Source organism: Coptis chinensis, chromosome 1 (genome assembly GCF_015680905.1).
Source record: "Coptis chinensis isolate HL-2020 chromosome 1, ASM1568090v1, whole genome shotgun sequence".
In the NCBI taxonomy this organism is placed as follows: Eukaryota; Viridiplantae; Streptophyta; class Magnoliopsida; order Ranunculales; family Ranunculaceae; genus Coptis; species Coptis chinensis.
The window spans coordinates 14,903,335-14,974,785 of record NC_141456.1 but is presented as its reverse complement, the minus strand read 5'-3'; the positions used below and the strand labels follow the sequence as shown (position 1 = coordinate 14,974,785).

Here is a 71,451-nt window from a genome sequence, read left to right as displayed (position 1 = left end):
TATTTGCAGGAATGGTTTGCACTTGTCAGATGCTCTTGAGATGAACCTGTTGAGGGCTGAAACCATGTCAGATAACTTGTGGATTTGTTGCTTTGTAGTTGGTTCTAGCATTTCAAGTAGAGCTCGTATCTGTTTTGGGTTTGCTTAAATACGTCTTTGTGAAACGAAGTAACCTAAGAATTTCCCTGATACTACTCCGAATACTCATTTGACTGGCTTGAGCTTCATTTTGTTTTGGCGAAGTTGTTCAAAGGCTTCTTGTAGGTGGGAGATGTGATCGCTCACCTTTTCGCTTTTGACCACCATGTCGTCTATGTAGACTTCCATTGTGTTTCCTAGCAAGTCTTTGAACATTTTGGTGACCAGTCTTTGGTAGGTCGTTTGCGTCCAGATCACGGAGTCTATTTTGTCTCTTACGCTTCTATCCTTTTATCATCTTTTTTATGGCTTTGGTCCAAGCAACGAATTCTTTGGCCTTGGGCTTCCAAATAGGCTTTAAAATAGGTCCAAGTCGCATCTTTAATAGCTTCAATTCCTTAGCCTTCTCCATGATTGTCCACGGGCTTCCCATGTGATCCTTAATGCTCTGAATTGCTCCGTTTTACCCCTTTTTCTCTAATATTCCACAAAATTCTCTCTTTCACCTGTAAAATCATAAAACATAACTTACAAACACTATTAATCTACTAACATGGCTAAACGAGAGGCATAATCGAAGGTTAAATTGCACCTTTTGAGCACTTATCAGTCGCACCTGCATTCTTCAAGCCGAATAGTAGAACGTTGTAGCAGAACGTACCTTGCTCAGTTATGAAGGACATCTTTTCCTGATTTTCTTTTGCAAGCGGTATTTGGTTGTACCCACTATATGCGTCCATAAATGACAAAAGCTCGTGGCTGCAAGTTTGATATACCAGTATGTCGATCCTTGGTAGGGGAAGTTGTCCTTTAGGCAGTGTTTGTTGACGTTGGTGAAGTCTATGCAAAGTTGTACCTGACCGTTCTTCTTTGGAACAGCTACTATGTTGGCTAGCCAGGTCGAGTACTCGACTTCTCTGATGAATCCAACATTTTTGAGCTTTTCTATTTTTTCGTTGATGGCCTTTTGAAACTTGAGTGATAATTTCCTAGGTCGTTGTTTGATAGGTTTGACAGTTGGATTTACATTTAACTTGTGGCAAGCGACCTGAGGGTCGATTCCTGGACCAAGCAAAAACATCTTTATTAAGATATAGAAATTTGACAAGTTGCTCCTTGAGCTTGGGGTCTAAATCATCCCCTACATAGACAAATTTTGGGTCGTCAGTTGTGGCTAAAATTGACTTTTTCTCCTGGTTCTATTTGAGCTTGTTTTCCTTTGAGCTTGTCTGATGCAGTTGCTGGAGGGTTGGATGTTTGAGGATCTTGCCTCTTTGGGATGTCTTTGGCTTCAACGACCTGAGGCTTGGGTGAGGTCGTTGTGCTGACCTGATTGCATCGGTGAGCTTTCAGTTGGTTGCTTCTGAGCTCCATGATGCCTTTTGGACCGGAAAATTGCAGGACCTGGTGTAAGGTTGATGGAATAGCTTGGATCTTGTGAATCCAACGACATCTTAGAATGGCGGTGTAGGACGACATGACATCGATCACACTGAAGCGTGTTGAAGTTTTGACCATGTCTTCCTTCTCTCAAATGGAAACTGGTAGGATGACATCTCCAATGGCGTCTGTGCGATCTCCATTGAACCCGTAAAGCGGTGCATTTGATTCTATCATCACCGAGCTTGGCATGTGCATGTCCTTGTAAGTTTGATATAAAAGTATATCACACGAGCTGCCTAGATCGATGAGGACTCTTTTGACTATCCACCCATTGATTTTTACGTGCACTACCAAGGCATCATTGTGGGGTAGGCACACCTTGTCTAGGTCTTCTTCAGTAAATGAAATTGTTGTTGTTGTTTGTTGATTGGTGGGGTTGATCATCTCAGTTTTGTGTGAGAGGTGGTAGATCTCTTAAAGCGCTCTTACTCTTCTGCGCTTCTCCCGACCTAAGGTTTCGCCGTTTGAGGTGTCTGTAATCATGTTGATTACTTTGTCCTCATTATGGTCGGAGGAGTGCTGTCTCTTGTTGTGCCTCGACCGACTTGGAGATTTAGATCATCGGGTTGATCTGCGCCTCTCGCTTTTCTTTGCTTTCGCCCGCAGTCGCTCATTCTTTGGTTCTCCTCCTGCTTCTGTGGCGTTTGGCATCTAGCTTGTGGCTCAGGTCGCTTTCTAGCAGGAACTCTTTTAATTTTCCTTCCTCCACTAAGTCTTGGAGGTAGTGCTTCAGGCTCCAACAATCATTGGTGTCGTGGTGGTGGAGTTTATGGAAATGGCAGTATGGATGTTCTGGTATGGTGATTACCTTGTTGATGTTGGGTTTGAAGTATGTTGCTGTATATATCTTCTTCAAGATCTGACTCGGTATCCTGGAGAAGTTGGAGAATTCCCTTTTTGTGTAAGAAGGCTTGCTGGAGCTGGATCTCTTGCTATTGTTGTTCTTGCTTGTTGTTGTTGCTGTTGTTGTTGGTTGAATATTGTTTGCTTCCCTTGGGGTCTTGCTCGTTGCTAACTGCGAGGACCTCTTTGCCTTTGCGCTAGGCCATTCATTCTTTGTACTTGATATACTTGTTGACTCTGTGATACAGCTTGGCTGAGGTTTCTGGTTTGTTGCACATGAGGGACCCTGCTAGGTTGGAGTCGTCTAATAGGGCATTTGTGAATGTCGAAATTGCAAAGTCGTCACTGAGTCCTGATTCCATCGAGAGGAGGTCCTTTTTGAAACGTCCTAGGAAGACGCCAATTGTTTCGCCATGAGCTTGCTTGAACTGGAACAAATAGTCTAGGTCGGCTCGCTTCTTTCTGTTGTGGACAAATTTTGTCGCAAACGTCTCAGCTAGCTTGTCAAAGTTGCTGATCGAATCGGGAGGGAGTGTGTAAAACCAGTCTATTGCTCCGTCCTTCAAACTAGCTGGAAAAAGTTTGCACTTCAGGTAGTCGTAGTATGGATGGCTGTAGAGTGCAAGGATTTGACTGAAGCGAGCTATGTGCTTGCCTGGGCAGGAGGTACTATCGTACAACGGGAACTTTGGCTGGATGAACTCTGAAGGAGGCTGCTTATCTCTGATTTCTGTGGTGAATGGTGATGCCTTGTACGTTTCTAGCATCTTCTGAGCGATCTGGATCGTGCTGGCTCTTTCGTTTAACTTCTCTAATTTTTTGGCGAAGTCTTCTAAGCGTTGATTGGTGGTGTTGGTAAGGGCTGCAACGGCGTTGTGCTCCACTGCTTCTGTCGTGCTGTTGTTGGCGTTGGAGGTGGCCTGGTCGCGCATCGTCTAATTCTCATGTTGTAAAGTGACGAAAGCGTCTTGCAGCGATCTTCATTTGTTCTACCAACATCTAAAGAAAGCTATCCATTGTTGATTTTACCAGCTTCGTGGGTTTGAGAAAAGAGTAAGTGTGCTTTTCTTAAGGAAATAAACCGGCAGACGACGCCAATGTAGATATTGTGTTTGCTGGACAACGACCTGATGATCTGGAGAATTGGGAATGGCTGCACTCTTCTTGGGATAAGAGTTGCCTACGTATCAAGTTTCTCGGGCTAAACTTGAATCAAGCCTTACGTAGTTCATCTCTCTCTATTTATAGGTGTAGATGTTGTGTTTCCATATTTGCTTTGGACCGTTATGAAGTGTAGATCCACCTTGTGTGCTATCTTGATGATTCTCCATTAATGTGCTGTTACAAAGTTAATGTTTCCTTGATTGTGGCGTTGATTGAGCTCCGAGATTGCACTAGTTGATATCCTTCCATAAATGGCTGTAACTAATGCTTTGGATGACCTGAGTGTTGGGTACGGTCTGATGGTGCTAGACGACCTGAAGAAGGACGACCTGTTATGTGGACACGTGTACTGTAGTGTGGAACCGAGGGTACTTACAATCTTCAACAAAATTTTGAATGAGCTTTGGTTCTCCTGGATCATTTGCCCTCTGCAAAAAGGGTAGACATTTATTCGCTGATAAACCTTACACCACTAAAGCTAAAAAAGAAAAAAAATAATGAAAAAATGAAAAAAGGTTAAATGATGTTGTCATAGCAATCTTCTAGCATTGCATGCTTATTGTTATATGGGCCTAATAGTATTGTAAAGATGGCAATGCACAAAGTTCTTTTGAGATGAGTTCAATAATAGGGGCCTTACCTGAGAGTCATTAGACCCCAAAAAATAAGATAGAGAATCTTAACGACAAAAGAATTGCTATTCATTTTGAGCATCTTCCTTTTATTTGAAAAATGAATAGCACCCGAAAATTTGTTGAATGGTCAATAAATTTTTTGGCAGATGTGCAATAAAGACAACTAATTTGAGATGAACCAATAAAGACATAAAAAACACCAAGCAATAATACAAAACTATTGTACATAAACACCCAAAATAGTAAATGGAGATTGCCTAAGCTTGGATCTTCAACATTTAAATACCATTCTAGTGGATTAGTGGTACATACCTGAGGATATACATCTTTTACTCAGCTCGTAATTTAATCGAGATCCAGTGTTAATAGTCCAATGCATTTCCCTTTAACAATTGTTGTCGCACCTGCAAGCAATTACTACATATTAATTTTATCAAACCAAGACTTTACCCATGGAAACCATAAAGATGATATAGCAACCATACAGATGATATAGTGAAAAAAAAGAAGACGAAAGAGCAATCCAACATTAAATGCAAATAGAACCTCATTGCTGACATGAACTAAAACACAATCTTAGGTAAACATTGAAATTGGTTTATGTAAGCCACTACCAACACAAAGACATATATATCATACTTATTCTAAAAGTACTAGTTGATAAATAAACAAATTGTCTAGAAAAGTGCGTACAACTATCTACAAATAGATGAAATAGAAGCTTCAACATGCCTGACTACCCATCAATTTGAAAAAACACCAATAAGTAACAATATATTGGACAATTTTATTTCAGGAGCAACTATTTAACCGGACTAATAATTTAAAGTCCATACTACAGATGTAGTATTGAAAATAATCACATGGAGTATTAAAATTTGGAATCACTATTATTTTCTGGCGAAGGATTAGAATGTAAACCATGCGTTTGCAATAAAAATAGTATGGGGGGTGAGAATTAATCTTACCAAGTAGTAAAAAGTACCAAAAATACTAGTTAAAAGTAGTTAATTCTTAATAGTGAGAATCAATGCAAACTTTTGATAGTTAAAGAGCAAAAAATACCTTTCACTAGACTTTTAATAGATACAAAAATAATGGAATAATAGCTCTTGGACTTTCTTGCAAGCCTCCTTGGTTTCAAACCCTTCAAATTTGTGTATAGTTCTTTATCATCAATATGAAATCCTTTGGTTTGAAGTTTGAAAGATTGATTCTTGAAAACGAAACCTTTGTGCGATTTCATTTGCGGGGATTGTGTTTCCAAATATAAAACAGTAACGTTATAAACCTATGTTTGGGTTTTTCAAGCATACGAACACTTCTTTATTTAGTTCTCTTGATTCCCCACTTAACCTCCTAAGTCAAGATACTCTAAGTTTTAATGTTTAAAACAGACTTAAAGACTCATAAAACTTTAAAAAAAAATAAGAGATAGAGAATATGATAATTACAGAACTAAAATGCAACATCAAAATTAAGGAGATAATTAAATTAGGTAAAAGAATATGATTATTAAGAACGGACTATTAATTACCTGTGCACACATTAGAATCAAACGTTTCAAACATGTAATCTCAAACAACACTCCAAATTGACGCACCACGCCGACGGCCCCTGCATGAACTATAAACTCCTCTTTGGCAAAAAGACCTGTAAATATTAGACCCCATGCACCATAGCCACCATGAAGCTGCGTTGCTTCCAATGGATCGACAAACACCGAGCATCCAGAGGTGATTGCAACAAATCCACCAAGGACACCATTGCATCCCAATGACCAATTATTAGACGCCGTCCAAATAGCTAGTGTCACAATGCCTACAGTCAAGCCAACAAGCATTCTTACAAACAATTCACGTATAGAAGCACATGACGACCATGATCAACTTGTACTAAGATATTGTCCTATCTAAGTCTTGTTACAAATAATAGTGAATAATGAACAGATTGTTGGCAATGTAGGCTAAAAATTTATGTAACCTAGAAGTAAATGAATAAATAACATGCAATCAAGAAGTAAACGGATGGTAATAAGAAGACTGTGTCAAATATTTCATACATCGGTTAAATATGGCAATTACCCCTCCCCAGCTACTCCATACACATGGTGTGTATTCACTATCAATGAATTTAGAGAATATTTGGTTAGGACTAAGAGATACTAATGATTAACACGCTTAATTGTACGAACGTTTATTGGTTTTCTTGATTAATTAAGTCCGAGGTCTACAGTCCAAAGTTCGAAGTCCAAAAACCAAAGTCCCAAGTCCAAAGTCCGTATAGTCGTACGTTTTAGTCAAGTTACCTTACTCACGTGGGTTTGGTAGGATAGGTCGAGTAAGGGATCGTCCAAACCTTAGGGTTCGGAAAGGTTTACAACCGGAATTACAACTTTTGGTGAGTAGGATTTTAGGTTTTTTAGTTGGTTTTAATTAAATTAACGTTAATGCAAATAATGTAAATTACTACGGTGATTTATATGTAGGTAAACAAGATAGAGAAACAGGGAGATGGTTAATCATACTCATGCAAGAATCATTTTTTCAACAGTTTATATTACCACATCACTACATCTTTAATTCGTCTTGTGTTTGGAGATGACGTCGAGTATTGATCCCTAGCGCATGCCCACATCTCTGAGCCGCATCGCACTAGCATAAGGAATTGAACTGATATTTCATCTCTGGAATATCATTTCAGCTCTTGGCTCGATTCCACATCAGCTAGACAAATTGGAGAGCTTATCGACACACCATAGAATTATCGCATTGAGAGACATTTTGGTCGCTACCGACTGATTCGGACAGCATCAATTTAATGCGATCTCTCGATCATTTTGGGACCGGATGTCTAATCTATGTCTAATTCCTAAGTAGTGATTCTAGAATATTAAGGAATCAATCCGGATTCTCACACGAAGCAAAACCCTAACCCCCAACAGATTAGCTTAGCTCATGGTCATTGAAGGAATAATAAAACTTGTTGTATACATTAAGTAAATAAATGTAGGACAGGAATTAAATTAGAAAAGAAATGACAGTTATTAAGGGTAAAATGACTTACGATTTTAAATTCTTTGGAATGAAAATGACGGAATGTAAGTGCTGAAATAAAACTAACTAACTGCTAAGCGGATGCTAGAGCATGAAAATGCTGAAGGAAGAATATCAAAGGCGACCCCCTCATAAATATAGGCTGATGTCTCGGGATGAAGGATTTAATTGGCTTTTGTTTGTTAGCTAATTGAAACGTTCAAAACTTTGAGAATCAAAGTTTTGTTTTTATCTGTTTTAAATTTTGTTTTTTTACCTTATTAAGGTTTCGCCCTTTAGCCAATTTCAATTCAAACCACCTGGTTTGAATTGGTACATGTCTTCTATATTGCGAGGTGGCACTAAATTAAAACCATCACTTGCCACCTGCCTATGCTGACTCGTCATGCCTTTTGGGCCCGTAGAGTGGGTCCACTTAGTATGTCCATGCTACCGCCCGATTTTTGGCGTTTTACAACTTTCCCCCGACGCCTTTTGCGTAGAGTTTGTCGCCTGGGTCGCTCTGGCGATTCACTAGCCAACGCGTCGGCACCTCGATTTATCAGATTTGAGCTTGAAGTTTGTTTGCTTTTTATATGTGAACCTTACTTCAGACCGGTTTTGTTCTTTTGGAAACTTCGGCTCTAGTCGCTCATGGGCTTCACCGGGTTGAGTGAAAACTTCAAATATTCCAGTATTCCCGTACTTCGATGCATGTTTTATCATTATATTCCTTTTAAATGCGGAAACTTGCAAAAGCACGAAAATATAATTATTACATGATTATTAAACACATAATCGACCAAAATACTATGTCTCTCGGGGTTTAACTGCATTTATATAATTTCACATATGCACTAACAATTTTCAATTATCTTTTCTGCAATATAACACAAAAACCCATTTCTTCGTTGTAGTATATATATATATATATATATATATATATATATATATATATATATATATATATATAAAATAAGGAACTGTGCCATTCGATGGGGTGAGTATGACAAAATCTACAACAAACAACGACTAGATTGCTTATACTCATCACCATCTATATCAAATCCATAAAAAGCCTTCTTAAGATTAAATCTTAATGTAGTGACAATCAATTGCAAATCTTCGTATAATATTTAAAAGAGCGGAACTCCAAGAGGATAAGCCATTTAAGTATAGATTTTTACCTTTGCGAAGACTAAAGAGTATAGTTCACCTTGTTCAAATAATCGAATGGCGTAGACTTACAACTCCTAATTGATTTGAAGCAATCTCCAAACTTACCCAAATCTGGAAGAACACAGACAAATTTTTTTAATTTCTATTATTGTTATAAGTCATTATCAAAGAAAGCTTTAGGATTTAACTATGATTTAATTATCAAGATAACAATGGCGGCCTGATGCATGGAATTTGTCCATATAGAAATCAAATTAAGCTTGCGTATTAAAATTATCAAATTAAACATTGTTTTCTATAATCATTATCAGTGTACCAATCCAATCGAGTTATAAGTGTGTTTGTTCTCAATAACTGTTTAAAACAGGTGGATGAATCAAAAGTGAAGAAGACCAATAGAAGTAAAACTAATAAAGGAACTTCATTAGAAAAAACCTTAAAAGAAAATTCCACTTATCACATATCCTAAATATAAACATCTATTTCTTGGAGAACACCTTCACAGAGGCTACATCCCTTCGAAGAACATGCTAACCTCCTCCTCCAACGGATGACTAACTTCCAAACATACAGACACCACAAAGCTACACTACAGGTTGTTCCTCTCTTCCTAAATTGTCCATATCCATATTCATAAAAGGTCCTCATTGAGAGTATAGACATTATAAAAACCTATCATCTCCAGAACTCTAGAATTTGTTTCAAACCACATTCCCATATTCTTTCTAAGTGTCAAACTAACAATTCACACTCTCGAAACTCTAGTTACGTGTACATGTCAAAGCTTTTGCTGCTGGTCTAGACTCTAGACTACCTTTCTCAGTGGTAGTTTTCCCAATGGCAAAGAAGCATTTCCCAAGACACGCAAAGGCATAACGATGATCGGGGTTGATAACAAGCTTAACATTGATAAAGGGAAGGATAACATACTTGATATATTCCAATCTAGTAAAGGTCTAAGAACAATTATGCCAAAACATTCAACGACAACCATAACAGAGTAAACCAATGTTGGTTAGAAGATCCCTGAACAACCACCATACTGGAGAATATCAAACATGCCAATGTCAATTGTCAACCCCTTATAGAAGGAATATGTTCCCAAAATATTAACAGATTTCCATTTGTGTGTTTATCCAGCAACGATAGACTTCTTACTTGTGCATATGTTCTCAGAAAATAGGGGTAATAAGTTTGGTGGTTTAAGAAGAAGACAACATTATATTGATCTATTATCATCTATCTACAATCCAAGTACTATATTATATTATATTTATACAAACTATTATCATCTGTTAATGTGGTATAACAATTATGGGATTCGCAACATGAGTTACACTTAGCCACTCTAGAACTAAGTCCAATGATCACTTTGCAAAAGACCTTCCTACGTAATATGTGAAGTCGGTGTGATGACAGTGTAAGTTAAGTGTAGTGCACTACGCCTAAGGACATCCAATGGAAGTATCGAGTAAAAAGTTAAAAAAAAAAAAAGTCTTTACCCACCCGCACCAATACAATTTTGCGTTGAGTTGCCAAATACAATTTTGAAACGATTAAAAAAGGTATCGAACTTTACCAGTTTTGACAATATGGGGAGTAAACTTTTTTTTCAAATTGGGGACCAAATTTTTTTAATTTTTGCAATGTGGGGACTAGTTACACATGTAGTCTAAATTTCTCACTCGGTGTTTCATAATTCACAAGTTATATACATTGTTATACACTTTCTTATCAAAGTATATCCATGCTACAACCTCATGACCATAGAAATTAATTCGAATTGTGAAACACCGTGTGAGAAATATAGATGTCATGTTACACATATCCCCACATTGCAAAAATTAAAAAATTTGGTCCTCAATTTGACAGAAAAAAAAGTTTAGTCTCCATATTGTTAAAACTGGTAAAGTTCGATACCCTTTTTAGTCGATTTTCAAATTTGTTTTGAGTTCATTTGTGTTCCCCTGGAAAACAACTCGATGTTCGATATTACCCGAACACATAATTTAGATTGTTATAGTCATTCATCAGTTACAAAATCGTTAATTTTTCCACTAGAATGTTTAGAAACTGTAGAAAAAATCCTTCATCAATGGTTTCATGCTAGGAAAGAGAAGGTATGGATAAAACATGTTTGAAGTTTTGAAGCCCAATATTGTTTGGACTTAGAAAGGAACTGAGTTGACTGGTGGGAATTGGAAATTTGTTAATGGAGATTACCAACTGTACGTAGGTCATATACGTTAGAACACATTCCACGTAGTGGATCTAACTAACTATATAGTCATGATACTTTGATGGAGAAGGAAATATAACTAAGTAGTAGATAATCGAATCAAAATCTTGACAACAAACACATGATAAGATACTGAAATTAACAAACAACGTAGTAAAAAGAAAATAAAGAGGTGATCTTACCTTTGTGCCAAACTCCTCGATGGAACATATCTTAATTCTCGGTGGTGCGCTAAAATATACAAACAATGCAACAGAAGAAATTATTTATTGGTTAGCAATGGCATCTCACCCCAGCCCATTGAGGTATTGTTCATTGCAGTTTTCTTACTTCGCCAGATCAGAGATCGTATTCATGAAAAACATAGTGACCTAGAGATTCTTTCGGTGCGTGCCTGAGAAGTTTTAAGAAGTGCAAAGTTTTTTTTTTTTTTGGGCAAAGTGGCGAAGGGTAATAATTGAGTTTTTCCACTAAGAAAACAAAAACACGTGGTCATATATCTTAATATCTATGAAGTGCCGAAGGAAAGAAGTTGGTATTTTTGGTAAGAGTTTTTTTTCGGATGAAATTGTTCTAAAAAACTAAGTATGATCCACGTGGCATAACAAATTCAATGAAGTGGTCCATGTGGCAGAACAAAATAATGGGAAATTTCCACATAGGAAATCCAAGTCCACCTTAGATGTACTTAGCTTTAATATAGAGAGAGGTGATTTATAGATTAGAAAGTAGAGACATACATACACACCGACTATTTTAAAAACTTGCTCAACAATCATAACTATACATAGAAATTTTCTAACAAATCGTGATTTCTGTCTTCACTACTAACCAATTTTAATTTCCTAACAAATTGTTTTAATAAGGTCTTAAAAACCCATTTTAAGTTCTCAACAAATTGTTTTAATTAAGTTTTAAAAACCCATTTTTTAATTGGGGGAGGGATCCCGTTTTAATTTAGAAGTGTGATTCCCGTTTTTAATAAGAGAATAATTCATGTTTTAATTAGAAGTGGTATATTTTTCATTTTCATCAATAGAAGAGGAATTCCCATTATAATAGGAGAATGATTCTTGTTTTAATTAGAAGTGCTATAATATTTTTTTTCAATAGAAAAAGAATTTTCGATTTAATAAGAGTTGATGATGTGGAATTTTAAGATAATTAAAAAAATACCAATTGTGGGAGCTTTAATATTAATACATTATTGATATATTGATATTGAATTGATTGATATATGTTTTTTTTTGTTAATCATGTATTTGCATGACGTCATAACATTTTATCATAACTATGCCAAATTTTTGCATATGAAACTATTAATTTGGAATGAACTCGTAAATAATGCACGACGAACTTAGTGCAATAACCCCATACATTCAGCGACAAAAGTTTTTAAGAGTCACTAATTTGGTTAGGTAGAATGACAAAAGCTACATTTAGTGAATATCAACTTAACATCACAAGCAAGCCCATCAGCGTGCTTGGCGATGCCGCGGGGGGCTCCCCAATTTTTTTAGAATGATGGTGGCTACACTTTTTGAGAGAAGTTGCCCACGTACATATCCAACTTTCTCTGCTGGAATCGACTGCTCGAATAAATCAAGCCAAGACGTAGTTCAATCAATTCTCCTTTAATAATTTAGATTATATATGTATATATGTATTTAGAAGTGTGATTCCCGTTTTTAATAGGAGACTAATTCATGTTTTAATTAGAAGTGATAGATTTTTCATTTTCATCAATAGAAGAGGAATTCCCATTCTAATAGGAAAATGATTCTCGTTTTAATTAGAAGTGCTAGAATTTCTTTTTTCAATAGGAAAAAAATTCCCGATTTAATAAGAGTTGATGATGTGGAATTTTAAGATAATTAAAAAAATACCCATTGTGGGAGCTTTAATATTAATACATTATTGATATATTGATATTGAATTGATTGATATATGTTTTTTTTTGTTAATCATGTATTTTGCATGACGTCATAACATTTTACCATAACTATGCCAAAATTTTGCATATGAAACTATTAATTTGGAATGAACTCGTAAATAATGCAAGCCGAACTTAGTGCAATAACCCCATACATTCAGTGACAAAAGTTTTAAGAGTCACTAATTTGGTGAGGTGGAATGACAAAAGCTACGTTTAGTGAATATCAACTTAACATCACAAGCAAGCCCATTAGCGTGCTTGGCGATGCTGCGCAGGGGGCTCCCCAATTTTTTTAGAACGATGGTGGCTACACTTTTTGAGAGAAGTTGCCCACGTACATATCCAGCTTTCTCTGCTAGAATCGACTGCTCGAATAAATCAAGCCAAGACGTAGTTCAATCACTTCTTCTTTAATAATTTAGATTATATATGTATATGTATATATATATTTATTATATATATATATATATATATATATATATATATATATATATATATATATATATATATATATATATATATATATATATATATTATATATATATATATATATATATATATATATATATATATCAAGGTGGCTATGTCGACATACATAATTGACATACGAAAATGACATATGCATTTCAAAATCGGACTTGCACATTGAACTAAGGACTGATTTTTGGTAGAGATGATTTACCTATGTACCATGGATAACATCTCCACAAAAAATCAGCTTAATTGGATGTCTTTAGTCTTGTCAAAAAGGTGTTTAAATTCTGAATCGTGAGATAAATTTCTAATTTGAACTTCACTTTTGGTAGGGTTAGACATGTTCAAAGGAGCTAATTTTTCGTAGAGATGATTTCAATGTTGTAGAGATCACATCCCGAAAAAATTAGTTTTTAGTTTATTGTCTAGGCAAGTAGGATTGCGTATGTCATTTATGTATGTCAACGTAGCTAGTCCGTATATATGATAGTAAGACCAAGTCTACTAACTCAAATTCAAAAGATGGCACGTTGGTTGCTAAGATTCTCCCTCCTTAATGTTGCTGAGGTTATGATAAGATGTATATCATATCATATCCCTATTGTTAAGGGAACTGTTGTAACTCTCACTATAAATATATGATACGATCACCTTGTTAGGTGTGGTTTCCAGTCCATCAAAACTCTTCTTTAGTAATCTTTCATGGTATTAGAGCCCTAGTCTAGAGACAATAAATCCTTGTTTCACTTAATCATTTTTTTTTTCTTTCGTATCAATCACAATCACAATGGAAGCAGGAAACAACTCTTCAACTGGTGTCGTCGTACCCAATACCTCCGGGTTCATGTCAATCGAAATGGACAGGACCAACTATTCTCTTTGGCTTGCTCATATTGTTCCTATTTTGAAGAGCAAGAATTTAATGGGTTTTGTAGATGGTACAAAGCCATCTCCATCTGAATTCAAACGGGATGCTGAAGGCGCAATGACTATTGAAGTTGATCCCGAGTTTGCAGCTTGGAATCAACAGGATCAAATGATCTTAAGTTGGATCAACAATTCTCTCACTCCATCAGTGTTATCAACGGTGGCTCGCTTTACATCCTCCCGTGACACGTGGATGTCACTCGAAAAGAGGTATGCTTCTCAGTCACAAAATCGCATTCTCCAGTTGAGGAATGATTTGTTTACAACAAAAGGGGAAGACCTTTCAATTTCTGATTTTGTGGACAAAATTAATCAGCTTGCTGATAATCTTGCCTTAGCTGGAAAACCTATCAACGATGATGATCTTGTTACTATTATTATGAACAATGTTGGTCCAACTTATGAAGCTACTATATGTTATGCTTAAGCACGTGACACACCTATATCCTATGATAATCTTGTGGCATTGCTTCTTAGTTCTGAAATGAGACTTAAGGCACTGAACACACCTTCACTTGAAAGCAATCCAACTGCACTGTATGCTCCTAAATCTCATCAGAATAATACTCGTGGTCGTGGTTCTACAAATAACTGTGGATCTCCCATAAGAGGCAAAGGTCGTGGTCGTGGGTTTCATTCAGGACCATCTAACTATGTACCTCATGCTAACAATTCGGATGGTCATAAGTCGCTCTATGGCTTGAAACAATCCCCTTGAGTTTGGTTTAAGAAATTTTCAGACTATTTAGAAGAACTTGGTTTTCAAGAATCTAAGGCGGATTATTCCTTGTTCACTTTTCATAAAGGTGATTTGAACATTATTCTTCTCATCTATGTTGATGATATTTTGATCACTGGAAATAGTCCGTCTCATATTTCCCGGCTTATTACCAGTTTAGGCCGATTATTTTCAATGAAAGACTTGGGTCCTTTTAATTTCTTTCTTGAAATTGAGGTTGTACAAGATGCTAATGGTTTATATTTGACTCAATCCAAGTATATTATGGATTTGCTACGTTGTACTAAGTTTCAGGATGTGAAGCCAATCTCTTTCCTTGTCAAACTGGCAAGAAATTAAGTCTTTATGATGGTGAATCTCTTTCTGATCCTAGTGAGAATCGAAGTGTGGTAAGAGCTTTTCAATATCTAACAATCACTCGTCCGGACATTTCATTTGCGGTTAACCAAGTCTGTCAGTTCATGCACCAACCCACCACAACTCACTGGACTACAATTAAACACATTTTGCGGTATTTGAAGCATACTCATGATCAAGGCCTTTTCTATCGACCTGGCTCACTTCGCTTAGAAGCATATTCAGATGTTGATTATGCAGGGAATCCAGATGATCGTCATTCTATAGGAGGTTATTGCATTTATCTTGGGTATAATCTCATATCATGGAGTGCCAAGAAGCAACGTACTGTTTTTCGCTCCAGCATTGAAGTTGAATATCGTCAATTAGCATACACTGCGGCTGAAATTTCATGGCTTCGGTCCATATTCAAGGATTTGGGTGTTTCCCTTTCAACACCCATTATTTAGGGGTTATTTAGCTTTTGGGCCCAATTATAATTGGATAATTTGCGTTTGGTCACCAATTGATCGTTTATTAGACATTGGGCCCAAATTGACGGTGATCCGTCTATGATTCTCTGTTTTCCGTGACTCGACTGTTGGGCCCAAAAACAACTTTTCTGTAATGCCTAAAACACCCTTGCACGTGTTTATCTCGAGACTTTTCAAATATCATCAAAATAACGGTAAGATCTGAGATATAATCTAACGGTCCCAATTAAATAGCCGTTAGAAGTCAGTTTCTTCACTCATTTTCACTCTCTATATATTGTGAGGAAGTTCCACCATGAGAGCCTCCATTAGCAGTTGTCCAATTTACAACTTTTTCAATTTTGACAACAAACAATGGGTGGAAGTTGTGAAATTGTTTTGTCTCTTCTCCAAAGGTATGTTTCACACCTCTTGACATGTTAGAGCTTTAACTTCTATAATGGTAGTTCGTTGGCCCAAACGCAAAATAAACTATCTTTATTAGGACTAATCCCTAATATGGTAGATAAATTTGGCACTAACCACTAATATAAGCATCTAGTTTTTTTTTTTGCAGGTTTGCCAGTTTTGTAAGGAAAAAGGACATTATGCTTCAACATGCTCTTACATAGGTCTTCACTGCCCTAAAACATATTGTTGTGGCTTTATGCGTGTGGTTATAGAGTACAATGAGACTAGAACCCTAGATAAAAAGTTTCTTAGGTGCTCAAGGAATGGTTGTGGTGCTGTGCAGGAGATTTACTCAAACAAAGAGGTGATTACACAAGTCTGTCAACTATGCAAGGAAGAATCTCCTATCTGCAGGGGTTGTCTCCTATGTGAACAATGTCATCTACCTACTAGTGCAGATGGTGTGACTGACTGTGTGTGAGTATTGTGAGAGAGTGTGAGAGACTGAGATGATGTAATCAGTACTCTATATGAATAAACATAATATTCTACCTATAACAGTTATTATAAAACTTCAAAAAGTATGATTAGTCTTCATTCATTCATTCAAACAGAGACACAGATGCTTAAGTTTGTAAACAGCCAACAAAATACCAACAAAATGCTTCAACATTGCCATCAACAACAAATTCAACAGTTAGTCAGTATATCTCCACCATCAAAATAAAATGACAAACCAAAAACATGTCATTGCCTAATAAACAGAGTATCTCAACTAAGCAAGACATCCACTAATTGGGTTGGGATTGAGTAAGAGACTCATTGAACACAGGGCAAGGTGTTGATTGTCCTGGTGTGGAGGGTGGTTGTGAATCTTCACCTAACCACCAACCCAAGCCTCTACCACCTCCTCTGCTTGCAACACTTCTTGTACTATATCTTCTTGGGTTCTCAGCTCTACCACCAGTTGTACCACCAGCTGTACCACCAACTCTACCACCAGTTGTACCACCAGATGTATCACCAACTCTACCACCAGCTGTACCACCAACTGTACCACCAGTTGTACCACCAACTGTACCACCAGTTGTACCACCAGTTGTACCACCAACTCTACCACCAGTTGTACCACCAACTCTACCACAAACACTACCACCAGTTGTACCACCAACTCTACCACCAGCTCTACCACCTCTAGTTGCTCTAGGGATATCATTCACTACTTCATGAACTTCTGGTTTATTCACTACTTCATGCACATTGACATTGTGATCCCTACCTCTTCTGCCACCACCTCTAGTTGTTATAGGGATATCATTCACTTGAGGTTCACCTTCATTGTTGTCCACATTCTCAACTTTAGGTTCACCTTCATTGTTGTCCACATTTTGAGGCTCAACTTCATTGTCTTCATTGGTTTCATTGGCTTCATTGTCTTCATTGGTTTCAGCTGATTGCTTTGATTTTTTAGATTTCCTACCTTCACCCTTTCCTAGTGGACATGTCCTCCTATTGTGCCCTGGCTCATAACATTTCTTGCACTTTCTGTTACTTGTCGCCTTCTTTTCATCATCAGCTCTTATTCTCTATTTTCTAGGCCTACCTGGATGCCTCTCAAGTGGTGGATGGTTTACATGGTTTTCTGGTTGAACCTGTCATTAACATTAAACAATGCACAAGTCAAACCCTTATAAGTAACCTAACCAGTTCATATAACAACATGAACAAGTCAAAAGCAATTTACCTTGCCCCAATCTTTCTCATTATCAAATGGAAATATAAAACCAGCATAAGTTGCTCTGAATGCATTGACATGATAGTATGGACTACAATACCTGTTTATATTCAAATTTCAATTGTTATACTTAGGGTTTAAAATCCATTAGCATATCAATATCATATCATTTAAAGGTTAATAGTAAAAATTTACCTTGCCCAACTTTCTTTTCTTGGCATCAATGGTCTGATCACAGCTATAGCATGCACACATGGAAGCCCAGTCATTTGCCAAACAATGCACTAACATTCTTGTTTAGACAAGTCCACTACAATTTTTTTTTCACTTTTGATGTTGATGGCACAATAGGTAGTGAGTGACACTCCTGAAACCTTATATCTGGTGTGTTTCTTCTCAAGTCTTGCAATGACATCAGCAGCAGCTGGAATCAACTCATTATATGGCATTTTGATAAGAGCCCAAAACTGTAGTTTTAACCCTGTAACAGTCATACTATTAGACCAATTATGTGAGTAATAATTAAGAGTTAACACTGATTACGTGTTTTATGCATTTCATGCTTCAAAGTCCATTATGTGCAGAAATGTGCCACTTTAGCGAGATAAAGGAGCAAAGGTCGGTTACTAAGGAGTTCCATGATTAAAGGCCAAGATTCAAGAAGATAAAGCCTTTCTAAAGCCCTTCCAAAAGCTGAAAAGTCGACGCGGGCGAAACAAAGACACAAGTCGTGAGAACTTCCGGGGTCGTATCTTTGGACTCGGACCTTGAATGGGGCCTACCTTATGTCAAAACGACCAGCTCGGAAAGAGCTTTCCAATGGTCCAAGACTTGATCCAATCAGAGGAGCATAAGTGGACGAAAAGTCTATTGAAGCCAACTGCAGCTGAAGAGGCCTTTTTGAATTTGAAGAATTGGGTTTTGGGCCGATTCTCGGCCCAAAACATGGCTCCAAGCCCATGCACGATTTTTGGATCTGAATGTATAAAAACCAAAGCTTCACTCTTTGTTAATGGTAGATAGTTAGACCTAGATTAGAATTAGATTAATAGCCTCCATTAATTAATTCTAGATCTAGTTTTCCTTATATTTAATTAGTTTAATTTAATTAGTTTCATATCTTGTTTTTATTTAATTCCTTGAATGATTGTTCATCATTTAATTAGATAAATAAAATAGTTATTATTATTCAATTTCGATTTTTGTCGTTTGCATTTATAGATCTAGTTTAAATTCTTGTTCTTATTTCATTCTTAGTTAATTAATTAGATTTCGATTATTGTTTAGCTAAATTTCATAAAGTTAGAATCTTTGTAATATGTTGTATTCAATTTCAATGGGAAATGATGGGTTGATGACTCAAGGCTAAAACCTCCATTAGAGGGGTTGATGAAGCTTTGATGAAAACTTAGTGGTTTAGTGTAGAAGCGTTGTAGAATCTATTCCACTCTAGAAGGTCGTGGATTCGCCATGAGAATGGGTGGACGACCTCACATGCTAGTTAGTATTTGGTAGAAATGCCATGAACACTAGGGATTAGAACTCGAAATTCTTGCCGTAAGAACGTAAGAATCGAGATACAAGAATCTATGCTAGGTTATCAAGTTGGATTCGAGGTGGATTCAATTCCCCTATAATCCTTTATCTAGATTCAAGAACATTAGTATTTCCATATATTTCGTAGTGACATTCAACATATTGCTTTTCATATTGCATCGTAGTATAATTCCCCCTTCGTAAAGCTCTCATTAGACTTAAGACCGACTAATTAGATTAGAAAACAATTCCATGCTAGAGCACTAGGAGTGGAACGAATTTGTTACTCCACTCTATTTCGATAGATTTGAGAGTAGAAACTTTGATAAGCATATAGGATCATAAATAGTTTTAGTTTACTTGCGTTTTGAGTTCATCGTTCATTTCGTAGGAAAACTATTCATTTTATGTTTATCAAATGGCGCCGCTGCCATCTTAGTTGCACTTTAGCATTGTTTTCATAGTAGAATTAGTCATTTTTAAGTCCCATTAAACCCACCCACCCTTGTTTGATTCATACTGTGGTTGTCCATTTCAGCGTTGAAAAAGTTCCGCAAAAATATACACCGAAGCGATCGGCGCTTATAAGGAGCGCTACCGCTGCTCTATAGCTGGAACACAAGCGCGCCAGCGCTTTCCTTTGAGCCATTCCGCCCTATAGTTATTGGACCACGGATGACCAAAAACCGAAGCGACTGCTGCGCTAAGTCATCGAACAAGGAGCGACCGCGGCCTTCTATCTGCGTCATCTAAAGCAAAATTTTCCGGATTTCTACAGTTTGTTTCAATTTCGATTTTTCAAGTTTTTCGTGTTTTTAACTTGTTATTTACACAACACGCGTAAACAAGACGCTATTCATAAGCCCGAAAGCAAGGACGAATCGGGTATTCCTTTCTTCCACACCTCGCGATCTCCGTTAGAGGTTTCTACTAGTATATCGTAATTGTTTGGAGTGTTGCATGTTTAGTTAAGTTCGACTTAGTCTTGCATGAGATTAAGGTCTGGTCGAAGAAAAACAACTAACGTAATTACACGGCAACGTCAACAAACAAGTCTATCTAGTTTCCCACCCACTACACCTCTAGCTACTATTTCACACACACCACTTGATATTATGGCTGAAGAAAGAGAGACTCCTCTCTCTGACTTTTATAAAGCCTTGAGCGATAGCCCTAAATCTTGCACCGTTCTAGCAGACCCAGTGGGGGATTTCCGCATCCCCCCAAATATATTTAATTTGTTACCCGTTTTTCATGAAAAACCTTATCAGCACATGCGTAGGATTAAACAAGTCCTTACAACATTCCACCATCCTACGGTTGGTGCGGAACAAATTAAATTGAGGGTATTTCCTTTCACCTTAGCTGATAAGGCGCGTCTTGGTTAACCGCCCAAGCCTAATTACTGTGGACTCATGGGCCAAACTTGTTCAAATTGTTTATGGAACATTTTTACCCACCCTAAAGGCGGATGAAATGCTTTCCAAGATTCACTTCTTTTCGGCGTAATCCTCATGAATCATTTTCGGAGGCTTGGAATCGCTTCACCGATCGCTTATAGAGTGTCCACACCATAATCTAGCAAAAGACACGTTAGTGCGTGCCTTTTCAAAGGACTTCAACATCACCATAAAGAAGTCCTTGACATAATGAATGGGGTAGTTTCCTAAGTAAAGGAGCCCGGGGCTTACAAATTTTAGAAGAACAAACTAAACGCAATAACAATTTGGGGGAGTGATGATATCCCCCGCTCGCTAGTTCTTCTTCAACAGCTTAAGGGCACGATATGTTTGAGATGAAACCCGATCCGAACTTAAAAATTTAATCGAATCTCTAACTAAAAGGTAGAGGCTATTTCTATTCAACAAAAGTCTATCCCCGTCATGAATGTAAATTCAAATCCATGTAGTTTCATTTGGAGTCCCGAAAGATCCCGACTCCCATCGTCCCTATAGCCTATGAACATTCTTGTTCCATTAATAGTGAACCTAACGCCTTTTGAGACAAAATCCCAACTTCGGTTGGAGAAATAACCAACAAGTCACACCTACAGGTACAATAATCAATATGTTAGGCCAACGCACGCTTATAACCAAGCTCCACCACAACAAGGGCCGAGTCGTGGTAATTATAATAATTATAACAACCAAGCTTAACCCTCGACAAAGTCAAGCACAAGGTCAATGTAGTTATAATAATTATAATGCTAATAGAGGTATCGTTCCGGTAAATAATAACTATCACAATCCGCCCATAAATAATCAACGCGAGATAGTTCCAGTCACACCACCCGTGACTACTACACCCATACAACCGGATCATCTTGACACCTTCATACAAGTGAGCCAACAACTTTTCCAAACCATGGCTCAATCTAACCAACACATTCTACAATCCGTTAATAATTTAAACCAACAAGTTAGCCCAAGAGAAAGCCCAACCAAAAGCGTGTTTCGGGCCAAGCGATACCCAACCCTAGAACATCAAACACGACCTTTGAAGTAAAGCGGTAATACTAGTATGGAAACTACAACCGTGGGTGAGCTAAATGCCATCACCACTCTCCGCTTACGGAAGAGTGATTGATAACAAAGTAACTATGCCTATAGTTACCCCATCGATACTCTACACCGGATATCGAACTAGATATCGAAATAGAAACCCAAGAACCTACCACCGTAGAGGTACCAGGTTAAACCACAACCTAAGAAACGAGAAAGCAAGGTTACACATCAAGTCGAGCCATACGCTAAATATAGAGCGAAACCACCATTCCCTCGGTTAGCCATGCTAACCCGGGATACAAACTTTGAGGAGATTATGAACGCTTTTCAAGAATCTAACGATAAACCTTCCTTTTCTCGAAGCTATAAAAAAGCTACCTAACCATGCTAAGTTTCTTAAGGAGTTGTCTTGACTACTAGGCGTAAGACCAACATACCTAAAGGCGCTTTCTAACCGAGCGGTTCCCAACTTTATCCAAAAATAATGGAATTGTTAAGTACAAGGACCACGGTCGATCCCTATCAGATAATGCACCTTAGGAGATTCTCACACGACGACCGCTACTACTAGACGGGGCTAGTGTTAACTTACTCCCATTTTATTTGTATAAACAAATAGGTCTAGAGGAGATGCAACCTACTAAAATGACATTGCAATTAGCTGATCGGGTCTATTAAGTATCCTAAGGGTGTGGTTGAAAACGTCTTTGGTTAAAGTCCAAATTTTTACTACCCAAATTTAGGACTTAGTTATCCTCGACCGCGTAAGTCACTAATGACTCTGTACCTATCATTTTAGGGCGTCCCTTCTTGGCTACTGCCAACGCGCTCATAAACTGCCTCGATGGTTCGATGTCCTTGTCCTTTGGCTTATTATTTCTCACTTGCTCAACTGGATCCTGCTCTTATTATTTCTCACTTGCTCATAACTAAACTTTTGGTATATTGCTAGGTTTTTCATAAACTCCCTACATTCTTTATATGTTCTCCATTCCATTTTGGGCAGCAGTTGCCATCTTGTTTCTGTGCTTGGATTTCCCTCTACTCTTTCTTGTTATTCAGATGCATACAAATTCTTTGGTAACTTCACAAAAGAAGAGATGTCATCATCCTCATCAATATTATCCCTATCCAAATCTAATTGCTCATCCACCAAATCATGTACTTCATCATCATTGTCACCCTTGTCTTTAGGGTTAGGCATAAAATCAATATCTTCCTCATCGATGAAGGTTCACTAATATAACCAAGAGTCACTCTAATACTAGGACCATACTCAACTCCCACTTGTATAAACATATCAACCTCATCATCCTCACTAGCTCCACCATCTTCAACTTCATTGTCAACCAAGTCCTCAAATGCCACACCACTATCAATCACAGTTGTCCAATCCTTAATCACATCTTCTGCAAGTAAGTTGAGGTTCCACTCGACTTCAAATTTTAACATTAGAGACAACTTCAGCTTCAACATTAGAGACAACTTCGTAAATGCCCAAACAAGAGTTTCTTGGCTTTCATAGGTACTTGTTGGTGTAGGATGAAGTCTTGGTGACTTTCTTAGCTGAACATTGATTGGGTTTGGATCTTTTGGTGTTGTTGGGATATTGGAAGAAACATGGTTAAGCCTAGGTGATTTCCTGACTTCAACCACCCTTTGTTTTTTGGCTTTTGGTGTTGTTGGGATTGATGCAGTAAGTTTAGGTGATTTCCTTATTTCATGGTTGATTGGGCTTGTTGGTTTTGATGTGGGTGGATCGAGACCTGGTTTGTGGATATTGGAGGCTTGAAGGGCTTATTCAGACTGGGTTGGGCTTTATGGTGTTGTTGATTGGGCCCAATTTTGGGAGGGCCTTTACTTAGGATTGGGGTTTCTTTCAAAGTGGCCAATGTGACAAATAAAGGATACAAGCCATTCCTTTCAGGTTTAATCAAATCCCACATCTTCAACATATCATTATCATTACTAAAATAAGTCAAATGTCCCTTAGCAATGAATTGGACACATGAGACAGGTTTCTCATCCCCAAAATTCTTATGTATCTCCTTAAACAAATCAAGGTAACACATCTCATCACCATTCACCTCATAGTTACAACTCCCCACACCCCTAGTAAGAGTAACTAAGCTTGCCAAAAGTGCAAAAGGCATCCAAAACCATCATAGTGCAACCTAAATATCATATCACCTCTCAAAGTACCCATAACTGATACAACCATAGAATAACAATAAGGGTAAATAACTGATATCAAGATATATAACATATGATAACTTCATTTCATTTCATAAACTTCAAAACATTGAAACATCATATAAAAACCATAGCACCATTCATAAAAAACATAAACATAAGTTTAATAGCCAAACATAGCAACCTAAACATAATACAGTAGCATCCTCACATACTTAACAACCAAACATAACATAATAACATGAGTCCCTAATAACATTGAAACAGTCATAACATAAAGCTTTAAAACCATCACTTCTTCCTCTTATTCTTGAGTGCAGTCTGTAGAGCTTGATACTTTTCAGGACACATTAAAGCTTGCACAACCATCTTAGGTTGTGCTTGATTTCCTTGTCCAAGATGTGTTTGACTTGAACTTCCCTCACCTTTAGCCTTACCCTTACACTTACCCTTCCTAAAACAGTCCTCAAGATAATCCTCCTCATCCTCGAAATAATCCTCCTCATCTGATGAATATGGAGGTAGTCCTACAGCCACCCTTTGTGCTTCTTTCTTGTCCCTATATTCAGAAAGATGCTCATGGACTTCCTGACGAGAAACATTATCACCAGGCTCATCAACATAAGCTCTGGCAAGCATAACCTCATCATTAGGGTAATTGTTATACCCAAATCTACAAACACCCATTAAATGGGGTGGATAATCCTCACCCCTCCTTCGCGATGAACCTTTGCCCTTCCTAACACCCTTGCCCTTACTTTTGCCCATTTGATATTCAACTATATGACAGAGAGACAAGTCTGTGAGAGACAATAAGCAACAAGTTACTTTACAACACATACAATACAGATGAGTCTCACTTGAACCTATTTGACATTATTCAAATTCAAAGTGTGTCCAATTTTAGTAAAAAACACCAATTTATTTGTTTCCAAAATTAGGGTTTGGGACCACATTATTATTAAAAAAATTAGGATTAGGGCAATTTTTTAATAGACAATTAGATGTTGGGCCAATTATTTTAATAGCAAATTAGGGTTTGGTCAACCACGTAGATTTAAAAAAAAAACATTCAAAACATGCAAACTGTAAAAAACAATTGAACAAATGAAACTAAACAATGAAGTGAAAAGTTTCTACTTACAAACTGACTTTCCTTAAGCTTTAATCCAAAGATCATATCATAAAGTGCTAAAAACTACCACATTTACTTCCACCCAATAATCTAGGGTTTGAACTGATACTCCAAAATGTGTTACTTTAAGAAAATATGAAGAAAGTGAGTTGAGAGAGTGTTGTCTGAAGATGATGAGAGAGTGTTGTCTGAAGATAATAATGAGAGAGTGTTGTCTGAAAATGAAAGATGTTAGGGTGAGAGAGCGGTAAACTGAATGTTTTTCCCGCTAATAGGATAGTTAGTGAGAGATTACGACACGTGTTACAACTAAACGGTCGGGATATAAAGTCGTGTTGGCCGTTGATCTCAAAATAATATTGATCTCTGCCCGTTCATTTTAATCATGTGCAGTACACGTGTAAGGGTAAATTAGCCATTTCAAAAAGTATGGACAGATCACCGTCAATTTTGGCCCAATGTCTAATAAACGATAAATTGGTGACCAAACACAAATTATCCAATTATAATTGGGCCCAAAAGCTAAATCACCCATTATTTAGTGTGACAATATCAACTCGATTTCATTAGCATCGGACCCGGTGTTTCACGCTCGTACCAAACATTTGGAAGTGGGCTATCACTATGTACGTGAGAAAGTGGTTCGCAAAGAGCTTGATGTTCGTATCTTTGCACAGAAGATCGAGTAGCATATGTGTTTACCAAAGGGTTGTCATCTGTTCGTTTCAAGAAAATGGCAAACAAGCATATGGTGCGACCTTGCCCCATTAGCTTGCGGGGGTGTGATAGTAAGACCAATCTACTAACTCAAATTCAAAAGATGGCACGTTGGTTGCTAAGATTCTCCATCCTTAATATTGTTGAGTTTATAATAAGATGTATATCATATCATATCCTTATTGTTAAGGGAACTGTTGTAACTCTCACTATAAATATAGGATACGATCGCCTTGTTAGGTGTGGTCCTGATATTTTGTATTATACTTGTATTATGCACACTGTACCGCATTACATCCTTGTACTATAAATATTCACGAAAATTATTATTATTTAATTTCTTGTCTTTAGAGTTTTTTTATTTGGTAAAGTGTCTTAAATTTAAATTTATGTTCTTGTTTGTTAGTTATTTTTTTCAATAACCCTATGTGATAGTCGTATTGCTTATATTTATCCTCGCTAATTAGTTACCAAAAAAGAGAACAAATTGTATCATCGTCTAATCATTGTGTTACTATATATTTTGATATTTATATATACCACAAAGTGTTAGCAACCGAAAGATTTCATCATCTGTGAGGTTTTTTATGAAAATTCATCATATCGGTGCTAGTTTTCTTCTTTTGGTGATGTGGGACTTTTGACGTTGGTCCAAACGCACCAACACAAAGGATCAAAGACCGTTTTGTACCAAATTTTCATTTTATTTTATTAATAGCTTAATTAATTAGTGCTTTGAAAGTTATGGGCATTCATATTTTTTTCCTTAAATTCTCCAATAAAATGAGCTCTCACTCGATCAATTTGATCTAAATCAATTATAATAACTTCATAATTGGTTTGACTGGTAGGAGACCTTAGAATGATTGGTTTCAAAATTTAAACTATCACATACAGAGAAGAGTTATTAGCACATACAAACATTAATTATATTTCCAATGAAAGTTAAGGTCCCGAATCTTTTCCAAAAAATTTAAAGTCTCAAATAATTGGAAAAGTTTGTCCTCTCGTCATTGAAAACGATATGATATGGACAATGCACTAATGTCCCAAATATCTTGTATATTAATGTAGCGCATACAAGCTTTTAGTGTAGTACGTATGAATGTATGATATGTCAAGCAAGCACCTGCAAAATTCTAGCTAGTGAAAATGGTCCACATGGATGACACGATACTGCTTCACTCAAAAAGTACAAACCAAGCAGTTCGACCATGATAAGTTGATAACGCTACACCAGAAAATAAATACAACTGGAAATCAGGAATTGCAATTTATGTTGCCTCTTTAATTAAAGAATTGAATGGAGAGACGAGAGAGGGACCAGAGTGAAAATGTCATGTAACCTCCAATTTTTATCCAATAATTTCCCATTTTCCCCAATTTCTTATACCATTATCATCTTTGCCTGCAAGTCCCGAAGTAACAAAACACATTCGAGTATAAACTATAGAAGAGCGCAACACCATGAGCCAGCTGACTGTAAAAACGAAAAACAAGCTTTTCTCCATTTTCAAACTGTAGGTATTGGGCCCATAGAATAGGCCCAAGACCCTACTAGGCCCCATGAGGTAAACCTAAAGAGGAGATTTAAAAGTGAGGAGAGGAGGACTGGAGAAAAGGGAAAAAGAAGTGAGGGGAATGAGGAAAGAAGAAATGGAGGAAAGAGGCACCAGAGAGAGAGAAAGAGAAAGGTTGAGGGGAGGAGGAGGGAGGAGACAACCGTGAGTAGGTGGGTGGAGACGACGGCCAAAGGAGACGCGGCCTAGAGAGGGAGGAAGAAGAGGAGGGAAATCTAAAGAAGGGGAGTATGGAGATGTCGGCCCGAGAGAGAGGGAGAAAGAGGAGGGGAAATCTAGAGAAAGGGAGTATGGAGACGCCGGCCGAGAGAGGAGGAAGAAGAGGAGAGGAGATCTAGAGAAGAGGAGAAGAGAGACGCCTACGAGAGGAGGAGAAAGAGGAGGAGATCTAGAGAAGGGGAGAAGAGAGACGCCTCGAGAGAGGGAGGAGGAAGAGGAGGGAGATCTAGAGAAGAGGAGAAGAGAGACGCCTACCGAGAGGAGGAGGAGGAGGGAGGGGAGATCTAGAGAATGGGAGTATGGAGACGCCTCTACCGAGAGGAGGAAGAAGAGGAGAGAAGATCTAGAGAAAGGAACAGGAGAGACGACGGCCGAGAGGAGGAGGAGTAGTGAGATGATGTCCCGAGATGAGGAAGAAGAGAGGAGGAGATATCTATAGTAGAAAGGGAGAAGACGACGGCCGTAAGAGACGACGGCCAAAGGAGACGACGGCCCGAGGATACAACGCCGAGAGGGAGGAGTAGGGAGATGATGTCTCGAGATAAAGAGGAAGAAAGGAGGAGATATCTATAGCAGAGAAGGAGAAGACGACGGCCAAAGGATACGAGGGATAGGATACGAGGGAGGAAGAGTAGGAGATGATGTCTCGAGATAAAGAGGAAGAGAGGAGGAGATATCTATAACAGAGAGAGGGAGAGACGACGGCCGCAGAGGATACCACGCCGAGAGAGAGGAGTAGGGGATGATGTCTCGAGATAAGGAGGGAAGAGAGAGGAGGTATCTAGAGCGAGAAGGGAAGAGACGACGCCATAGAACGGGCGCCAAAAGAGACGACGGTCGAGGAGACGCCCAAAAGGAGACGACAACTAGATAAGACGACAAACCGCAGAGGGATGAGGAATAGGAGGGGAGATCTAGAGATGAGGAGAGGGGAGACGACAAACCGAGAGGGGGAGGAGGAGTAGGGAGATGATGTCCCGATATGAGAAAGAAGAGAGGATGACATATCTATAGCAGAGAAGGAAAAAGACGAAGGTCAGAGGAGACGACGGCTAGAGAGGAGGAGGAGTAGTGAGATGATGTCCCGAGATGAGGAGGAAGAGAGGAGAAGATATCTATAGCAGAGAAGGGAGAAGACGTCGGCCATAGAATAATGACACGGCCAGAGGAGGAGTAGGGAGATGATGTCCCGACGAGGAGGAAGAGAGGGAGATATCTGTGAGCAAAGAATGGAGGAGACGACGGCCATAGGAATGGCGCCAAAGGAGATGACGGCTAGAGGAGACGCCGCCAAAGGAGACGACATGTGAGGAGGAGGAATAGGAGGAGAGATCTCGAGAAGAAGAGTAGGGTGACGACATCCGGGGAGGAGGAGAAAGAGGGAGGAGAAACCTAGATAAGAGGAGCCGAATGAGGAGACAACGGAGGAGAATAGGGAGACAAACGTGAGGAGATGACATCTGTAGAGGAGGAGAATCCAAGAGCGAGATAGAAAAAGAGTGGAGAGGGAGAGAACTACGGTGCAAATTTTGATCCCTCGATAAGGGGGTATGTAGGCAACCCAAATAGGTTCAAATTAGATGAAGCCGATTAGGTGTATTGTTCTCACCTTCAAAGATCTAACCAAGTAGTCGGTGAGTTATAAAAATAAAAAAAAATTGGAAATGGGTTGCAACAAATGGGCCGCCTCAGGGGACAAAACGAGCTATCCCCGATATAGTTCGCGACTACCCGAGCGAGCGCTGGGGATGAGCCTCCGTGGACCCTCGTCCAAACAGCCGCCGGGCGGAAGAGTCGTCCCGACCGGGCGTCCGGCCTCGAAAGCGGATAGATCCGCTGAACCCTCGTGGTCCAAACAAATGCGGGCAAAAAAGAGCTATCCGGACCCTCTTGTATCGAAGCGAAAGATAGATCCGCTGACCTCGTGTCCAAATAGCTGCGGGGCAAAGCCGAAAGTGTCCCGCATCGGGCGGGTCCGGTTATCGCCTCGAGCCGGATAGGATCCGCTGACCCTCGGGTCCAAACAGCCGCTGCATAGGCGGGCAGAAAGATCCCCGACCTCGGTCCGGATCGAATCGAGATAGGATATACGGACATGAGATCCGAAGTCAAGCCCGGGGCAAGCGAGTTGCCCCTCATCGACTCCACCCCGAAAGCGAGAAGAGATGAGATAACATGGGGATGAGCTCAATCGACTCCGAGATGAGATCCGGACCAAACATGGGGCAAGCCGAAGGTTCTCATCGATCCACCCCAGAGCGTAGAGGGGATGAGCCCTCCGCAGATGAGATCCGACCAAACATGGGGCAAGCCGAAGGTTCCTCATCATACTCCATTCTGAGAGCGTAGATAGTTTGGGATAAGCCCTCCGCGAACAGGAGTTCCAAATTGCAAATCGGGAGCAAGCAACATATCTAGAAGGAATAATACTATCAAGTTCGACAAAAGAGAAATATAGGGACGAGGCCCTTTGGGAAGAGATATCGCGGCTCCATGAGTAAGTGCAAAGGGGAAGAGACCCTCGCGCGATACAATGTCGAGTTCCTATGAAAGGGAAATGAAAGCGGGTGACACTACCACGGACATAGTGGCGAAGCTTTCGGAGGAGAGATGCATGGTGGCCGAGGGCGAGACACCGCCGACATAGTAGTGAAGTTATGTGAAGGAAAGCTTATGGTCAAAAACACTCACGACATAGTGGCGAAGTTTTATAAAGGAGAGATGGTGGTCGAGGCGAGCCAATCCGGCGGATATAGGAGAAGAAGCAATCGCGGAATGAGAGCTTGTCACCGGGTCGGAGACACTCACTGGACATAGGGGCGAAGTTATCTAAAGGAGAGATGGTGGCTGATGTGTGACAATCAAGAGACATGGTAGCGAAGTTCCGGGGCGAGAGCCGGTGGTCAGCGAGGCGCTCCAATCGATTACGGTGGAGTTCTATGTGAAAGGTGCTTGGCCGGGTTAAGCCGGAGACACATCATGGGCATCAGATTGAGTTAAGAGAGTGAGAGCGGGGGATGAGACCCTTCGTGGATACGCTAATGAGGTATATGAACGAGAACCGATGGATCGAGACACCCCACCGACATGATAATCGATGGTGAAGAGAGTGCCACGAAAGAGAGACACTTCGAGGAGTGGTAGTGAATTCTATAAGAAGATATAATAGCATAAAGAGGGACTAAGTACCTTACGATGATAATGATCCAAGAGCGAGTACATGGATATGAACGCCCCGAGGAGAAGAAGATCGGCAGACAGCCTCAAGATAATCGCTGGATATCTAGAGTTCAGAGGAGATAATGAAGTTCAGACTTCTGTCCGCCGTCATCACCGCCAAAACCCGGTAGGGGCAAATGTAATAGCCATTTTCATAAGATGGGCCCTTTGTAGGGGATTGGGCCAGAGAATAGGCCCAAGATCCTACTAGGCCCCATGAGGTAAACCCTAAAGAGGAGATATAAAAGGAGGAGAGGAGGACCGAGAAAAGGGAAAAAGAAGCTGAGGGAAGGAGGAAAGAAGAAATGGAGGAGGAAAGAGGCAAAAAGACGAGAGAGAAAAAGAGAAAGGGACAAGGGAGGAGGAGGAGGGGAGGAGGACAACCAGAATAGGGAGAAGACGGAAATCTAATGTAGAGGAGAGTACTCCAGACATGAGAATATTTTTGAGGAGGAAGAAGAGGAGGGAAATCTAAAGAAGCGGGGGAGTAGGAAGAGACGCCGAGAGAGATTTCACCCCGGGTCAGGAGGAGGAGGAAGAGGAGGGAAATCTAGAGAAGAGGGGAGTATGGAGACGCCGCCGAGAGGAGGAGGAAGAGGAGGGGAGATCTAGACAAAGGGAGAAGAGAGACGCCGGAATCGGGCCAGAGAGAGGAGGAAGAGATTAACTCAAGGGATCCCCAGATCTAGAAGGGAGTAAACCGGGATATCCCCAACAAAAAGATGACCAAATTTAGGGAAGGGGAGATCTCAAGAAGAAGAGAGAGAGACCCCGGGGGAGTAGAGGAGGAGAGACACCGGAAGAAAAATAGGAGGGGAGATCTCTGAGATGGGAGTATCTCCAAAGAAACATAGATCGGCGGCCAAAGAGGAGGAGGAAGAGGAGGGAAGATCTGAAGAATTTACGAGAAGAAGGTGGTTAAATGACGAAGCAGGAGACAACGGTGGGTGCCCATAATCAGGAGGAGAACTTGTCGTAGATCCAACTTGACATTATGAAAACATGACATTACGATTGAAGAGATTGGGTGAGACGATGAGGAAGAAGAGAGGAGAGATATCTAATAGTAAATCGAGAGAAGACGGGAGGATCACCTTGAGAGATTTACCAAGAGGAGATAACGATGAGAGACATGTTTACCCAATGGTCAAATTTAGTCATGATGCCATTAGCAACTTGATGAACCAGATCAGTACTTGATGAAGTTTCTTGAACTTCGTTGAAAATCGATCACTTTCTAAGACAAAATTGATGAAAGCTTTGTTATTTCCAGATATCTATGCTTCGAGAAAGACGAGGGGACATCCATCCGCATACCCGCAGGGATTCCCGACCCCCTGCTCCTCTCTTGCCGTTACGCCCCGAAGAGGGTTTTTAACCAAGCCGACCGATTGTGAGGAGGTGCGACAAACGAGAGTAAAGCCTCGCATAGGAGCTTAGATTCAAATTGATTTTTTCCGATCCAGCAAACTTCGGGACGTAGCGAGATAGGAATTTGAACTCGAAATTCCTCCCCTTTGTTCTTCAACATATTTTATGTCTCACGGGTGATATATATTCAGTTCTTCCCACTTGCCACTTCAAGAGAATTGTAATATTCGTGAGATAGACATATCTCGCTAAAGAGATCAAAGATGTTCTCATGGTCGAAGATCGAAGTCCCCGAGAACAATTCATTGTAAATACTCCCCAAAATCTCCATGGTTTTAAAAACACGGATATTACAAACATCTTTCTCCATAGTATTCCATGAGTGGAATTTTTAACCAAGAGATCTTTTGTCGACGTCTTTCCTTTATCATCACGGGGGATCTGTCAAATGATTTTCCTTACCTTTTCCGGAAGATAAACAATACTAAGACAGGTAATTGGCAACACCCTCAATTTGACAGAGATACAACGGAGAAAGCAGGGATGATGGAACAACATCAGGAAAGATAATGAAAACGAATCTGAAGAGAAAGCTGAGGAGGTATCTAAGACACCAATACTAAGACACCAAAATACTAAACCTTGAACCTTGAACGGGATCTCTCTCCCAAGCATTCTCTAAACAGAATTTCAGATACCATATTATTTATGCTAGGAGATACATATGGTGGTTAGCTTGTTAGGTTAAAGGGATTGAGTGTGTAGAAGAAGAAGAAGAAGAAGAAAGGATGGAGCCTGAAAGAAGGGTAGGGTTTAGAGTATATTTACCCTAACCTTCAATGCATATATTTATACTAGAGATGGAATAACCTAAATAGCAACAAGCTAAAATAAGATGCGGTCTCACACTTATAGAATGTGTGGGGGCCAGGCCTCTATCTACTTCAACAGGAGGAGAAAGGAGAACCCGGAGGGAGGAGGAGTAGGGAGATGATGTCTCGAGATAAGAAAGAAGAGAGGAGGAGATATCTATAAAAGAAGGAAAAAGGCGAAGGTCGAGGAGGAGATGACGGCGAGGAGGAGGAGGAGTAGTGAGATGATGTCCCGGAGATGAGGAGGAAGAGAGGGAAGAGATATCTATAGCAGAGAAGGGGAGAAGACGACGGCCATAGAATCACGACTTGAGGAGGAGAGGAGGAGATGATGTCCCGAGATGAGGAAAAAGAGAGGAGGAAATATCTAGAGCGAGAGAAAGGAAGAGACGACGGCCATAGGAACAGGCCACCAAAGGAGACGAAGGTTAGAGGAGGCCGCCCAAAGGAGGCACGCACCCGAGAGGAGGAGGAATAGGAGGAGAGATCTTGAGAAGAAGAGTAGGGTGACGACATCCAGGGAGGAAGAGAAAGAAGATGAGAAACCTAGATAAGAGGAGCCAGAATGAGGAGACAACGAGAGGAGAATAGGGAGACAACCATAGGAGAGGAAATCTAGAGAGGAGGAGAATCCAAGAGTGAGATAGAAAATAGTGGAGAGAGGAGAGAACTACGGTGCAGCTTGATCCCTCGGTAAGGGGGTATGTAGGCAACCCAAATGGGTTCAGCTGATGAAGTCAGATTAGGTGTATTGTTCGCCTTCAGCATCTAACCAAATAGTCGAGAGTTACAAAAATAAAAAAAATTGTGAAATGGGTTGCAACACAAACATTCAAACATTAGTTACCAAAAAAAAAACGTTCAAACATTCCAATGAGGTAAAGCCGCTTGTCTTTCTTGCGCGCGGACAAGATCTAGTCTCTATAAGACGCAAACTTTAGTGAGTAGAATTCAAGCGACTGATCAACTGTTCAACTGTTAATTAGTACTTAGTTTGTGGTTTTTGTTTGCAAGCTAGGGTCCCCTTATTGTTCACACATAGACGATAGATGAAACTATTTAACGAGCAATAAATATATGAGCTGGATGAAAATTCAATAGATACCAAGGACCATTTTTGCCAACAGTTTAATCTCCAGGCGTAAGTACTTTTAAGCTGTCATATTGATTCTCATGTCGCATTCCCTTTCTGGAATCTCTTTATGGAATCTGGACTATATGCTAACTCAAGTGAAATCATTTAGAATGAACTTCCTCACATGGGATCTTAAATAACAGTGTCCTTCGGCTTTAAGATGATATATAAGGACTAAGGACTGCATTGCTTAAATAACTTCCCATCAAATACTGTGATTCAATTCATGCATATTCTGGTTTAATGACAGACTAAAGTAACGTTTAGACGGTTTAGTACAACGTAATTTACTGTTTTTCACGATTGATACAATGAACTTTTTTGACGACAAGAAGATACAATATAATCTTATCGATTTTGCGTTTGAGTATTTAAGTCTATACTAATTTGGCTGAGCGCCTGAGCTTGTATACAAAATACGAAATACGGATCAATTTGAAGTTGAACTATTACATACGCCCTATATATTGCAACTCTTAATATAGTACCACTGGACATGATAAGTTTCCTTTAATAAAAAAAGCGTCTACAAGAGCAGACGTGATATATAATGGGAAAACTTGACATTATTTACCGAAAAATAATTGTAAGTTTGTAACAAAGTAAAACAAACCTCTTTTTGATGTTATAATTCCATCTTTTATTCTTTTTCACCCAGCCGCCTTCTTTGTTATTTGTAGAGTTTGACAAATCTCTCTATTTAAGTTGTTGCTTCAAAGTTCAAACAAACGTTTTGGAATATCTTGTACTTGTAGAGTCTGTAAACTGCGGTCATTTGGGTCATACAAATGTAATAGCTCACTACCACGTTCTTGAAGTATACATGCACCTTTTTTTGTCAAAGTTTTTGGTTCTTCAATGTTAAACAGCTTAGTCCAGGATCCCCTCAAACCATAAGTGTTCATAACCCAAGCCCACAGTGCGGAAATTATATCTGCAAAATATGCAAAGTAGCTAGTCCATCTAAATTTGAAAGTCGTTTGTCGAAATAGCCAGCTTCATATCAGGGCTCTTGTACTTGTCCAAGATTTTCCTCCCCAATATCATAAGCAATGACAACTTCACTACCTCTATTTTCCCGACGTAACTTTCTTGCTCTCCAATGTAAATTGCCATCAACAAATACACCTGATGATGTCTCGTCCTTCTTAACTTTGTAAGGAATGTCGTTTTCGATTTTTTCCCAAGAATTCTCACGTAATGAGTACGCATTCACTTCTCGAGACACAATTGTTACACATTACAAGTACGTAATCATCTAAAACTATATTATAACCAAAACCACATCCATAAAATAGCAAATTCCGGAATAAAATAGCACATCCTATACTCCGTAGTAGACGGATTCCACAAATATATTAGAGTATTATAGTCCATTACAAGAACCCAAAATCTCAATTAATACGATCATGCACCGAAGTCTCAAACCATAGAAAAACCTCTACACACTTATTCGGCATTTCATAATCCAACGTATACATCTTCTTAGACCCAATCAAAAGTCTAGAATAAATATTAAACTTTCCTACATAATTTATCTAACAAAACAGAACGGTGTGGGGTCCGAAACAATGTCATACAAAAAGCGACTACAAAAAATTATGACATTGCGAATCCAAAGTAATTTAGGGGTTTGTACAATTTTGTTAAACTAAATCAGTATCCATGAGATCTATCCATAAATCACTTAAAAATCAACAATTGTGGCTGAGCTTATAAACACTGGGCAAGCTCATAAACTGTTAGGCCTCTAAATTTGACATGGTGGACTTACGGATAATAGACAATTGGAACAAATTATTTACCGTACGGCACAGGCAAACCCAAATAACTATCAACATTATTTTTGCTAAAGTCATGATGTGACAGCCCGTAGTGTTTCATCTCTACTATTTATAAGAGGCGTGGGTGAATTAGCCGAATAAGCTGTGCCCCGGTTTTTTATTTTTTGATACATCACATATTAAGTCATTTGGGCCACCAAAAATGAATAAAAACAAAATACATTTAATAAAGTTGTCAAAATTTGTATTTCACTTTTTATTTTTTCTTTCTGTTTTGTTTGCTGTTTTCTTATATCAAAAGAGACAGGACCTAAGACCATACCTACGTGGCCTGTAGTGTATCGAAAGAAGGACGCAGTACAAAGTTCAGTTACTTCAGCACATGTATTTGGCTGGTATTTATTAAACTTCCCCACATAGTAACCATCAATATACTTTTTGATAAAGTTAGGATGTAACAGCATAGTGTTCCATATTTTGTCGGTAAAAACATCTTCGTCTTCTGTTATGGCTGCCGGCACGAATGAAAAGAAAGTCAAAATGAATGGGCCGAGCATAAAGTCCGGCCCAATAAATAAAGTCCGGCCCAATTAGTCTATTCCGCACATAATAAAAAAGTATATAAAAACAAAAAGCCTCGCGCCAAAGTAGTGATCTAAAAACATTGGTCGCTCTCTCTCCAAACACTAGAAATTAGGGTTTTGTTTTTTCTTAATGGCGAATTTTTCCTTCATTTCGTTAATAAGAGCTTATTTACTACCTTTGGTGCTAGTTTCATTTGCAATATTCTTTCAGCTTTTTGTTATTCCTTCTTCTTTCCCTCCTTCTCACTATGATGGTAAAGTTTTTTTTTTTTTTTTTTTTTTTTCTATACGAATTTTTTTAGTGATTTTGAGGTAGTGTTAATTGATTGATTTGTTTTGTAGTACTTGGAATTAAGATGGATAGTACTGTTGAAGAAGTTGAAGGAGCTTATGAGAAGCTTTCGGCGAAATGGTAATTTTACATTTGGTTTATTTTGAGATAAGTAAATTAAAACCGAGGTGGTAATATGATATGTTGAATTTTGTAGGAATTTGGGCGTGGAAGGTCCAATTGGAGATGAGTTTGTGAAGGTTGGTTTTATTTTTGTTTAGGTAGTGAGTTTGCAAATTATGGAAATGTAATATGTAACTGATATAGGTCATTTGGGAAAATAAAAGGAGTGAATATGTAGCAATTGTAAGAATGTTCTGTTTGCATAAAATGTTTTGTCAGTGCAAGTCATCCCAGTTTGATGGATCTCTTACATAGTCAGTGGCGGAGCCACGTTGAACTGATCTGGGGCACGTGCCCCAGGTGAAATTTCTCAATGTTAATATATACTTTGTTATTCTACTAAATTTTTTGATCAAACACCAGTACACCACTATACTGTATATTATTCCGACAATCAGTGTTTGAAAGATAAAGGTCCAAGACTCCTAATGTTATATGATGCTTTTGTAAGTACCATGTTACTAACTAGGTCCACTGGTGTTTACATTTCATTGAGTTACTAAGTTACTAAGTAGGCCTGTTTTTTGACAGCATATATCCCAAGCAAGAGAAAAACAAAAGAACAAATAATTAGAAAATTCTTATATTATTTTCAATTTAAACAAGACAAAAAGACTTCATAATTGAACATTTTTTCACTGGATTGCGAGCTTTGTGTTTATTGTTTTTGTATACAAAATTAGGTGTTTACCAAAAAAAAAAAGGATGTAATTGTAATTAATAACTAACTATTTTTTTGCATGCGTAAATTAAGTAAATTATATCCGATAGAGTAGTTAGTCAATCGTGGTTGTTTGAAAAAAAAAATAGTGGTGGATGGTTCTTCGAAATTCCCCACGTAGAATGAAAACCTGACTCCGCCACTGTACATAGTTATAAAAGATGTTGACACTTTTTCCTTCAGTTTTAATCTAAACTACAGTGACACAGATACTCCGACACAGATACCAAGTGTCTGACACGGCAATACTAGAAGTTGAGGTTTATCACATACACTACTTGTTTGTGTTGTGTCCGACACGGATTATGTTTAGAATATGATGTGTCCATGTAACTAAGGTTTTAAAGTAAGGCTGGGGCAAGTAAAATTTTACCATTTTATTGAATGAAGTAAATACGATACAGAAGTTGCCTAAGGATTAGACATTCAGTCGAATCAGAGCACAACTAATCCCTTTCGAGCTAATGTTTCATTAGAGTAGACCTGATGTTAAGGGGAAGGAAGAGGTCCCATCATAATAAGAAGCTGTAGTGGGAAGTAGAGATGCCCACTTCCTGGCTTGTGCAACTCATGATTAGGCCTCAAAATAGGCGTTGACGGTGATGTGAATAGGAGATGCCATGTGTTTAAACAATTACTGGCAAGTAAATCCTAGGACATTTTATTTGTTCCGTGGTGACTATTGAAGATTGATGTATGCAATGCTTACTTAAGTTATATTTATGAAAAACAAATGACACAATTGTACAAGATAGGTTTTTTGCGTAAATGATAGAATTCTGTGGTCATCCTCGATAAAACAAGCATTGTGTAGTTAAATTGGACATAATCTACTGACTGAGAGTTCTGCAATTATAACAAATTCTGAAGGTGCAACAGTACACTGAAAGCCATTCGTAATTCAATAGAAACCAATCTTGTTGTAAATTGGAATCCAGTTATGGCCTATAGACGAGGCATAGTGGGAGGCTATAAACTGGTTTACCTTTTCACAATGGTAGTTTTGGTCTTTGTGGAATTAGAGTAAACTCTGTTAGTTTATTTGTTTATTTCCTTGACTAAAGGTGATTTTATTGCTTGGTAAGATTTCATCATAACAGAATTATTGTACATATTGGGTTTAATGGTCACTCAAATCAATTGCAGGTTCGATATGCCTTCGAGCTGCTTACAAATCCTTCATGGAAGAGAGACTATGATATGTTCGGCATTGATGAACAATCGGTAAGTAACCCCACCCCCCCCAGTGCTATTTACCTATTTTTCGCATTATAAGTTTCTTTTTCAATATACTTACCATAATATGTGAAATCTTGACTGTAGAATGTATTGGAAAGGGTCAAAGAACAACATGCAGAAAGTTCAAAAGTCAGCCTTCCATTGCTTGAAGCTTCATCGTCTGGTTGGTTAAGATATTCCTTATTGTAGTGTTTGCGCTATTGCTAGAAACGGATTTTTTGCTAAATTTTCTGACTATGGTTGATGGTGAGTTGTGTGTCATTAATTTATGCATGTTTGGTAGATCTTGCAGACCATGTATTTAATGAACTGACTACTAAAGAGTTTCAATCTACTATTGGACGCTCTGGGGCATGGCTAATTCAGGTATGAATAGAGTGTAGTGCCTATCTACCTGTTAGTCATGGTATTCGAAATGGAGGAGCAATGAAAATATTTAAAGAGTATACCTTATTAAAGAGAAGAGGGTAAGAAGGATAAGATGAAGAAGCAAATTGAAAGGGAGCATTTATTCTGTAATATAGACAGTTGATTTTATTTTGGTTAATTTGTGATTGCTGATTTGGAAAAACATTTTGAATTTAGCAAAACTTCTGAGCATCCCTTGAACTGTTGGACAGACATTGGTGAACTAACGGTTGGCTAGGGTATCGCTTAAAAAACAACTAAATACCCTCTACTTGTGTTTAGACTTTAGAGTAAACTGATGTGTAATTACTAATTAGAGTCCAATTAGCCTCTGATGTGGACTAATTATCTAAACCCAACTGATTCTAACCTGGACTTCCTTCCTCAGCTAGTCCAATTTGGTGTACAGTCCCGATTAAACTGAGTTGGGTTGAGTGTCGTGGATTAGTGTTCCACGTTAGCGTCATAGACTCGTGTTAGATGTCAGTTTCCCCTCAACTTTAGTAGAGGGCATTTAGGTATTTCCTTAGCTGTTCGTAGTCATCCGTTGGTTGACCAACAGCCATCCAACATTTTGTGGGGAAGTTCACAAAAAATTCAAATTTAGGGGTAAATTCAAAATGAATTTCCAAAACAAACTTAATAATGTATTTTTTAGGTTAGCCTATTTTGAGAAATTGAATGTGGTTGGCCAAGCGTACCAGCCGGTGATAATTGGAAATTGGCTGTTGAATAGAATTGAGTTTTTTTTTTAAAAAATTGTGAATAAATGTGTTACATCATGATTGTAGTAAACACCATAAAGCATTTGAACGGTGTTTTGAAAAACACATCAAAGGCTTGAGGCTCACTGCCTTTGTTTGAGGCTTAAGCTCAAATAAAAAAAATCTAAAAAGGAGAATAAGGGGAAAATGGGGTTTGGTGATGAAAGTTTGTGATTTCTAATAGAATGAAGTGTTTTAATGCTCAAAACATAACCTAATAGTTTTTTTTTATCTTTGAAGGAGTTATGAGAGCCTTAGAACTCAACACGTCTGAAAAAAATGAAAAAAAATAAGTATTAAAGTATAAAAACATGTGAAGCTTAAGCCTGAAGGTGCTAAATCCCTGAAAGGCCTAAGGCACGCCTTGATGCCTTGCCTTTGAATATCTTCTGCTCGTGTAGAGGTAGTGTCCTTTTTTTTTCATTCATCAAGCGTATTGGTATCTGCAGTAAATTATTAAGAAGGTGTTAGTCAAGCCATATTTTTCTGATGCTGTACCTACTTTTATTGCAATTTTCTTATCCATCTTTAAAGACTACATTTATATTTTCTAATATCCTTCTTTAAAGACTACCACTTATCATCTTTATATACATTATTTGACTGATTGCAATCATTTGGTAGCTTTATTCATCTGGAAGCAAGCGCTGTGCACAATTTGTTAATAACTGGAAAAGAATTGGTATGTTTTCCATGTTTTTTGAGCTCATAATTTCTTTACCGTTTATTTGCTTTCTAATCTTATCAAAATTTTACGTTATATTTGATGTTCCTTTATTTGTCTGCCTACTTTACCAAGTAGTATTGGCACTACGAAGCCTCTAGATTATGTATAATGACAGACTACAAGATTGCTTTAAGCTTTGATTTTATATGTCAGGAAATACACTTTGCATAGTTGGCTTCCTGAGATTCAGTTTGCTTTTTTCTTTTAATTCGTTTCCTAATTAAGTCTCTTTTTTGTATTACTTGAGTATCGAGTCTAAGTGGTTTTTTACCACCATCTACATTCTATATTAAACAATTGCGCTGAATGAGATTCGTTCTAATTATGAGTTCTGTTATATTTCTGGTTGCTCCATAAAATGTATGAGTTTAGTAAATTAGAACTTCTCCATGGATTATGTGTACAGATATCGAGGTACACTAGGCTTTACTACCTCAATTTTATGCATCTGCTTTTCCTTTTATACTGCTTTCCTTTTGCTTACCACTTTCTTCCCCGTTTGCAGCAAGCTTGTTGGATGGAGTTGGTAGCACTGGTATGGTGGAACTTGGTGAAGTTCAGCTTGCTACATACCTTGCCGAGAGGAAGCCCTCTGGGCAACCCTTTTTCCATCAAGGTAGTTGTTCATATATTGTGCCTTGTGAGTTGATTCTACTATCTTAGGTAGGTCTTTTGGCCAATGTAAGTGACGGTGACACAAGTATGTGTATCAGACTATCAGTATCCGATACCATGAAATACCAAAAGTTGGGGTGTGACCATGCATCCGTTCCAACATTATATAGGTTCGTATAGGTATATATAAGTACAAATAGAAACCTCAGGCAATGCAGAGTTTAGGCCTTGTAAGTAGATGTTATGTGTTTAATATTGATATATTGAAGGTTTCATTGCATAGATAAAATATTAATGAATTTATAGAGGTATAAAATTATTCTAGTTCAATGAACAATGAGGAAAGTTGGCAACTAACAAGAATTAAAACCAAAGATTTATTCTTAATCTGATTGGAATATTTCTTAGTCTTTTAGAGCTAGTCCAAAACAAACTGTTGTCATACTATGTATTACCCGTTGTTTACCTTTCATCGTTTTCTTCTTTCGAAGCTTTTTATCTATGTTACATGGACATACCATATTTTGAAAAAAATCAGTGTCGGACACATATTGTATGTGATATACCTCAATATTTGATATTTTGCCGTGTCAAACACTTCGTAACCGTGTCAGATTTGGCCACACCTATCTGTGCCAAAGTAACTTAGCTTTTTATTGTTCTCAAGTATACTAATGTCCATTTTTATCTCTTGAATAAATTCTTATATCTGATTATGCGTGCAGGTGTTCCTTCCCTTGTTTCCTTTCCCCCAGGTTGTAGAAGTTCAGATTGTCTTGTAAGGTGAGTTTCAGACAATTGACCCTGAAGAGAATTGACTTACCAAAAATAAATAGGGGAAAAATTGATGTTTGTAGAAATTTGATGTTGTCAAAGGCAGTGCCAAGGCTGTAAAAATGGCAATGTTTAGTTTAAATAGTTGCAGGTTGTTGTCAAAGGTGTTCCTAAGACAGCTCCAAGGCATCAGTTGGGGAACCTAACCCCTGGTGACTCTCCCCAGACAACATGACAAACAGTTGACTTAAAAGGGGATAAGTCGATGATTTGCCCCATGAATGCAATTAGAGATCCTTTTTATAGATATCTAATTACTTCATGATTACTGAGTTCATTTTGCATGTACACTGCATAATGGAAGCAGCATAATGCCTACTTTAAATTCTTCGTATTAGGTACTATGGAGATCTATCGGTTGATGCAGTTACCGATTGGTTTGCGACTGGCATACTTGGTTTGCCTCGGATTCTTTACTACTCCAAAGAAATATTGGTAACTAGTTTTGTCTTTCTGAAGTTCATATACTTTATTTTTTAACTTTAAAAGTTGGGTTAACGAGTATTACCCCCCCACTAGATGAGCCAATTAGGCTTTCCCCCCCACTAGATGGGAAATTAAGGTCTCCCCCCCAAATACACAAAAAAAAAGTCAAATTGGGTTTACCGTGTTTTTTTTTTTGTGTATTTTGGGGGGGGGACCTAATTTCCCATCTGGGGGTTTAAAACTCGTTTACCCTTAAAAGTTTTATTTGAAGCATCAAAGGAAGCTTTAATATAAAAAATCATAGATGTTAGAATTTGTTAATTTGTAGTATGCTCCTCTTTTTCCTCTAGCTGTTTGGAAAAAAAAATGAGGGTCATTATCCTAGATTTTCTCTTTTATCTATTACATTTCATCTATGTGTATAGCCATGTTTTAGTATATGTTTCCATTTTGATCCTCTTTATTGAAGTGTAATTTGGTTTGTCCTAACAAAAGTACAAGCATAATGGTATTTTTTGGAATACAATGAGAGCCGAGTAAGTGGTTAGTTGAAGGGAACCCCCCTTTATGTAATGGTAGCTATAAGCAGACTACCAAAGAAATTAGTGTGTTCATACTTGTCTAATCCTAAATTATAAGCCCATTCGTTGCTGAAGTCGTCCTGTTTAATATATTTTCATGAGTCACAACACACAAATGATTGCTACCACATATTGTTTGGATTTGTTTTTTACTTATTTATGCACTGATAATAATTCTAGATTACAATTTAATTACAGGGTCAACAATTCATTGCAAAGAGTGGTCATCATAAGGTACTCATGGATCCAAATTTTGATTGAAGAATGTTATTGGCCTGTTTGACCAATCTCTCTCTCTCTCTCTCTCTCTCTCTCTCTCTCTCACACACACACACACACATGCATTTGGTTTTGTACTTTATGTCTCTTTTCTGTTTGTCTGTGCTAGACTGCTAGTTGATAGTGTTTAAAGAGCATTAAATAATCTCTTCCTGCAGTGGCTTTCTTGTACTCGCTATGTAGCCACTAATGCACATGTGCTAGTTCTCAAACAAATTATGAACTTACTCAGGGTGCATTGCTTAATGCTCTATATGCATCATTGTATCCTCTATATGTTGATAGTGTTAGCTGTGAGCAACGGTATGAAATTAACAAGGAAGTCTAAGGAAAAAAAACCTTTAATCATAAAGATATTGCCTCTGTGGCATCTGTGAGAATAGGTAAGTGATAATCCTGAATAAGAGCAAATATGTAAGATGCCTTTCACATATACTATTTGGATAGGAAAAGGCGAATATAAGTGGATAATATGGTGCGTGTAACAAATCCTTGAAAGCTGAGAAAATGAAGCCTGTAAAATTTCAGCTGAGCTAGAAATTTGGAGATGGGTTATTGACACTGTCATTAAAATTTCAGCTTTCTTGACAACTAAACGGCGATTTTGCAACAAAAGTTACATTACATGTTTTGGTGTCTGACATGCGGAAATTTGTAAACTCAGGAGGTAACCTCCCTTGAAGTATTTTGTTGTCTGAATAACAAATTCAGAGAAAGTAAAGTGCCCTCGAACATGAGCTCCTAACTCCTAATGAGTAATGTCCACTGTCTCCATATCATTAAGCTGTTATCCTTGATATTCAAATTGAGCAACCATCTTGACAATGGTACCTTGAATTTTATTTAGACATCACTTCAGATGGGTTTACAATGATTTAAGAGGACCTTTTTGTGTATGTCAAACCATCTGACAGGAGTTTTCTAATATTGAATGTTAACACTTATCATTGGTTGAGAATGATAAGGTGTTGCACTTCTAAGAAAGATTCCTGAAATTTAACTTCAGAAACACATGTTCATCACATAGAAGAACTTTGAGAACCAAACTGGATACACAATCATCAGCAATGTAAAAAAATTTGTGATAATGCTCTCATATTCATGTTCTTTTTTTGATATTTTTTCCATTGGATTATTAATTTATTATATAATGTAAAATAGTAGTAGCAGTGGTTTGGTAAATTGATTGAATTAGTTAATATTCACTTTTGTTTGTGACCTGTCACATTATGATTATTGTTTTATAATTCTGGCCTATAGGTGAAAGTTATTTGCTTCTCAAGAACAGGGGAGCGTGCTCCTCCATTTTTGCGTCAAGCTGCCAAAGACTATTGGGCTTATGCTTCTTTCGCATTTGTACTATGGAAAGAGGAGGATTCGTCGTTTTGGTGGAACACGTATGTGCATCTAATTGCTTTGGTTGTGCTTTTGGTGTTTCAAATTGCAATGCTGTTTAAAAGAATGACCAACATAGTGTTAAACTGATTGTACTTGTAATTAATTAAAGGACTTGATACATCCATTTGCTTACCTTGTTATACAATCTACTCTGATTTGTTTTTGAAGAAGTCACCAATAATCCTTGTCACTTGTGTCTACGTTTGCTAGATTTCACGAGTTAATGCTGGTATTTTCTATTACAGATTAAGCATCGCCAAAATAGTTTGATGTAAAATCTATTGTGGTTAGAAGTTCGTAAGGTTCAGATGTTTACTATGAAAAAGCTAAAGTAGTTACTTGCTGCTAGATTTTCCTTTTAACATATAGGAATTTAGAGTTGTCTGTGTATCTAGAACATATCAGTTTTCTTGTTCCAGAGGTTGGCCAACACTATGATATGCCTCTCGACCAAAACAGGCATGTCTAGGTTGGGGTTTATGTATATATTTTCTTGAGCATGCGACTTAATCAAGTATCTTGTCATGTAAAAGGCTACTTTCCCTAGATGCCTGGCCATGGTTAAGGACAACAACAAACTGTTACTTGGAACACTAAAGTAGGATGTCCCTGACATAATAATCAATGATTATATTTGAATTCTGTCCAAACTGAAACGTTAAGTCCGTCAGTAAAGATCTTATCTTGTAGACATCTGGAGGCATCTATAGTTAATACGAACTTTCTCAGTGGCTTTTAGATTGGACTAGCCAAAGGGAGCAATATTAGTTGTATTAAATCCTTCTTATTTCGAAGGACGAAGGTCCCTTTTCTGAGAGTTGGCCTACCTTAACCTTTGGGAGTAGTTTATTTAACATCTATTTACTTATCGACTATATAATTAAAAAGAGACTTTAAATCACATCTTCTTAAACTCTTCAACACAATGATAATTTGGTACACAATCACAAGAGGAATGAGCTTTTTAGAGAATATATTCTGCAAATAGTGTCGTACCTTGAAAAGTGTTGTCTTGGGGATCTTTTTCATGGAATCGTGGTTGATAAAGAGAAGGAAAGATAGGGATGTAAGATTCATTTTTAATGTTTGTAATTAGGTCTTTTTCTTGGTGTTGACGCATAATTCTCATAAAAAAACAATACATTTGTTAAAGAAAGAAAGATGTTGTTTTGTATAATATTTACTTTCTTATTGCTGGTTAATTGCTTGTTTATGTTTGTACTCTTATTAAGTTGTTGTTCTGTAAAACCTAAAATAGACTGATTACAACACTGAGCCCCCTATTCACAAAAACAGATTTGAGGTGGAATCTGCCCCTGCGATTGTTTTTATGAAAGATCCTGGTGTGAAGCCTGTTGTGCTCCATGGTATGATACTCTCTGTTGGTTACTTTCTCTTCTTTCATTTTCTTTATAATGGACTTACATGGTAGTAAGCTAATCTTATCTTGCATTGCAGGAACATTCAACGGTTCCTCTTTTTCAGATGTCATGGAACGTAATAAACAGCAAGGTAGGAATTTAATTTCTGAATTCATATTGGTCGCTTCTTGTATACATATTAATGTATGGAGCACTGAAATTTACCGTGCTTTAAATGTAGGGACTAAAGCTTGATATAAGTTTCATTATCCTGGAGGAAAGTACCTTATATAATCAGATTTTTATTGTTTGCAGATCTACCACAACTAAGGAGTTTAACATCCCTCGAGTTGGGTTGTGATTCACAAGGTTATTCTCGAGCTGGAAATGAGACAACGACCTGGTACTGTGTGATTCTTGCTGGCAGACCAAGCCCAGAACTCAACAAAATGCGTGAAGTAAGTTAAAACATTTACTTGATAATTTAATAACAAAGTCCTGTTAATTTTAATCATGTTCTTAGCATATTAAGTGATTTTATGACATAGCTGGTGGTTTCATTCGAATCATTTTTATTATAGTTTGTGTTGTGTCAACTTACTTTGGATTCTCATTTCACATCTCATAGACCATGCGCAGGGTTCAGAATATCCTCAATGAGGGAGAGTTAACTGCTAATGATATAGATACAACTCTGCTGCCAGCTGCAGTTGCATTAAAAGAGAAACGTTTGACCTTCACATGGCTTGATGGCGAAGCCCAAAAAGTGAGTTGTTTTTTTTTTTTTTTTTTTTTTTGAAGTTTCTGTTAGCTGTGAAGTGACAACCATGGGTCCTCGTTATGTATGATTCCGGGCAATCAATTATGCAATATATTTCTCGCAAAGGGTACTCTTTGCATATTTCCAGAACTTGCTCTTGGCACTCAGTTTCATTAAGGCCAAGAGCAGAGTGATGGTTTAGAAGCATGGAAGTTTACCTATTTATGGAATAGGGCTATGTGGTTTCTGCACTAACGTTCCTATTTTGTGTAGAAACTCTGTTTTTTCTACATCAATTCAGAAACGAGCTATGAAACATGTGGACCACGGAGGGATATTAGTGATTTGCCGCAATTAATTATTGTGCGCTACAACAGGAATACTACTCAGGAAGGAAGTAAGGTTGAGAAAAAGCGTACAACTATATGGGATACCTTTCAAGAGGACAATGAAAATCTTGCATCACAGCTTGTGGCAAGATATAATGGTTCTGTAGATAACTTGGAGGTATGTACATTGCCCCTTCTAATTGGCACGGTCTTATCGTATATATTTGTATTTATGTCGCAGACTGCTAATAGTTACTCGCATTAGTTAGTATGAACAGATTTCAAAGCTATCTGGATTTTGGTTGAACTTTATGTGCTCTACACATCTCTACACTTTGTTTTTGTATATTTATAGTATTGTATACAGTTTGAATGAACTTCATATCAGGGTGGAACTTCCGCATCCAACATTCAAACTACAACACAATCAACACTCTTGCATGCTTCTGAATTTTGGGTTTTGTGATTGCAGGATGATTTTACTTCATGCAGATTATGCTTTTTTGTCTTTTCAATTGAAATTTTCTTTGTACTACTGATTATAGTGTAATTCTATGCATCATATTCAAGATTGTCTAATCTGTATCATTATGTCCTTTTTAACATAATTGAAGGCATCGGATTTTTTGATGAGCTAGATTTTTATGGGTTTTTTTTTTAATAATCCTGGCCTTCGGTAACAACTCCCACAAACTTTGCCACTAAGCTAGCTGGACGTACCAAGTTCACAACTCCTAATGTTGCCATTTTGGCACTTCAGATACTTCATATGTTATACAGAAGTCTGACTTTGACAGATGTACCAATGCCCCGGCAACATAGGTCTTTTTTGGCATAGGAAATTTAAAACCACCCTTTGATATGTGAAGGGAGAAAACCTAATTAAGGAAAAGATTAAATATCAATTTAAAGAGACAATAAATAAATAATCCCGCCTCTGGCTATGTCAATCGTACACCTGACGATCAATAGAGAAACTACATCAATAACCCGATAAGGAATCGGTTACGTTTGATATGTATCGTTCGCTCTATGTCATGTCGGTATGATTCTAGCAACTTTCTCTTGAATTCATCCCAGGTGTATTAGTGATTTAGTGTGTTTGCATGATAGTAACATGAAGGGGCTACAGTTGCTCGTATTACCTTAGAAATACATTATAGAGTGGCTGTAGAGGCCTAACTGACGTAATTGGAGGAGCCACCGATTTCATAATTTTTTTGACTGGCACAGTCTCATAATGTTTTGTACCCGTACCCATGGCTTATCCGTGATCTAGAACAATCGTTTATCTCTAGGGAAATCACTAGTCAGATGCATCGTTATGATATTGTGGTTCTGTACCATGATAAATCTCTATTTAGTCCAACACAAGCTGTTAGAAAAGGCTTTGTTTATGAATATCAAGACGTGGCACTGGGGTTTATTATAAGTAGGCATACCATGTGCAGCTACACTCTTTGGGGGAGGCCATAACAATTCTCATATACTTGGTGTGGGTGAGAAATAGTCATTTAACATGGTATCAAAGAGGTAGATTTGAAAGTTAGCATGGGAAGGTGTGCATGCGTTGACGTTGTGCCACTTCGAGAGTATTATCAAGCTTGTCACTGTTATGTTGCTCTGTAACAGCTAATGCTTTTGGAGTAAAAGGGTTATTAGTTTTACAGGCCCATCAATCTCAACTAGTAGGGTGTAAGTCCTGACTGTGTTATATCTATCCTATATATATTTTTCTCGAGGCCTATTTGATACCTCATTTTACAAACGTTTCAGCCCCGGTTTTGTATTTACCCCATTTACCACAAAGGCTTTTGGTGGTCCTATTGGCGCATACCACAGTGGGGTCTTCGACTGTGGTGAAGTCGTGCTGGATTAAGTTCTTCGCGACTGAAATTCCCTTCTTATAGGAAAAGAATTGGTTTGCTTCCACATAGAGAGATTTAATAATAATCGAGGCCTCTATGACACTTAATTGTGTCTAATGCATTTGATCCTTTTCAAAGTAGCTTTTTAAAACATTCTAGTCTATTTCTTCTCATGATATCTATATATGTACTGTCAAGAACCTTACAATTTGTACATGTTTGCAGATTATTAAGTGGGTTTCACAAATTGTTGAGGATGGTGATTCGAGGGATCTCCCTTTCTTTGTAAGTTACATAATAGTCACAGTATCATTCTTCTGAGAACATATAAGAAATGATGGATAGTGTGTAATGTAGAACATATATATATATAGTTCATAAGATTGGCTGCAATGGAGAATTTGTTCTTGGTGAGACTTATTCTGTTACGGGTCCTGATTCCCTGCATAGCCAACTGGATTCAATGATTAGGGATGTGAATAAAATGTTATATGTTGAATATTAAGTATTATTTTCTACTCTTGTTGTCGTCCCTGCTTCTCTCATCAGTTGTTTCTTATCTTTTATCATTCAGATTACAAAGACACCCGAGCTTATTCCTGAGGACACAGACCCCATCTGGTCAAGAGGTGCTCAAAGTGTTCTTTCCACAACCAAGGGAATAAAACAAAGGATTCAAAGCCGTATGACCAATATGTATGACTGGATGGGAGATCCAAGAATCGGTCCAATCTTGCTTTTAGGAGCTTGCTTATCCTTTGGTAGCATCTGGCTCAATAGAAATCAGTCAAGTGGGAGCGCTCAGTCACGTGAACCAAGCACAGAGGTGAGTTATGGTTTGGAATATTTTAACTTGTTGTTTATTGATAATCTTGGAAACTCGAGGAAAATGTGACTTATCAAACTAAGTGTGTGGTTGTGCATGTGTTTCTCACAATGTTATCCTAAAAAAATGATATTAGAAGTTTGTAAAATCTGGGATTCAATCAAGAAATGAATAATTAGGAAATGTTCCTCTTGTCAATACTCTAATGGAAATCATCAAGATTTTATATCTGCGGACTTTTTTAGTTAAATGTGATAGTATGTCAACTTTAATGGATATTTTTCTCTTTGATTTGTCTGTCGAATGTACAAATCTTTCTCTTTTTTCTATCGATTTATAAATCTTTAAACTATAAGAAATGAAATGGTTGAACAAATGTTATGTTGAGAAATATCGAACGTTGTTGACTACTTGACTGAAGGAAGTGCATATTCAGATATATGTGGTCATTGGCGGACCCGTGGACTAAATGTGGTTAACTCAATCTATTTTAAGGTTCCAAAAAGTGCACGATGTTGTTTTTTCACATGGTATATTCATTTTGTATTTGTCTTATCTTTACAAAGTTACACGGTAAATTTTATCGTTTCTTTCCAGGAAAAGTCCAGACTGAACAGGAGAACTCGCAGAAAAACAGCATCCACCAGTGATCGACCTTCTTCCATTACTGATGTTGAACCTAAAGATGCGTCCCAAGTGCCATCTTCAGACTCAGAGTAGTTTTCTATGAAGTTTGAAGTTCCAACCTCAGGGAAAGGGTGCAGTGAAAATCAGAATTTTGCTAAGCTTTAAGGTTTTGTTTCTGGAAACGGTCATCAAGACCATATTTACTTGCAGCCGAGCACTCTGTAAACACTGGATGCTTATGTTTTATCTTCATGCAACATTGCGAAGAAGAGTTTTCAGTTCCGTTTATTCTTGAGTTTGTAATCTGTACATAGGCACGGAATAGGTGACACGTCTTTATCCAACTGTCTGTTAAATTATTACACGAGTTCTAATGAAATTTTCGCTTCATAGTTCCAATGCAACCGTTACCTGGTCTTTAAATACCGTTGTCACTATGTATAAGTCGTTGTGTCTGGTGTGATTTGGTGGGTGGCATAGGAACGAAGAAAGATGCATCAGAGAACTTCTATACAGCCCCACCATGAGGGTTGGTCGGCACTCTCACCAGTGGATGTTTTGATTTTATAACAAGTCGTTTGACTTTGAAGTCAAACATGGGAGTGTCTATGTTACAGTCTTACAGGGGAATTCACAATGGTAGGACTTGACAGTGGCGTCTGACGGTCAAGCATTCAATAACGGGAACAAAAGCAATGTTGGAGAAACAAGAGGTGGCATTGCACAACAAACCACCAGCAGTTCTTCTTCCCATTTGCCTATTTCATCAAAAGCCATCAAAAGCTATATAACTCCTTCGGAGACAGCATACGAATGGAGAAGTTTGAGTCGAAGTGACCAAAGAGTTGCACAATTTAAGACTTGTCAATTTCAATAACGAAAAAGGTTCGCCTATGAAAGGATCTCATTGCAGCACAAATCATGTCAACTTAAACTATAGCAGTAACTATGATGACCTCTTGATATGGAAGCCACATAGAGGTATTTTAGAATACCTCATTTGTTTTTGGGTTGTTTTTTGCTTATTTTTGGTGGTTTTAGTGTTTTAGCACGATTTGATCCCATAACCAAACTAGCCAATAGTTTACCACACTACCAGCAGATCATTGGGATCGTGGTGACAGAAGATCCGAAGTTTTAATATTATTAAAAAAAAGAAATACCCATGGTCCTTACGAAGCCCATTTATCTAATCTCCACACAAGGCTAAACAAGTTGTTTTCATTATCGCGTTTGGAGGATAAGAAATTAATAAGATGGGGAAGGATGGAAAGTCAAAAGAGGCAGGAGGAGGTAAGGGTAAGGGAAAACAAGCTGCGGGTACTGAGGAGACTTCTGGTAAGGGAAAAGGTAAAGGTGGTGGCAAAGCTGCTGATGGGCTCGGCACCTGCACATATGTCAAAGGTCATTTTTCTGTTTTGTATTTCGTTTTATTATATTATTTATAATCAGTAGTAACCATACTGTCATGAACTCATGATGCTAATAATAATTTTTTTACAGCAAGGCATATCTTATGTGAGAAACAAGGAAAGATCAATGAAGCATACAAGAAGCTACAGGATGGTTGGCTAAACAACGGAGACAAGGTTCCTCCTGCTGAATTTGCAAAGGTGAAATTAATGTGTAAACCCTAAGATAATCATTTCAATTCTACTAAATGTCTAAAATAGCAAGCCTTAGGTGATTCGATTTGTGATGATGAGTTTTGATCTGTTGAATTGTGTAAACAATCAGAAACGAGTGGGCAAATTGTTTAAAATAAACACTGGGCTTTTTACTTTGTTTTGTATTTTCAGCTAGCATCAGAATATTCAGAATGTCCCTCAGGAAAGAAGGGTGGGGATCTTGGATGGTTTCCTCGGGGAAAGATGGCAGGTCCTTTTCAAGATGTTGCTTTCAGTACTATTATTGGAGCTACCAGTGCACCATTCAAATCAACGTACGTATCTATTGTAGATGAAGCCTGGTCTTTTGTAAATTTAGAGTTAAAGAGTCATTGTTAGACCTGTTCTGTCATTCGATACCACCATTTTCCAGTAGCAATGAATCTTAAAAGAAGGTCATCCCATGCACTCAAATGGAGTTTATCTTAAAAAATGGACTTTCAAATGAAGACTGGTTCTATCAATCTTCTTCTACCTCTAGCTAGAAATAGAAACAACAGCGTGGATTGATGGCGTGGCTAATGCTACTGAAAATTGTTTCAGAGCCAATTATTCATAGTGTCCACAAGACTGCTAATATACAATAGCCAATAAATGTGATGTAAAGGAATTCAGAATAGGTTTTGGTAGATGCATGTTTCACTGCATAGTTATGCAAAGTTTACTTGGTGAATGCATTTTAATTTTTAGCTCAACCTGCTAATGCCTTTGCAATGATGTGAATTTATGTAGGCATGGGTACCATATAATATTGTCTGAAGGGAGGAAGAACTGAAAGGACCAGCAATATGGATTTCGCGCATAAGTGAACGTGGGAAATTAAAGAAGGGGTGGTGCTAGTGTGCTACAGAGACGAAATTTAGTTTTATTTTAAACCTTTTTATCTCGTCCTCCTACAAGTGAACATGATATGGGTTCATAGTGAGTAGTGACATAAGGATTTTCCTTATAGTATATGGTCTGGAGGTCTTTCTGTGATGTCTTATCTGGTTAAGTAATTGTGAAAGAAATCTCAAGTTGCTAAAATACACTAGTGAATAACCGAAAGTATGTATTAACGCGCCAGTAGAGATCTTTAAAGACCCATTTGCAGCAACTTCTTGTTTTCTAAGGAAGTTCAGAGTTTACATGCAGTCCTTAACTGCATGTTCGGTTGAATGCAAAAGATTTGCGAATCTATTCCGAAAATAGTCCTAGTTGGTAGAACTTGGGTCTATCTCCCTCTTAATATGCAACACGTTCAGAAACATACACTGGGCGGAAGTCGGAACAATCCTGTTGTGCACTTATGCTTTGAATTCATTTCACAAGGTCAGAGCTCAAGAGTCGAGACTTGATTTACTTGAGGTCATCATATTATTCTTTAAAATGGGAATTCGGTTATATTTGATGAAAATTCGGATTTACCAGTTTTGAGATCTACATTTCTTAAGAAATTAAAAAATCAGAAGCGTGCCAAAGTGTTGGATTGCATTTTCTCATTAAATTTTAGAAACATCTGAGCAAATGGAATGGAGCTTCCACCAATTTATAGAGTATGTACAACAAAATCTTTTAAATATCTATTTTCTACTACAGCTAACTAATAATCAAAGAAAAATGACAAAAAATGATTATAAAAATCACGTCTACAACTCGTCACGATCCACCAGTTTAAGACCCCAGCTCATATCTTCACAATGCCTTACATGAGGAACAATTGCACCAGTGTCGATCCCAGTTTTTGCCTTACAATCATAAAACGGAGGTGCATGGAAACAAGGCTCCATTGACATAGCACGGCTGCAAGGAGGATCTGGGGCAGTACTGTTCTCGGGTTTGTACAGAATCCATGGTTTCAACCCTCCAAGACCCTGAGCCACATAGCCAAAGGTTGACCATGAGCTTGTGATCAAACTATCAGTCAAGCTCAGGAGATACATTTCTGCCCATGCTTTCCTGTTGTGCGTCTTCTTCTCAGTTTGCTGGTACTCTTCATTACTTGGTTGGTACACCCCAATCACCTCACCAGTCACAGTGGGGTTTTCCCAATACATGTTCCTAACCATCTCAAAGTAACCTGAGCTTAAGGATGTCATCAAAACAGCTTTAGACTTACGATTTCCAGAGGGAGTGACAATTGGTTCTTGAACGCTAACTTCTGGCAGAAGATTCTCCTTCAGAAAGCAGGCAACAATCTGATCAAACACATATTGAAATGGGCCAGGACGAGTGTCAAATACTCTGATCTGGATTCCTAACCTCGCATCTGCATTGGCCAAGTAAACTTCATAGTATCTGGTAATCAAACCCCACACTGCATTTGAAGGGTGGAAAAGATATCTACCCAAGTGGTGGAAAACCGTTTCTCTTGAAGGAAAGAGCTTACTAAGTTCTTGGTCAAAAGATGAGATCAAGAAGAGCGATGGAATGAAATAGGTATCTGTTTTCATGATCAACCAAGGAATTTTTCTGAAAAGAGATTGATCTTGATCACAGAAGAACAGCTTATCATGATCGTCATAATCATGGGCAAGATGAAGATATAAATAAGGTGGTAGCGAGTCCATCGAATTGTTTATGTGATTTTTTTTCAGCATGTTCCCATAACACTGAGGAGATTTTTGATCAAAGTTATTGAATTGGTTAAGAGGAAAGTCTAGGGGTAGCAACCAGGATTTCTCCGGAAATGGTTCACAGAATAGATCATCTATGTCTTTTCCACGGTCAACAAGTAAGACTCGGTCTGTTAGGAGAGCATAGAGAAATGCTGAAGCCAGAGTTAGTATCCTGTTGCCTAAGCCACTATATGATATCCACACAACGTAATTACAATCTGTTGATGTAATGTGGTGCCCTGACTTGAGCTTCTTAACAGTTTTGTTGTAGGATTCAGTGTAAGGACCACACCGTCTATGGAGATCTTCATACTTTCGCAACATGGTTTTAAGATGAGAGGAAGGTTTGTGAGGTGAAGCTCTGCGATACAAGACAGACTGATATCTGCTTAAACAAGACCGTTCCTCAAATCCCGTAGTGAGAAGGCCATCAAGCAGTTTATCCTTATGCTCGTCAACAGGTTTAGATGTAGCATCTTCTGAACCTAAGCGAAACAAAATAGGCAACTTAACACACTTTATATATACCACATAAGACGAGATTAGCATCAAATGAGAAAACTTGGCGGAAAATTTCATCAGGTGACAGGTGACAGGTGAGAGTGTGTGCAATTGCAATTACTGAGTGACATACTGCTATCATTAGGGTTCAGTGAACCGGCTTACTACATCGGACTTGAGAGATCTGCATACTAGTAAATAAATTTGAAAACATGACTTGAAATATACATTCCTAACATGAAGTAATAAACAAAACAGTAACCAAATGACACAAATAAAGTACCTTTAGCATGAATAACTCTAGCATCGTTGTACTGATCCAATGATGAGCCTTTATAAATAACTGAGATAGTAACAAAAACAGGCAAAATCATTAAACAAGCAACTAATATTCCCATTGTTTTCATTGTGTTTAGTCCAGTTTTCCTCTCTACTAGTCTAGACACACTCTCATTTTCTGGATCTGTTTGCTGCTTTGAACTATTCCTTATTCTCATCATATCCATTTTTAATTCTTCATTTGGGTGTTAACCATTTTTGGAAAGATGGAGAATCAAGTTTTGAGGCTGGAGCTGTAAATGATTGAATGTGTCAGAAGTGGAATTTCAAATGTCGGAATATTTTCAAAGTATCATAATATATCGGGAGTTGTTTTTTTAACCGTGCCAAAAGGGTTCAGGGTTGATCTCGTTTCTCACTCCTGTCTCAATTGATTCTCAATCTCGTTGCAAAAGATGGCATTTAGACTGAAAAAATTAGTGAACGGCTTGTGCATGTCTGGAAGATGGAATCATGTGGCTACTGCTGTTCCTGCACCATTGGGTACTTCAATGATGAGTCATGGGAATATATTTGCATTGCCTGAGAATGATAAAGAATTTGAGTTTGGTAGTAATATTGGGTCTATGGAACTCATGGCTGTTCCTAAAAGAAAGGTTATCTTGTTTTTGAGTAAAAAAAGTTGCTTCCTTTGCATAATTATTCATCTTTTACTGCTTTATGTTTGATCAATAATATGTGCCAAGTGTTATAGATACACATTGTTTGGTATGAAAGCTATAGTTACCTTGTTAAAGGCATCAAGAGTTTTCATTTCAGTCTCTTGGAATGACTAAGAAAATTTGTCCAACTTGCAGGTCTCTAAACACAAGAGAGGCATAAGAAATGGACCGAGGGCTTTGAAACCTATTCCACTTATAATGCGATGCAGGTAAGATATTTGTCAAAGTTACATACCTTTAACAGGGATCTGATTTGTGGATCTTGGGAAACAAGGACCATAATTGTTTGTTTTTACATACCTTTAACAGGGATATGATTTTCGATTCATGGTTTACAAATAAAAGAGCTATTGTCTCTTGAAAACTTTTGTGATTAACAAGATGAAACAAACTAAACACACAAATTGTACTTGGTATTGGGAGGTATTGAGAGGTTCAACTTCTTCCCACAAATGAGTTTTTCTTATGTATCTAGGTGTTTGTTTTGACAAATTTAATTTAAAGTGACAAAGATACAGTCACGAGAGCATAAAGTCGTTTCCTATATCTTAGTTTTTGACTTTGTGTTAGATCACAAGGAACACAAATCCTAATTTTTGCACTTGATCTGTAAGTAATTTGGTGAGAGATTTTGTAGGCTGGCCTTCTAGATAACGGGAGCGCAATTCTTAATATTTGCACATGAGCGTAGAGCAGTTTACATCGTAGTCTTACGCATCTGATGCTAATATGCTTTTATAGCCCCTAACCCTCCCACTCCACAAACAATAGAGGTAATTTGCCTTGGAGAGACCATGCCCTGCTTGCTGAATTGGAACGAGTGAAATAAAGTTGTTCATCAGGAAGACTTTAATATGAAGACATCTAGAGGTTGTTGATGAGATGGAATGAGCACGGATGAAGCAAGGTTTTCAGGACGCCCATCATCTGGCATGAATAACAGGATTAGCACATAGAAAAGTAGAACTTTTGATATTAGAACAAACATTTGGTGTTATACTCAAGTAAAGACCAATATCTCTTAATCCGATCCATGTAACCATTAAGCATGAGCATGATTTATGCAAGACTATTGTTAGCCCCCACGCCCTGTAATTTTTTGATGTCTTCCATATTGTAAACCAACTATTTTCCTATATAAAAAGTGTGAGAGAAGGCTGAAATTAATTAAGCCCTATTCTCTTTTCCCTCTCTTCTCTCCAAACTTTCTTATTCATTAGCAATAATATGATTTTACCACTATAAATATACGATGTGAAACCACTTTATGCGTTAACCCTGCAAAATCTTTTACCATGTTACTTACAGATCAAGTGCATAAGTTATGAATACTTCTATTCCTTGTATTGTAGCACAATGTGAACCGACTTTACAATTTCTTGTCTGCATCTTTGTTACTTTACATTAAAATCTGTGAAGACAAACACCTATGATGTAAACACACATTTACATGGAGGCCTGGAGTGTTTACCTATCAATACCAAGTAGGACTTTTGCTTTTTTATTCCATCTTGTTGAATAATCTTTTCAAACTCTTCCATGGCATCTGAGCTTTGATCAATTAATTTGATCAGCCGATTCTTCATTTCTATACTCCAACTGCCAATTGCAAGGTTTCACCTCTTGTGTTCTCTGAGATTCTTTCCTATATCTATTGAGTTACAACATTGAAATGTTTTCTGGTGAACCATGTAAGAGCTGCCAAATAGTTTTCTTCTTCTTTCCAGTACGAGTTATTATGTTTTATACATACTAGGAAAATATGGATAAAGTTGGACTTTTTTTTGTCATCTTTACTTGTGATACTGAAGCCAAAAATCCATCAAATTGGTCTAACATTTCCAGAAGCTTGGAGGAGCTTGCAACATGTTGAAAAGGTTTTCTATGCTATGTTGATCAATTATAAGCTAAGGGAAGGCCGTCTTGCATCATAATTTGTAAAATCTTATGTTCTTTTACTTGGGTGATATTTTTCTGTGCTGTACATGATGCTTTTAAATGTTCTAAATCCCTTCCTCTTGTATGAGCCTGGTTGCTGCGTGGTGACATTGGGTAGATTTAGGGAAATGTTTTAAAGTGTGTCTCTCTGCTTGTGCTATATACTTGCTAAATGAGAACTTCCAAAAATTCTATAGACCCACCTCCTCAGTGACGTTAGTGGTGCTTGTCATTAGTTTGTTGGTGTTACACTGCAACATCAAAAGTCATGTTAATGGATTCTCTTAGGTTTGTCTGACAGCATAAGTGAAACTCATTTGCAATCTGTACTAACCCTTTCCATTGGTGTGGATCTAGCCCAATCCGTTAGATCAAGTATTCAGTTGTATATGTGTTGTTGAAGGGATCCTGTGTTTGCTTACTTTACCTTGCTTGTTGCAGGAGTTGCGGACGAGTTAAGCTGCCACATTTCTACTGCTGCAGTGGGGACAGGGGAATAACAGGTGAATGCGCAGAAGAGTTAAGCTGCTACATTGCTGCAGTGGGGACAGAGGAATAACAGGTGAACACCAATGATGCCATCATCAACTGGTGAAAATATCAACTTCTGTAAGACATACTACTAATTTGGGCGAAGATTTTAAGTTCAAGAGATCCTATCATCAATAACTGTGTTTGTTCTATCAAAGTTTTAGCTTATACTTGATGTCAATATTGAGCTTTGATTAAAAAAGGCTGTCAAGTATGGTATGTCGCCAGTAGCGAAGGGATGAGTAAGCTTTATTCATTTGTTCTCTGTTACGGTAAATGCAGCTGACGAAGACCATATTTGCGTCAATTTCTCATCTTTTCCCTCATAGTTTGATCTTGTAGTCCATCATTGCAAGAACAAACATGTTTGGTTTATGATAGGCTTTGAATGTTTTTTGGATCATTATGGCTCACATATAATCATGTCTTCATATCATTCTTGTGTGTTTTTCAAAATGTTTCTAAGACCCAAAGCTAGGTTTTGACGTCCAAGATTTTTGGCTGCATTCTGCTTAAATTTTTCGCAAGTTTCAATGTGTTACTGGGAGATTGGGCATCCTGTAAAATCCCATATTGTTGGGCCTTGGGCTTAAGGGGTTTGTGGGCTGAAAATAGAAGACAGGAGAGAAGTCTCGGGGGGCTCCCTCTCGGAGGTTCGCTATGTCTTTCTCTCTCTCTCTCGCCCCTGCGGGTTTTCTCTCATTTTAACCCAAAATCAAAGAGAGCTAGGGATTTCTATGACATGAAATTGAAGAACTCAAAGTCGGTGATTAAAGAAAAAGGTTGGGTGCTTGCTTGTAAGTGTTGCTTTGGCTTAAGACAAGTAAATTTCTACTTTCAATTTTCTTAAGAATTGGTGGAGTTTGAAATTGGTTTGAGTAGAAATAATATATATGCGTGTGCTGTGATTTGTGTCAGGATATATCCCTTGCACTTGAATTTCGTTTGTAACATGTACATATATTATAAGAAGATTTATATTGTTCTTTGTTTCGACTATTTGGTATGTTGCTGCCGCGGAAATTCCTTGTAAACGAAAGCAAGGTGGCGAAGTGAGCACATGGTCTGTATGTTCTTCATTTTGAATTGGTGGAAAATTAGTTTTACATGTACCACCCGATAATATGCTACATGAGAGAGATGTTCATGTTAGCCATTAACTTGTGCGGAGCTTTATTCTTAACTTTGCATGGTGTGATATCTATACTGTTTAGTTGCGTGTATGTGTATCAATTAATTGAGTGGAGTTAGGCCTTCATGTAGAAACCATGTCGCTCAAGTGGAATGTATTTGTTGAACCCACTTTGACGAGAGTGGCACTATCGACAATGTTGAACCCATGCCTTACTAGTGCGGTAAGGGTACCAAAGTAGAACCCACTGTCAAGAATGGAAGTCGATGCCATCGAGCGTATGGCGAAGAGCTCTTATCCCAATTTGTGAACGTGGAAAGCTAGTAATATTGAACTGTTGAGTTCTAGCATTGAACCGTCGAGCTTCAATGAAAGAACTACGTATGGTTTGATCCCTTGAAAGGTTCGTAGGCAGCCACTTGGCACAACCACTTTATGATCAGAAATATTGGTTGTCTTTGTAGATATTTGATCATTGTTTGATTTCGTGATAACGTTGGTTAATATATATACATAATTGAGGAGACGTAGCACTCTCATTTGTGGATGGTCATTTGGATGTGGATAAAGTCATCATAGTGAACCCTGGTGGCTCGAATGATGTTATGTTGAACCCACTTTGATGAAAGTGGCGTGACCAACGTTGAACTCATGGTGTTAGAATGATAATTGATGCATGTGACCATGTGGAACCCATGATGTTAGCATGCATGGCAGTCAATGCTTGTGAATAAGTTGAACCCATTTAGCACATGAAGGTCAAACTCATCGAGTATATGGCGAAGAACTTATCATGACTTTCTGAGTATCTCGATCTTTAGAGACATTAGTCCTTTACGAGGAATTATTTTTATTGTGATGATCAGTTCCGTTGCTTATCTTGATAAGCAAGTACGCAATAGATTACTTTTATTTACTAATGACATCATGAGTAATGCATAAATTTGTTTTACCTGTGTTGTGTGTTAATTTCCTCATTTCTATCCTTGTTCTAATTTTTTAAAGATTAGTTGGTAGATGTTATATGTTGGTAGATATTATTATGCCTTTACAAGTTTCACAGGAGTTTGTTGGTTGAAAGCACTAAAATGTAACTAAGGTCTATGGGTATTAACTCAACCTTTTTTGTTTTTTTTAGAAAGTTTTATAGTAAGTATTTTTTTTGTTAAGGATGTAAATCTTTTGATAGCGATGGGATTCAGACGTATATATATTTAACTTGTGTTTTCGGTAATGACTTTGTACGAGGTGTTTGGATGATCTGGTATTTGCGTACTAATTCTCAATGTTGTAGTGATTTTATTTTTGTAAACCAGTCACTTAAACTGCTCTGGCATTGGTGGAGACGGTTAAGTAGCTAGACTGATCAATGATAAATATATTGCTTTGAATTTTAGGTTACGACAGGATTTATGTTTATAAAATGTTGAAAATACAAATGAGACTGGCTAATTTCGTGTCATAGGTTTGTAATGTTTGGGTTTTGGGGCGTTACAAATCTCATCCTAACTCCCATGTCTTATAGCACCCATGTTTTCTTATGCTCGGAAGACCTTGCCTCATCGACTGGGTTACCAACTTAAGTCAGTATGAGTGTAGGATATATGTCTTGTGGATGGTGGTTAAATTCGTTCAGAGTTTGCTTTTGGGCTTCATAGGGAGTGTTACGGACCAGACTGTTTTTGGGTGAATGAGATGACATATATATGTTCTGTTCAGATTTCATAATCATAATAACTCCTAAAATAAACTTTTCTAATAACCAGTGTTCTAAAAACTGGTCTAGGCGCGCTAGGTGGTGCATGGCGGAACTGTTTTTGTATGTAATCGTTTTATAAATTGGTGGTCCGATTAGGACCCAGGCGGGTGATTAATTGGCCAGGCGGGACTGGACGGTTTAGAGGGTCCAAAATAAAAAGAAAAAAAAGACAGACTTAAAGCCCAATTAAATTAAAAAGGCCTACTAGGGCTTACAACTAGTCTCTGTGTGCGTGCACGTGCCCTTACAAAAAAAAAAAAAAAATTATAACCACACTTTTCTAGAGAAAGATTATATTACCTTATTACCCATATTCCAAATTTTAGTGACATCATTTGTATAGATTTTATTTTTAGAGTTTGTAAATTTAAATAAGGATAAAACGGTTTACCCATTTACACTATTACATGTATATAAATAATTAATTAAATAAATAAAACTCCTATCCTGTCTAAGTGCCGTCATACCAACACAATCAACGTTTCTCACATGTTGAAGGGAACTTTTCAAATGCTTCTCTCAATCTATTCTACAAAAAAGTTCACCTTGCAAAAGTTCTAGTTAAGTTACATATTATTGGTAACTATGGCAGTCTTGTTAAAATCCCAATTGGGATAGCTCGTTAGTGCAAGTAGCCGGAGTAGTTTTTTAGCGCGACTAATATTATGATATACCTTGCAACATGTTATTTTACATAAACCATATCAAGTTTTAAATGAATGTGGTGAGAGATGAGGCGAACTCAATGAGATAGAAAAAAATATAACTACAACTTTCTTATCAAGATTATTATTTATTCTATCGAAAGAAAAGAAAAATATAATAAAATTTTATTATTTATAGAAAAAGAAAATAAAGTTTTTGTCAATACACAGAAGCAATTTGTATGGCGAATTGATTAATTACTTTGTTACCCATATATTTAAAAAATGGTTATTCGTTTTTTATCGAGCAACCAAATGAGGTAAGTGAAATTAACATTTCAAATTATATTTGTTTTTCCAAAATAAGAGAGTCCGAGAACCAAACGTTGTAGATAAACAAACGTTGTTCATAAACTCATTCTTATTACAACTCAAACAAATAAACAAACTATCTTCTCCATTCCAATTCCAGTTCCATGTCTTGTTCAACAGCAGCTTCCTTATGTTCAACAACTTCTCTTCATTCCCAAATAAATGGCTTCGGCTCAAATAATCTCAAGCCTCAAAACCTATCTCTCTCTCCACACCTTTCATCCAGGTACACTTTTTATACTGTTTTAACAAATGGGTATTTGATTCTGTTGTGCACAACGTTATTATTGTTTAAAATGGCAGGAGGAAGTGTAGGATGGAAGTGAAGGCATCGTCTCGTGTTGATAACTTCTCAAAGAGTGACATTATAGTTTCTCCTTCAATTCTCTCAGCTAATTTCGCCAAGTTGGGCGAGCAGGTTGGACTATTATTAAAGTTACATTATAGCTCTTATTCGTTGTAGCATATGAATTTAGTTTTCAAAATACTATTTTTCATTTTATATAGGTAAAAGCTGTGGAGTTGGCAGGATGTGACTGGATACATGTTGATGTTATGGATGGACGTTTTGTGCCAAACATTACAATAGGACCTCTAGTGGTTGATGCATTGCGTCCAGTGACAGATCTTCCATTGGACGTGCATTTGGTAATGTTCTATCTATACCACTTATTTCTAGATAAGAAATTTATGGATCTGATTGATATTGTTTGCTAATGGAGAAAATAAACAAATGCTTTAGATGATTGTGGAACCTGATCAGCGAGTACCAGATTTTATCAAGGCTGGAGCAGATATTGTCAGTGTTCATTGCGAGCAGGCTTCCACCATCCATTTGCACCGGACAATTAATCAAGTATGATTTGACTGTAAAACTCTTGATTATTCATTAATTCATATATTATTCTACTGGAAGCCTAGTAGCCATGTTGACTGACCAAAATACCAGACAGCACAATTGACATTCCGTGGCACCAAAGACACCATTGATGTTCATTGTGGTGCAACATAGTTTTAGGAGATATTGGTGTTGCCTTCTCACATGAAGGAAGGAATTGTTGTTGAAGTGCCTAATAGAGTAATAGATGAGTAAGGGGTCTGCAAGCTCCAATATACCAGTGCCTGCCATGCTTATCTGGGGAAGAGGAGCATCAACCAGTGTACATTGCATAGTATCTCCCACCACATATGTGTGCTACTTTCTGTTTCGTTCTTTTTTAAGTGGAGCATTTCATAACGTTCACAACTGCGCATCTCCTACATGTTACTAAATCTGATGTAGTTTAAGTGTTCTTTGTCCATGGTCCCAACCCATACATTAGGATCTTAGGGTCTCAATAGACACTTCCCGGTTTATTTCCTTTTTCTTTTTCTTTCTCAATCTGATGTATTAGTGTTACATACAAAAATTCTTTCTCAAAACCTGTATTTGTTTCTTATGCTTCAGATAAAAAGTCTGGGAGCTAAAGCTGGAGTAGTTCTAAACCCTGGCACACCGCTAACCACCATAGAATATGTACTTGATTGTAAGGCTTATATTATTGCATTGTTAAAGCTTGCAAGATTTTTATATATGATCTTAGTTCTTCTGCCGTAATAACAGATTAATCCTAGTTCTCTTTTTCACTTACTCTGGCCTTACAAACATATCATATCGAATGTATGGAGAATGAAAATGGTCAATCCTTTAAAAAGAAAATAATGAAGGAGAACAACATTTTCCTGCTCCAAGATTCACGTTGGGAGGTATTATAGTTTTCACGTGAGAGATCGCGCTGATCTAGCATTCAAGGTTTCTATGTTATTGTCTAAATATTGACTCACCGACTGTGAATTGGTTTCTAGAAAATGTTTACAGATGATATTGAGTTTAATAGGTGACAACTTCGGATACGATAAATGGAAGAACAAAACTCAAATCAGTGATATGAATTGTGGCCGTGGATGAATCCTATTGTGGTAATGTAGTAAAAAACATTACTAGGATCTTGTAAGATAGTAAATCAAGTAAATTATTGACTCGTTATAATGTAGATCAAAGTAAAATTTGGCATGGGTTTTTTACTCATGAGACAGCTATATGTATATGACCTTCATTGTCGGTAATCTAATTATCTATAGAAAAATTACATTTTTATTTTCACTCCGAATGTAATTATCGATGAAAACTAAGGCACACTCAATGATAGTCCTACAAGGATAAGTTTCCTCCTGAAAAGCTATATATATATATATATATATATATACAAAAATTCAGCCTTTAATTCAACTTTTAAGTCCACAATTTTGCCTGGATTCGTTTACAATGTGGCTCTATCCCTCCCCATATATATATATATAGCCGGGCTCTTAAAAGGACCTTAAATAAGGACCAAATCTAAAACAACCCACAACTTCACTTACAAAATGATTTAAAACCTAATCTTTTGTGCATATGATCTACTAACCATAAAGAACATCTCTACAAAAATTCAACTCGTTTAACCATAAAAGATATCAAACGAGTTGAATTTTTGTAGAGATGTTCTTTATGGTTAGTAGATCATATGCACAAAAGATTAGGTTTTAAATAATTTTGTAGGTGAAGTTGTGGGTTGTTTTAGATTTGGTCCTTATTTAAGGTCCTTTTAGGAGCCGGGCTGTATAGGTATATATATTCAATCTTTCCCTAATTTTACTGAAAACTTTATAATGCTTGGGTTCTATTGATGATGAAAAAAACTGACTATGAATTTTGTTTGCATTCGAACAGGTGTTGATTTGGTCTTGATTATGTCTGTTAACCCTGGATTTGGTGGGCAGAGCTTTATTGAAAGCCAAGTAAAGAAAATCTCCGACTTGAGAAGAATGTGCGTTGAGAAGGTAATGACATAAGCATTATACACACACGCACACACACACACACACACACACGCACGCACGCACACACACACACACACACACACGGTTTCTGTTCCAGGTTAATACAAAGTTAAAACGGAGGTCTTCACACTCCTGATAGTCCGGAACTTTGGGTGTACAGGGGGTGAACCCATGGATCGAAGTGGATGGTGGAGTTGGCCCTAAGAATGCATACAAGGTACACTCATTTTGCTATCTATGTATTGACTAGTATACATGTAACTATTGATCATCTTATGTGACACAAGGATGTTGGACTATGATGAGGGCCTGGCTGATGCAGTGATGTGATAAACATGCACACTCTAACAGGCACACACACACACATCAGAGCACAGCAACAAGTTATGCATGGGCATGCTTGTTTGAGAAGTGCTTCCTAACTGCCCAAGGATCTAAATCCTTAAATTATTATATTACTTGCTAAGGGGAAAGGAAGCATCGCTTAAATTTTGAACCTAATACTGAACTTAAATGGTTGAGAAATGCTAAGAGAAATGACATTAACCTTGTAGTCACTATCTACACCCAAGGGTTTTACCAAATCTATCCAGCCCTCTAAGGTACTCAATTAATTTCTTCCAGAAAATTTCCGAAATTCTCAGTGTCGAGTCTCACCGACTACCTGCAATGAACTAATTCTAGTCACTGATGTGGTTATAATGGTAATATTGATATCGACGAGCTGTGGAAGGAACATTCTATATTTTTAAAATTTCTTGTTAATTATTGTTATTAGTATTTTTAAAATGGTTAGTCTTATCAATATAAAATAGTCATTGTAGTATATTTCTTTTGCTCTTGTATATTTGTATAATTGTATGATCATGCGTGTTTCTTACCTCAATCTTTACTTGCAGGTCATTGAGGCTGGAGCCAATGCCTTGGTTGCAGGTTCAGCTGTCTTTGGAGCAAAAGATTATGCTGAAGGCATGACTTTATTGTTCTTTTCTAACTTTTGTTGTATCATTCATTCTTTTCTGCTATATGTATAACTTTTTATCTTTTATTCTTATCGTACTTCATACTTTGCATGACATGCGTAAAATTACCCAGTTTTTTTATTTAATTAAACTCTGTTGCTTTGCAGCTATAAAGGGCATCAAAACTAGCAAGAAGCCTGTAGCAGTAGCAGTGTAAAATATGAACCACTGCAGCAGAGCAGATACCAAAGTGTTTACTGCATTCTTTGTTCAATGTATGCTTACTATCTATTATTTCATTGCATTATTTAATTTAAATGTGCGATTCATTTATTGATACACTAATTTCCTTTTCTTATGTTTTGTATATGGTCACATCTTTTCACAATTGTATTTCATTCTTCAAAAACACCACCAGCTTAGGAATTATGAACTGTGATACCTTAAATGTAATGTTATCAATATACAATGGTTGTGGCATATGGCTTTATTGGGAGGCAACAAAGGTTAAAATAACAAAATGTTCGGAATCAACTAAGCAAATTATGTTTCTTTGCCCAAACTCTAAACCATCCGAATGGATGCTGTGCTCAGGTTTCACATGCTGGAGATGGAAAGATTTTTTACTTAGAAATCACCATAGCATAACCTTCTCCGAAATATGGGAGATTGAGAATAGGATGGATGGAGATACTTCGAACCAATTTAAGGTCTTATACCGCGAATATTTTACTTTGTCAGAGTTTAGTGAAATATAACTTATTCTTCTGAAATAGCAATGGAGAATAGTTATTGATTTTTTTTTTCATGCCGGCATAGACATTTCGCATTAGAAGTTGTCTATGCTGGCTTCAGGTGTCATATATATATAATCTCCAGTTTAGGTCTATTGTGTTCAATTAAGTTGTACAAGCACGTTGATTCCATTTGAATGATTATTTCAACAATTTGCTTGTTTTTTTTTTTTTTTTTTTTTTTTTAAATTTTGTGTTTGCAGATGATAGGTCTATTGTGTTCAATTAAGTTGTACAAGCACGTTGATTACATTTGAATGATTATTTCAACAATTTGCTTGTTTTTTTGTTTTGTTTTATTTTATTTTATGTTTGCAGATGATAATTGCACATAGTTTATAAAGACAGCACATAGCCAGCTCTGGAAGGATTCAGATGTACCGTTACTTTTCTGGGTTTGTGGTTGGCAAAATAAAAATGAGAAAAAGGTTGGAATTCTGTGTAAGCACTACTTAACGTTATGCAAGCAATGTAGATCTTTTGTAATATGGAATCAGTTTATGACGCATATCTTTTTGACAGTTCTATATACATGAAGTCTTGAACTAAGCTATTCTCATTATGTTTTCGTTGGTTACGTTACACCATCCCATCCTACTTTTTAACCACGAGTGTTGCTAACCCAGAAGATTATTGTTTGAAGGCAATGAGAGAAATTTGCTATTTTTAATTTTTAAAACCAATATTTTTGTCAAAAGTCAAATTGGAAAAAAGAGGAAATACATAGTCAATTGTGTAGGGGAGTGATATTCTCATAAAGTTATCATGCACGCGTGGAGCATAAACGAACTCAGGACATTGACCTCCAAGACCGACCTGTGAGCAGCTCTCTCGAGAACACGCATGTACCCAGCATAGGTGAACCCAAGACATCGACCTCCAAGACCGATCTGTGAGTAGTTCCTTTCAGGTAGGTGGTACGAACAAAGATGTCTCGGTACGAACACATGGCCAGAGACAGAACGCCTCGAATAAGGTCACCACCAAGGGTAATCATTACCAAAATCTTACTTTATTTGACTTCCCACCACCGAAAATAGGGGCTAACCGCTAACTCCCCAATCAACACACGACTTATAATATAACCCGGCCCAACACTCGCTTCGATCTCCCACCTTTACACGCGTGTCAAGAAACACACGTGTCTTCCGGATTGACATTTCCTTAAGCCTATAAATACCACCTATTTGAACTACGTCGGACCTGATTTCTCTCTCTCCTAAAAAGAAAAACCAAAAGAGGATACGTAGGCAGCTCGCTCATAAGCGAACTCGGTCCCTCCAGAAAATTTCAACCCTCTTCCCTCTCCCTTCGCAAACACTAAGGAAAACCAAAACACTCCTTTACAAATTGAATATGAAAGAGTTCAGAAAAAGCGTCAAGGTTAAAGTAATTTTGTGATAAAAAGATGTCAATGTAGTGGGAAGAATGGGAATAAACTTTTCGAAGCCATATTTTGGTACTACTACCATAAATTTCAATATTCTTGTCAAAGTCCTGAATTTAATCGTCTTAACCTTTGAGAATGTCCTTGCAAAGTTTCTACAGAGTTTCAGAGTTTTTCTTCCTTTTTGTAATATCATATTTTAAAGATTATGTAAGACTTACATTAGTTCCATCGACGCATAGTTGCATGTTTCATTACTTTCATCAAGAATACACATGGTATAACATTTCCGGTTTTTGTTTTCTATTTTGTTTTTGTTTTTGTTTTTAACTTTCTTTTACAGATCTCATTATTTAATTAGAGAGTGACTCTCCATGACGGGAGAAAAAATAACTCTCTCAACCAATTTGTTTTTTTAATCACTCACAACGATCGGGTAGATGAAAGGTCAAGTATATCATTGACGCGAAATTAAAAACGGCTCGGTAGATAAAAAGTCAAGTATACTCTTGACGCGATATAATAAACGGCCCGGCCAACCGAAACGACCTAGTGTATATAGTATGAACAATTATTGTTCATTGATTGTTTATACCTCAATATAAGTTATGAATAATCATTGTTCATACATATTTTGAGTATGAACAATCAATGTTCATATCTCAATATAATATATGATCAGTAAGAACACCTATTGAAGTATGAACAATCATTGTTAATACCTATTTTGGTTGTTCATATCTTAACATAAGTTATAAACACTCATTGTTCATACCTATTTGGGGTATAAACAATCACACATATTGGAGTATAAACAATCATTGTTCATATAAAAAGTTGATGTATGAAAAGTAATTGTTCATATCTATTTGGGGTATGAACAGTGATTGTTCAAACCTATTTGGGGTATGAACAATCAATGTTCATACCTTAACATAATGTATGACCAGTACGAACACCTATTAGAGTATAAATAATCATTGTTGATGCCTCAATATGAACTATGAACACTCATTGTTCATAGCAAAACGACATAAAATGTAAAATCGGAAAGTATTTATTTCAAATTCGAGCTATTTGTCCTTACAGGTTATTTTCACTTGAAAATTGGTTTTCAGGATTATTTTCACCCGAAAATTGTCCTTGAGAGTAATTAAGAAAAACAATGGTTCTAAGAGTAATTTTCACTCGAAAATGAGCCTTGGGACCAATTTCTTGTTATTTAATCGCAGAGTTATTATTTTGTGTATGGTTTTGTTGACTAGATATCTAATTGATGGAGTTGTTATAATCCTATTAAACTATGTGTTTAGACCCCCAAACCACTTATCATAATCATCAGTTTGTGCCAAAAAGTCATTCAAACAGAAGCTATCTTCTATATAACAAAGAAGGGTGGTGTTGGACATCTAACACTACCCCCTAACTTTTGGATCTAGCTTATGAGGTGGTGAATCCTAAGGCCTATGAGGTGTGTGTTGTTTAATAGTGTGGAACAAGAGTGTTGCATCATTCTTAAAGTCAACAAATGCGGCTGGACTTTTAGTGAACTTCAGTTGGGCTTTTAATGGGCTTCGATTGGAGTTTTTAGTAGTAGGATCTTGTCCGATGGCACCGAAGAAAGCCAGATATCTATAAATCTAGGGGCGGATGGTGTCCGAGCCGGGCGCGTATCTCGGTTGCCGATAGAGAGGAGGATGCTTGGCGTCGGTAAAGACACGGTATTTGTCTTGACGCACGCGGGCAAATACTAGTATCTAATAAAAAAGGACGGTGTAGGTACATAATAGATCTAAAAGCTTATGGGTTTGTGGGCAGGATAATAATGGACAATAAGAGTAGTGGATCATTATTGAAGTCAACAAAGGCTGTTGGATTTTTTGTTGAGCAGTTGGGCTTTTTTAACTGGGCTTCAGTTGGGCTTTTCATTGTCGTACGGGCTATGTACTAGTATTCAACAAAAAACAAATTTATAACGGTATTTTCTTCAATACGCCAAAAGTCAAATACACTCAATGTGCACCAATCCATACCTCTCATCCACTCAAACCATGGGTTGAGGATGTATTGCACAAAAGGCAAATTTTTTTGAGTGAAAATTTTCACAAAAACCCAAATCTCAATGAAAAAGATGCCAAATCAAAGGCAACAAATTGTCTCATTGAGTCTACTCAATGTGATGCACATTGAAGAAGCACTCAATCAAAATCAAAAGAAAAATATAAAAAAAAGGGCCTCTGAGCCACTAACTACTGGCCTAGTGGGTGCCTCTTTCTCAATTAAAACCTTTGAAAACAAGAACATACATATTTCTTGATATATGCCCTTTTAAACCGTTCTATCTTGGGAGATAGTTTCCCATCAACCTTCAAGCACCGTGAGGGGGAAAATCTGTCTTAAGGACATAGTGTATCTACACTAGGCTCGGATTTAATTAAGAAGTACAAGACACTTACAAGACAAAAGGTTTGTATAGTTTGGTAATTGGTAAAGAGTAAGTACAATTAAGTTGTATATTCCTAACAGATAGC

General features: G+C 37.6%; 5 protein-coding genes across 8 annotated transcripts; 4 read left to right on the top strand and 1 right to left on the bottom strand.

Annotated features, from left to right (window-relative positions):
* Positions 1 to 36,611: 36,611 nt before the first annotated feature.
* On the top strand, positions 36,612 to 51,172 carry LOC147522409 (DNAJ heat shock N-terminal domain-containing protein). 4 transcript variants are annotated; one of them, XM_086593250.1, is made up of 20 exons: positions 36,612 to 36,810; positions 36,899 to 36,968; positions 37,045 to 37,087; positions 38,878 to 38,955; positions 39,055 to 39,133; positions 39,254 to 39,336; positions 40,767 to 40,824; positions 41,375 to 41,485; positions 42,210 to 42,267; positions 42,657 to 42,753; positions 43,524 to 43,559; positions 44,865 to 45,001; positions 46,299 to 46,369; positions 46,461 to 46,514; positions 46,679 to 46,821; positions 46,992 to 47,129; positions 47,397 to 47,630; positions 49,546 to 49,605; positions 49,895 to 50,146; positions 50,744 to 51,172. In XM_086593250.1, exons 1-20 carry the CDS (start codon positions 36,687 to 36,689, stop codon positions 50,864 to 50,866), a joined length of 2,049 nt encoding a protein of 682 aa, XP_086449376.1. In that variant the 5' UTR covers positions 36,612 to 36,686; the 3' UTR covers positions 50,867 to 51,172. The 4 variants fall into 4 exon arrangements, with proteins under 4 accessions (XP_086449376.1, XP_086449386.1, XP_086449379.1 ...); XM_086593253.1 differs by having other exon boundaries at positions 36,627 to 36,810; positions 39,263 to 39,336; XM_086593260.1 differs by lacking the exon at positions 39,254 to 39,336 and having other exon boundaries at positions 36,625 to 36,810.
* Positions 51,173 to 51,588: 416 nt separating this feature from the next.
* Positions 51,589 to 53,466, top strand: LOC147522408 (FKBP-like peptidyl-prolyl cis-trans isomerase family protein). The gene is made up of 4 exons (XM_086593267.1): positions 51,589 to 52,177; positions 52,277 to 52,386; positions 52,573 to 52,715; positions 53,173 to 53,466. The coding sequence occupies exons 1-4, from the start codon at positions 52,030 to 52,032 to the stop codon at positions 53,213 to 53,215; spliced, it is 444 nt and encodes a 147-aa protein (XP_086449393.1). The 5' UTR covers positions 51,589 to 52,029; the 3' UTR covers positions 53,216 to 53,466.
* A 427-nt stretch (positions 53,467 to 53,893) lies between these two features.
* Positions 53,894 to 56,141, bottom strand: LOC147522407 (galactoside 2-alpha-L-fucosyltransferase-like). Its single transcript, XM_086593265.1, has 2 exons — positions 55,822 to 56,141; positions 53,894 to 55,522 (listed from the first exon to the last, which is right to left on the bottom strand). The coding sequence occupies exons 1-2, from the start codon at positions 56,042 to 56,044 to the stop codon at positions 54,069 to 54,071; spliced, it is 1,677 nt and encodes a 558-aa protein (XP_086449391.1). The 5' UTR covers positions 56,045 to 56,141; the 3' UTR covers positions 53,894 to 54,068.
* On the top strand, positions 56,101 to 59,411 carry LOC147522406 (uncharacterized). The gene is made up of 3 exons (XM_086593272.1): positions 56,101 to 56,473; positions 56,675 to 56,748; positions 58,919 to 59,411. The coding sequence occupies exons 1-3, from the start codon at positions 56,273 to 56,275 to the stop codon at positions 59,034 to 59,036; spliced, it is 393 nt and encodes a 130-aa protein (XP_086449398.1). The 5' UTR covers positions 56,101 to 56,272; the 3' UTR covers positions 59,037 to 59,411.
* A 3,400-nt stretch (positions 59,412 to 62,811) lies between these two features.
* On the top strand, positions 62,812 to 68,082 carry LOC147522405 (ribulose-phosphate 3-epimerase, chloroplastic-like). The gene is made up of 10 exons (XM_086593246.1): positions 62,812 to 63,141; positions 63,219 to 63,333; positions 63,423 to 63,563; positions 63,658 to 63,771; positions 64,363 to 64,441; positions 65,668 to 65,777; positions 65,938 to 65,994; positions 66,677 to 66,746; positions 66,907 to 67,014; positions 67,852 to 68,082. The coding sequence occupies exons 1-9, from the start codon at positions 63,020 to 63,022 to the stop codon at positions 66,954 to 66,956; spliced, it is 858 nt and encodes a 285-aa protein (XP_086449372.1). The 5' UTR covers positions 62,812 to 63,019; the 3' UTR covers positions 66,957 to 67,014; positions 67,852 to 68,082.
* Positions 68,083 to 71,451: the final 3,369 nt, after the last annotated feature.

Coding starts and splice junctions, on each gene's coding strand:
- LOC147522408 (XM_086593267.1), top strand. CDS start 52,030: ATGGGGAAGGATGGAAAGTCAAAAGAGGCAGGAGGAGGTAAGGGTAAG. Junction 52,387..52,572: donor CTCCTGCTGAATTTGCAAAG/GTGAAATTAATG, acceptor TTGTATTTTCAG/CTAGCATCAGAATATTCAGA. Junction 52,716..53,172: donor AGTGCACCATTCAAATCAAC/GTACGTATCTAT, acceptor GAATTTATGTAG/GCATGGGTACCATATAATAT.
- LOC147522406 (XM_086593272.1), top strand. CDS start 56,273: ATGGCATTTAGACTGAAAAAATTAGTGAACGGCTTGTGCATGTCTGGA. Junction 56,474..56,674: donor TGGCTGTTCCTAAAAGAAAG/GTTATCTTGTTT, acceptor TCCAACTTGCAG/GTCTCTAAACACAAGAGAGG. Junction 56,749..58,918: donor CCACTTATAATGCGATGCAG/GTAAGATATTTG, acceptor TGCTTGTTGCAG/GAGTTGCGGACGAGTTAAGC.
- LOC147522405 (XM_086593246.1), top strand. CDS start 63,020: ATGTCTTGTTCAACAGCAGCTTCCTTATGTTCAACAACTTCTCTTCAT. Junction 63,772..64,362: donor TGCACCGGACAATTAATCAA/GTATGATTTGAC, acceptor CTTATGCTTCAG/ATAAAAAGTCTGGGAGCTAA. Junction 65,995..66,676: donor GCCCTAAGAATGCATACAAG/GTACACTCATTT, acceptor CTTTACTTGCAG/GTCATTGAGGCTGGAGCCAA.
- LOC147522407 (XM_086593265.1), bottom strand. CDS start 56,044: ATGGATATGATGAGAATAAGGAATAGTTCAAAGCAGCAAACAGATCCA. Junction 55,523..55,821: donor TAGAGTTATTCATGCTAAAG/GTACTTTATTTG, acceptor TGTTTCGCTTAG/GTTCAGAAGATGCTACATCT.
- LOC147522409 (XM_086593250.1), top strand. CDS start 36,687: ATGGCGAATTTTTCCTTCATTTCGTTAATAAGAGCTTATTTACTACCT. Junction 36,811..36,898: donor CCCTCCTTCTCACTATGATG/GTAAAGTTTTTT, acceptor TTTGTTTTGTAG/TACTTGGAATTAAGATGGAT. Junction 46,515..46,678: donor GGAACGTAATAAACAGCAAG/GTAGGAATTTAA, acceptor TATTGTTTGCAG/ATCTACCACAACTAAGGAGT.